The sequence below is a fragment of the Ursus maritimus genome, unplaced genomic scaffold (genome assembly GCF_017311325.1).
Source record: "Ursus maritimus isolate PB19 unplaced genomic scaffold, ASM1731132v1 scaffold_23, whole genome shotgun sequence".
Taxonomy (NCBI): domain Eukaryota; kingdom Metazoa; phylum Chordata; class Mammalia; order Carnivora; family Ursidae; genus Ursus; species Ursus maritimus.
In genome coordinates this window covers 15,134,463-15,206,551 of record NW_024424786.1, presented here as the reverse complement: position 1 = coordinate 15,206,551, position 72,089 = coordinate 15,134,463, and positions in this window count along the sequence as shown.

The following is a 72,089-nucleotide window of genomic DNA, read 5'->3' as shown; positions in this document are numbered from 1 at the left end:
TAGGGCTCTGGTATGGGAAGGAACAGGTAAGTATGGAACACAGAGAGGAAGATAAACACTTTATGGTTTTCATAACTATTAGATGTAAATTTTAGTTCACTGTATAACTACAGAAAGGTATGGATTGCAACCCAACATACAGATCCATTCACTTATACAGTCTATCTTATTGTCCTCATAAATTCTGAATTCAAAACTGCTCAAGGTATTATTGTTGCCTTTATATCTGAAATGGATAAAATAACTAGGGTGACTACAAACTACAATAGTTAAGATTATGGTGCCCAGATAGGGCAAAACCAAGAAATCAGCTACACCTTATAGGATGCTATTTCAATGAACTTCAGTTTTGTCTGAGAATATAAAACAACGCAGTCTAATCTGATGTAACCAAAATAAAGTACTTGTTTTTCTAAATTCATTTAATTGAATGAGCTTATACCATTAACAGAAAATACCCTATTTTTACTGATTATTTCTACTGGTGACATTTACTAAAATTTAGCATGAAATCTAAAAAGGTCTATACAAATTCTAAAACTATGTAGTATTTGAGCTACCTTCCGAATTCATGACTATATGAATCCAACTTATTATTTCTCTAACGAGGGCTTCCACACAAGTAAGACTGGTCTCCTAAATATACCTTGCACATTCTTAACAATGTTCCTTTGTGCATACCCTCTCTGACCCTGAAGGTCATACCATCTCCCCTTTTGATTGGATAAATGAGGAAGTAATACAGATTCTCAATGAATCACTGTCAAGAGTTGTCTTCAACTTCCCAATCCTCACCGATAGAGACAGGACCACTCAGAAAGTATGTGTGGTAACAACTGAGCATTTTGGAAGAAATTCTGCCACGTTGTAAAAGAGGTTGTCAGAATGATTTCTATCCCATCCACTCTGTACTGGAAATAAACCAAAAAGTGTACTTGACTTTGTACTAATGGGATGGTGTAAATATTTTTTTTTTTTTGGTGTGGGGGGGACTAATCCAAAATTGAATGCAGGGGCACATGAATGGCTCAGTCGCTTACTCTAGATTTTGGCTCAAGTCATGATCTCAGGGTTGCCCCACACAGGGCTCCGTGCTGGGCATGGAGGCTGCTTGGGATTTTGTCTTTCCTTCTCCCTTTGCCCCTCCTCCTGCTCTCACTCTCTCACTCTCTTAAATAAATAAATAAATAAATAAATAAATAAATAAAATTTAAAAATAAAATTATAAAGATAAAGTCAAATGCAGATTCTAGTGAACTATTAAACTCCTCTAATAAGATAAGATATTTTGAGACAATAGATACAGGGATGTAGATTTCAATTCCTTTTCTGTAAAATACTATAGCTATGTTAATACAAAATTTGTACAAACTAAAACATCTAATTCTTTTATGAAAAGGAAATAGTGTTGTTTAGGTACTTATTATGTGGCAGGTATAGAAGTGGGTACTGAGGGCTATGGCAGTCATTAGATAGTGAGCTCTTTAGGGGAGGGGACAATGTCTGATATAGTTTTGTATCCTAAGTGTCTAGTACCTTGCTCTGGAATGTTTAGTCAAGAATATAAAATAGAGGGGTTCTTGGGTGGCTCAGTTGTAAGCGTCTGCCTTTGGCTCAGGGCATGATCCCAGAGTCCTGGGATCGAGCCCCACATCAGGCTCCTCCACTGGGAGCCTGCTTCTTCCTCTCCCACTCCCCCTGCCTGTGTTTCTTCTCTTGCTGGCTCTCTCTCTCTGTCAAATAAATAAATAAAATCTTAAAAAAAAAAGAATATTAAATAGATAAAAATTCTCCCTAGGTTTAAAACACCTGGTTATAATTTTTTATTATAATTTTTAAGTGTCAGGTGAGATGCAGCTTATTTTTCAGAAGGGTTTTAATTGGTCCTTGAATCCTTTGACACAAGAAAGGAGAATCTAAAAAGTTGACAAGATTGGCCTTGGTAAGATACAGCCTCAAGGCATATTTGATGGATCAAATTCTTTCCTATCTTACTTAAAACAGGAGTGCTCAAAAGAATTTGCCCTTGGGAGATTATTATTGAGACACAGAAGTGCAGCTCAAGAGGTTGACTCTTGAGAGGACAAGTAGGACAAGCATGGTCCTGCTTTGCTTCCCACTAGCAGATTTCCTAGAGTGCCCAGATTCCAGAAAAATCACTAGAGGTGCCAAGGTGTAGCCCAGAGACCCTGTCTGGAACTTCCCATATCTATTGGATGCATGCCTGCAAATTTCTGTGGAAGTAAAGAGTAAAAAACAAAATACTTGTGATTTTTTAAAGTGGTGGCAGGAGGGGAACAATTAAAATATATGAAAAAGCTTAAACATGACATTCTTCTGAAATATAGGATTTTTTTTTAGGTAGTAAAACTTCATTATTGTAAAGAAACTTACTACACAATGGTTCAATTGTCCCTACGTCAGGTGGTCCTGAGGGATATAGAATTGAATACCCACCAGCGATCACTCACTAAGACTTAGGAAACCTGAATCACATAACATCCTTGCCCTGAGTACAGTTATTTATATATTTAAGATTTATACGCCATCAATTCCAAAAAGACTTAAAGCAACTTACTGGCTAATACACAATATAACTTAACTTAAGAGATTCCCCTTAATTAAGTATAATTTCAAGACAAAGATGTTCCTGTTCGTTTTTTAATAGGTTGGGCAAACATTCCGATAAATTTGACAAAATTTGGCTCTAAACATTCTGGTAAATCTGACAAAAATGCAAAAACATTGAGCTATAAGCAGTCCCATATCCTGTCATAGGCAAGAATTAAATCTAGGTGGAGTCAAAACTTCTCCTGAAGTTAGAATCAAGGAGGATTTTTTCATATAAATCTAGCAAGAGAAATGTTGCATAATAACAGCATGGGTGCTATCTTTCACCACTGTTCTAAGAAGTCAGAGAAAGGCTATGCAAATGGATAATTTTTATATCAAACCTCTATAAAAACAGAGAGTGTCATAAACTTAAAGTCTCTAAGGTATTTCTGCAGAAGAATAGAAATAATCTAGTCCAAATATTTTGCTTGACTAAATAAAGAGATAGCATATAAAGTCTCTAGTTCCATAGGTACTTGACAAGTCTATTTAAATGTCAGCTGCCTTAGGAGAGCATTTGACTAATGCTAAATTCATAATCAAATATCCTAGTAATTGTCAGTGGTATGAAAAGTCATATTACTAATTAATGACAATGGTAACTAACAAGTATAGAGCTTTGGGTTTTTTTTTGTTTGTTTATCAAGCACTTTTTACATCCATTATCACATTATTTTTTATTATAACCCTAAATCAGTAATTAGGAAAGTATCAGTATCGTCCTTCCTTTAGGGATAAAGAAGGCAGGCTCAGAATTGTTAGGTAATAGGTCAAGATAGGAATAGTCAGAACTCGAACCCAGGTTTTGAGTTCTATTTTATGTCCCTAAAATTATTCGTCCCTTTCACAGTATATTTTCTTGTCATCCCTAGTTAAGTATCAACCCAAGTACAATTGAAACAAGCAGATTTGCTTTGGGACAAGATAAAAGCCTTACTTCAGCAAGCGTTAGTCAACAAGTTGAAAGAAGATGGGAAGAGGAAGGAAGAAGGACCTGAAAATATAATTTGCTGGGATATGAACCAGACCCTGACAGATCCCAGATCCTTATAGACTACTATAAGAAAGAAAATTTTCCTCTTCTCATTGAGAAGGCAGAGTTTTATATCATATAATACAGATCAAAATATTTTCTTAAAATTGCTTAAGGATATTAAAACTATCCATTTTTCCTTTATGAACTTCATCATCACTTTTGTAATTCTGGAATATATTTTTATTGCAGTCAGAACCTCCCCTCTTAGCACAATTGGTGGTAAACCCTCTTGGGGTAGACATAATTTTCTAATTCCATTGGTTAGGAGCAAAGGGAGGCTCTGCCATGTGATGAACTCTCCCTTCAGTGGTCCTGATGTAATTCTGGCCAGGACACTGGTGATATTTATTCCACCAGTAGACTTTCAGAGGTGAAGACACAGTTGGGAAATTTTTGCCCTAAATTTAGATTCCTCTTTTTATACATTCACTCATTTATGCTGCTAGGTCTACCAGGATGGGTTAACTCCAAAAGACAAACTAAATATGTGATGCTTGAAGGGACAAGAGCTGCTGATAAACTGCTCTTTAAGGCCTATCCTTGCTATAAATAATAAAACAGCTTTACCAGTGTCCAAGGATCTAGTCTTCTTAGGAGGGAGTGTGGAAGTCAGGTACTTGGAGCCTATATACTCCAATGCTATAAGTGCCAGAGGATTGATCAAGGCACTTGATGATTTGAGACCATTCTATAGACAAACCAGCTGATTTTTTTTTTCTCTTTTGACAAGGCAAATAGTAGGAATGACAAGGTCAAATGGCCTTAGAATATTCATGAAAATTCTCCCTGGTAATATGAAAGTCCTTGTGAATTTCTGAGAAATATTTAAACAAAGCCATTTTGGATGGTGGAGATTTTCAAGGTATAATCCTGGAATATTATAACCATTTTCCCACAGTTTTTCTGGTGATGTCATCTGAGGCATATGACCTCAGTATTACTTGTAAGAGAAATGACTTGATTAACTTGATACTGCTGAGTGACCTGATAATAAGGTTAAAAGTAGATTGCACTAGAAGAAGTCGCTGTAAGATTTACAGAACAATCATTTAATAATGCAATCAACATTTATTACATGGGTGATTATAATGTATGAGCACCAACCCTAAGTGTTAAGAATACAGAAGTGAGCCAGACAGATGAGCTCTTTGCCCTCACTGAGCCTATAGTCTAGTAGGAAAGACATAAAAAAAACAACACAGAGAAGCTATACATTTAGAATTGTACTGAGTGTTTCCATAGAAAATTAGAAAGGGGCTATTAGCAGATGAAATCTGCAAGACATAACTTAGACTGGGTGTCTAGAAAACTGAGTGACAAGACAGGCCTTCTTGAGAAGTTCCTTTTGCAGGAAAGGCTAAAACAGTGAGTAGGAGTTAGCTAGGTGAGGAAGGCAGGGATGTGCGTGTGCCCATATGTGCTGGGGCATGCATGGAGGAGGTGAGAAGATGCACCTTCCAGGAAGAGGGGACAGAGATGTTTGATGACACAGTGGGAAAAGAGAGAAGCTTAGAGTGAATATAAGGAAACCAGTTGGAACTATTGCTAGAGCTCATGCAAGAGATTGTTATAGTTTCGACTGAAGTTGTGGGACTGCAGGTGGAGAAAAGGACCTGGGAAGTGATAGGATGTGAAGTGATAAGATTCTTAGGTTTTGTATATGAGTAAATCTTTGGAGGGAGGTGCCATTTAAACAGTAAAAGACACACAGGACCCAAAAAAGTCCTAAAAGAAAAGTATAAGTATATATACGTATATATACATACTCATACATGTGCACATACAAACTATAATTTTGCTTAGATAACAAAGTTATAAACATATTGTATCCAAAAAGAAGCAATACTAGAATGGTAAAATAAAATTGGTTAGTGTATCAACACATAACCAATCAATTTAAGGGTCCTTTTTTTTTTTTTTTAAGATTTTATTTATTTAGTTGACAGAGAGAGAGACAGCCAGCGAGAGAGGGAACACAAGCAGGGGGAGTGGGAGAGGAAGAAGCAGGCTCATAGCGGAGGAGCCCGATGTGGGACTCGATCCCATAACGCCGGTATCATGCCCCGAGCTGAAGGCAGACGCTTAACCGCTGTGCCACCCAGGCGCCCCCAATTTAAGGGTCCTTTAACAAATATTTATGAGTAACTTGCTTTTTAAAGTGCTATTCTAATATGGATATTTGTTTAAAATTTCTCTAGAACACTTTGAAGTATTCCCCAATTAAAAGAAAATATGAAAGGGCTTTAGAACTCTGTGTCAGGTACCAGCTTTCCAGATGAAAGAGACTTGGTCTTTCCCATTTCTGAGAGGAATGGCAGATCTGGTCTGAGAAAGTTAAGATTGGTTTGACCAATTAATATATTTAATTATCTTGGGGATGTAGCCTCCAAAGAATGTCTTCTGTTGAAAGTAGCGTTTAGACTTCAAAAGGTTGTCACATGACCAGGTAGCTATTTGACAAAATGACCAGGACCTGGAAAGTCTTTGAATATTAGGTGGACTAGGTTCCTAGAATTTGGGCATGAGTTAGAAACAACAGTAAAAGTTGTAAAAACTTTACAATTTATAGGAACTTCATAGTTTCTAGAATATTTTCATCTTCATAATCTTATCTGATTATAGTTATTTTATTTCTCATGGGGAAAACATAATGATAAGCTAAAAATTCTATAAAATGTACTGAATTCTGGAACATTGTAACTGATTTGCCCCCTTAAAACTTGGAAAAAACAAGTAAGTTGAGGATAAAGACATTTTACTCCACACAGTGGATAGCAAACTTGTCAAACCAAGAAACATTTTCTCCCAAGAAATAGCCTAGGCCAAAATTTATTTAAAAGACTGAAATAGATTAAAAGATGACACATCTACAGTGACTTATTAAGGGAAACCCAGGATTTCAAGAGCAAGGTCCCTAACATTAATGGTGGATGCCAAGAAAGATTTAAAACCTACTCTCCCACAACACAGCTGTTGGTGCCTCCATCGTCAATAGTTCTAGGCTAGATGGACAAAAGGTCTGCTCCAAATTGGCAATCCTTATGTTCTTATTATGCATGTTTCATCACTGCTCTAGAAGAAGAAAGACCATCACCACCAACCAACATCTTCCCATTCTGGTGTCATCTAAAAATACCTGCAGACAGTATTACCCTGCAATTACCTCACACTCCTGCCCATCAGCCATAGCCACCTCCTACCTCCCGCTCACTAATAGCACAGTCCTGTATCACCTCCCACTCAGCCAAGCAACACTACTGTAGCTGCTTTAGATACACTCATATCTATATATATAGTCTCATATATAAATATATATTCAGACATATACTCATGTGCACACAAAAATGCTTTTACAAAAGAAAAAGGGAAAGCTAGTTATGTGAAAGTAACTGCACTTTGAAAAGTTAGTATGATATGCCATTTGGGAAATAGTTCCTGTTCTGTCTCCGTGTCAAACTAAATGCCTGTAGATGGGCATTCACTAATCCCAGACAGGAGAAGTATTTGGTTTTATTAACCCTTGATCCTTGAGCAGTTTGAGCCTCCATTTCCTGTATCTATTTCATTACACTTTATACTTCCCTTTTTAAATATTATAGTATAATACCATAAACTTAACATTTAAAGTATAATATAATTTTTAGATCAGTCTGGTACATTATCTATTTTAAGTGTATTTTTATGGATATTGTACTCAGCATTCAACAAATACCTATTCTACTACTCTGTTTACTTTGTTTTCCTTTTTTATTATTATTACTTAGCAAACCCATGAGGTACTGGTATGTCATTTGGAGACAGAAATGAGTGGGATAGAGAGGACTCGGGAACAGAAGCGAAACAAGAATGAAGAGCTGCTTCTTCTCTGATAACAGCAGAGGTAAAACCACTATTAGCATGATCAGAGCAACCAGGGATTGCCGCTGGGAGCAGGGATCCCGTGACTCTTCAACTAATCTGCACCTAGCAACAAGCCCAAATGAACACCATGGAGTAGCACCTAGGGCTGTGAGGAGTAACTGAGATCACAGTTGGGGAAGCACTTTAAGGGTGAAAATGACATGGAATGCAAGGGAAGGTTTTTATTACTGCTTCATCATGTCATCTGCACTGATCATCCAGCAGACTGTAGAGTGGACTGAGGAGAGAGGAGTAGGCTCCTTGTCAGAAGCCCAGGACTCAAATCCTGACTGACACCAACTTGCTCAGTGACTTTGAGCAAATCTCTTTGAATATCTGAGCCTCAGATTTTCCCATCTGGCAATAAATACCTCTTCCATCTGCACTACAAAGTTACTATAAACATTTAATTAGAATTGTAGGTGAAATGCTTTAGAAAGTATAGCACAGGATAAGGCTGTGTGATTATGACTGAAAAACTCCACCTGGATACCATCCATATCCTCAAACTAAAAGTATTTGCCAGTCTCCCTGCCCTGACCTTGTCTTTCCTGTCTCAGCTAATGACACCATTTCAGTAGAATGTAAGCTCCATGCGGGCAGGTATTTGGAACAGTGCTACGCACATAGTGGGCCTTCAATAAATATTCACTGCATTAAAAAACAACCCAAATCTATTCAATTACCCAAACGAGGATATGTCATCTGTGATGCATCCTTGTCCTCCATGTTAACACATCTAATAAATCACTTCCAAGTGGCTCGACACCTATCTACCTCAGTCTCTTCCACTCAGAGATGTGCTGGCAAATGTTTAACAACCACCTCTCAGGGAAACATTTCTGGCATTTGGCAGTTCTAGTAGTTTAAAAGTTCCCACTGTAGCCAATGTCAAGCCTCCAGCATGATAACATGTTGAGTTGGAGAGAGATGCCTACAATCAACTCTCAGGGCTGGTATGAGACAGCTCCAGCTCACCATGGCTTCCACCGGTCTCATCCTAGTCAAGATCCTCAACCCTACAAGTATGGTTTGATTCCTGGATGGCCCTCATTGTAACCTCCCATCCACATTCCCTATAGCATGATCTTTTAAACACATACATCTGATCATGTTGTTATCCTACTTAAAAACCCTCAATACATCCATCCCTCTTGCTTACATAATAAATGCCAAATCCATAGTATGTGAGACAACACACTTCCTAAAGCTGAAGGCAGCATACTAAGACCCTCTTCAATGCCAGCCTGAATTCTAGCCACACTGACCACAGTTTCTTCAACACCCTAAGCATTTGTATTCCTCTCTGTTTCTGCTCATGCTATTCCCACTTCCTGGATAGGTACTTCTCTTTCCTCTCCACCAGGAAGACCACCTACATATTCTCTAGGCCCAAATAAAGGTCATTTCCTCATCAAAGCTTTCTCTGATTACTACTTATTTCTTCTTTACCCATCACTTACCTATGCTCCTAGGCAGAACATTTCTCACTCATACATCATTATATCATTATATCCATAGTCTTATGATAACAAATATCAACTTTTCCTAGAGTTCTTTGCTTATTTCTCTCTTTTCTGCTGGTCTGTGAGCTCCTCTAAAGCAGGAACTGTCTTTAATGAACTTCAACAGATGTTGAATCACTTAACTGATGTCTTTCAAAGCATTGCTACTAAAGTGCTTTGTGCTTTTAGTAAGCACACTGAAGTTTAAAAAGCCATACTAAAGTTGGATAGGCCCAAAGAAAGACAACTTGAACTGAGGAAATACAGCAAAAATACTATTCATAGGTAATTAATTATATATATATTGTATATTCATAGGTAATTAATAATTCTCTTAGCTTGGATGAAAGAGTTTAAAAGGATGGGTTAGAGCAGTGGTTCTCAATTGGGGACAGTTTGTCTCCCCACTCCCCATCAGGGAGTATTTGGCAATGTCTGGACACATTTTTGGTTGTCACAGCTGGAGAAGTACTACTGGCATCTAGTAGGTAGAGGTCAGAGAATTTATTAAACATCCTTCAATGCCCCTGACAATGAAGAGCCCTCTAGTCCAAAATGTTAATAGTGCAAAGTTTGAAAACCCTAGAATAGGTAAAGGAAAGACAGGAAACTAATGAAATTATACAGGCATGCAGTGATGAACCATCACTGGTGTTGAGGTGGTGCTAGGTTAGCTCAGAGGAGGGTGAAAAATAGAGTTGCTCCTCAATAAATTAACTGAATTTAGTGATGAAGGCCAAAAGAGAGGGAGGTAGAAGACAGGTCTCAGTTTTCTCTTTTGAGTAAATGGAAAAATGGCAGCAACACTGCCAATGCTAGAAGCAGCCGTCACTTCTCTTTTCAACAGAATAGATGCATGGAAGCTAGACTCAGAAGGATTTAGGCAAGTCACAGGGATGCTGATTTCACGAAACTTATTTATTGAGCACCGAAGTTCCTAGAGCTGTGCCCTCTCACACATCTGACCTTATGTAATCCTCCAATAACAACCCTTAAAATAGCTATTGGTAGATTTTCCGGCTGAAGAAACTGAGGTTCAGAGAAGTTGCCTAACTTGGTAAAGAAATAATTAGGTCCCAAACCCACAACTTCTGATCCCCAAATTCAATAATCTCCTTTCTAACAGACATAACGAAGAGAATTTTATCAGTTGCCTCTGATTCATCATGACGTGGCTGACTATGTGAAAAGGCATCCAGAGGCATGTCCAGGCTCATCATCAAAGAATGTCATTATCAGTTAGAGATGCCTGTCATGGAATGGGAGGGAGGCATAGGGATACATATGCTGCATATTTGTGCTGTTCATTCCATACTATGTGAACTCAGAATCACAGACTGTAGACTCAGTCTTTCCTTCATTATAAGGCCCAGACATACACACGTGAAATTAAAATGATTACAGTTTAACAATTAATGAAGACTGTTCCTATAAGATCACAAAATTCATACCTTATTTCTTCTTACAACCAATGAAAATGAGCAGAAAAAAAGGTTGCATTCAACACACATATAATTAATGTCATTTAATATTGACATTATTCATATTGAAAAATTATTAATGTCATTGAATAAGCTCAAAGTTCCAATATTGCCTGATTTTATAATACCTTATTCTTTAGATCTTTTCTATTAAAGTAAAACCAAAATTATTTTCAGTATATGTCAACACTGATGATTAGAAGATGAACCACCAATTGTGGGGTTAGGGAAGAGATCTGTGTCAACATAAAGGAAAGGGGAAAGTTGAAGATATTTTCCCTTTCTATGCTTCCTTCTCCCCATAAACTTGCACCCCAATTTCCTGCCTGAAAACCCTTATTCATAGGTCAGGGCTAGACAAAAATATATTTCCTTTTTGTCTCTTTCCTTGACCCTTCTGGATAGAATTAGTTTTTCTCATCTGGGTTCTCAGAGCACAGAATACAGACTTCTGCATAATACACTATATTAATGATTCATTTACATGTTTATATCTCTACTAAGGTATAACCTGAGGTAAGTCAGGGGCTGTTTTGATTCATTTTGTAGCCTTAGCACATAGAGCAACACCTGATTCTCAGTTGGTACTCAATTAATGCTTGTTGAAATCACTTGGTATAAAGTCAGTCCCAGCAAATGAGTGTTTTAGACCTTTTGCTGCATCTTTTGCTCCTTTCAAATGTACTTCATCCTCCTAAGCTGTTTGCACTGATCTACGCAGTTTAAATTGTTTAGTGAAGAGCAAAGACAGATGGGTGTCTGTTCTCTTTCACTTAGCATGATGATTTCAAGGTTCATTCACATTGTGGCATATATGAATACTTCATTTCTTTTTTTGCTGAATAATAATCCACTGTATAGGTAAATCACATTTTTTTAAATCCACCTGTCTGTTGATGGACATTAATTTGGTTTGTTTCCATCTTTTGGCTGTTACAAATATGGCTGTTATGAATACTCAAGTACAAATTTTTTTTTTTCTTAAAGATTCCATTTATCTACCTGACAGAGACAGAGACAGTCAGCGAGAGAGGGAACACAAGCAGGTGGAGTGGGAGAGGAAGAAGCAGGCTCACAGCGGAGGAGCCTGATGCGGGGCTTGGTCCCAGAACGCCGGGACCACGCCCCGAGCCGAAGGCAGACGCCCAACCGCTGTGCCACCCAGGCGCCCCTCAAGTACAAATTTTGTTTAAACACCTGATTCCACTTATATGAAATATCCAGGACAGACAAATCTATAGAGACATAAAGTGGATTAGTGATTGCCAAGACCCAGAAGAAAGGAGGAATGAGGACTGACTGTTTAATGGGTATAAGATTTCTTTTTTTATAAATATTTTTTTATTATTATTTATTTATTTGACAGAGAGAGAGGCAGCCAGAGAGACAGGGAACACAAACAGGGGGAGTGGGAGAGGGAGAAGCAGGCTCCCAGCGGAGGAGCCCGATGTGGGGCTCGATCCCAGAACTCCGGGATCATGCCCTGAGCTGAAGGCAGATGCTTAACGACTGAGCCACCCAGGCGCCCCTGGGTATAAGATTTCTATTTGGGATGATGAGAAAGTTCTGGAACTAAATAGTAATGTTGGTTGCACAACATTGTAAATTACTTAATACCAATGTTTACATATTTGAATTTTTTAATGGTAAATTTTATGTTTTGCTTTTTACCACAATAAAATACATATAATATATATGTGTGTGTATGTGTGTATATATATTATACACATATGTATATATATATTATGTATATATAATATATATATTATATTTTAAGAAATGGACGGAAAGACAACATAATTTGACCAGGATTAGCTATCAGGAGCAAGATCCTTTCATTCATGAAAAACATTTTTTCTTCACATCTGCAGTTCCCCTAAGTTTGCATGCATAATCTGAGATATTATTTCCAATGCTGATGAAACCCTTTTCTATCGCTTCTGGTGATGCCAGTGCAATAATTTTGTATAGTAATTTTATAATACATGGCAGGAACCATAACAGTGTTCATGTCATTTAAACTTGGAACACTTCTAAGAATTTACCTTAAGGAAATATTTCACAAGAATAATATATCTATGTGCATAAGAATGTTTATTACAAATATGCCTATAATAACCAAATGCTGAGAGGAAATCTTTGTCCAATTGTTATTTAACACATGCAACATTAACATGATAAAACATCTATGGGAACTATTTAAACATGTCATGTTAGGGGAAAAGAACAGAATACTAAGTTTTTAACTTCCTAGGAATATAATTTATTTAAAATGTATTGCAGTGATTGACATCAGAGAGTTGCACATTGAAATGGAAAGTGAAATCGGACTTAAAATGACTTCTTTTTTTTTCCCCTTTAAAAATCCCTTTACTATTCCTTCTATTATTCATTCATTCAGAAAGTATTTTTGAGTATCTACAATGTGCCAGGTATTGTGTGAAGAGTTGTGGTCACCATGATGAAGACAGCTTCCCTGCCTTCAGCGAGCTTTCACTCTAACAGAAAAGATAGAGCAAATAATTACAAAGTTAATTATTTAATTGCAATTGTGACAAGTGGTATGAAGGAGATGTACAAGGAGTCTAAGAACATGTACATGTTTCATTTGAGGTCCCTTGGACATTCAGTGTTAATATCTAGTAAACTATTAAAAATAAGTGTCTGGAGGTAAGAAGGGACAGAGGAACTATCAATACAATGTGGGGGATTATTAGTCTTTTGATGGTAATTTAAGCAATGGAAATTGCTGTAACTGCCTAGAAAAGGAGCACAGACAAGCTAAGAAGTTTTAAGAATAAGATCCTGAGGAATTCCAATAAACAGAAGCAGTCTAGAGTAGATGTCAAGAATAAGGATTCTGGAATTGCATTTCCTAGGTTAAGTCATCAGCTCTGAGAGTTACTTAACTTCTCTCTGTGTTAATTTTCTTGTTTGTAAAGCAAGGATAACTTCTCATCAAGTGTTAAAAGGATTTATTGAGATAATATGCACAAGGTGCTTAGAAGAATGCCTGGCACATATTAAAAGCCATGTAAGTGTTGGGTATGTGCAGGTAAGATATAAGATGAGAATCTCCCAAAGGATCCTAAAAAAGAATAGCCAAAGAAGTAGAAGAAAAAAGTAAGAAGAGTAAGATAAAAAGGCAATGAAAAAAAAAAAAGGCAGTGGATAAGTGTGTTAAATATTGCTGCAAATTTATATATAATGAGGAATGGAACAATTTATAGTTCATTTATGTTACAGAGATGTTAGTGGAACAGAGGACAGGGGTGCAAGATTGATGTTGGATAAGGAGGGAATTCTGATTTGTTGTCTCCTTTTCCTAACAAAAGATATAATATTGTAATTATTATTATTATTTTTTTTAAAGATTTTATTTATTTATGTGACAGAGAGACAGCCAGCGAGAGAGGGAACGCAGCAGGGGGAGTGGGAGAGGAAGAAGCAGGCTCATAGCAGAGGAGCCCGATGTGGGACTCGATCCCGGTACACCGGGATCACGCCCTGAGCCGAAGGCAGACGCTTTAACGACTGCGCTACCCAGGCGCCCCTATATTGTAATTATTTTTAAAGGAGATAAAGGGCGTGAGGGATGGGTAAAATGGGTGAAGGGGAGTGGGAGATACAGGCTTCCAGTGATGGAATGAATAAATCGCAGGAATAAAAGGCACAGCATAGGGGATACAGTCAATGGTATTGTAATAGCATCGTGTGGTGACAGATGGTAGCTACACTTGTGGTGAGCATAGCATAACATACAGGGAAGTTGAATCACTACCTGAAACTAATGTAATATTGTGTGTCAAGTATACTTCAGTTTTTAAAAAAGAGAGATAAAAAGGGAAGCAAAGAAAAACTCACGGAGTTAAAAGTGACTTATATACTATCATTCTAGAATGATGTGAATCTATTTACTTTTATTTTTTTATTTTTATTTTTTTTAAAGATTTTATTTATTTATTCAACAGGATAGAGACAGCCAGCGAGAGAGGGAACACAAGCAGGGGGAGTGGGAGAGGAAGAAGCAGGCTCATAGCAGAGGAGCCTGATGTGGGGCTCGATCCCACAACGCCGGGATCACGCCCTGAGCCGAAGGCAGACGCTTAACCGCTGTGCCACCCAGGCGCCCCGTGAATCTATTTACTTTTAAAGTGAGTTTTATACTTTCATATATTTTCATGTTGCTAATTAGGGTCCTTTCATTTCAGCTTTTTAAAGAACTCCTTTCACCATTTCTTATAAGGCAGTTCTAGTGATGATGAACTCCCTCAGCTTTTGTTTGTCTGGGGAACTCTCTCTCTCTCCATTTCTCAAGGACAGCTTTGCCAAGTTTAACATTCTTGGTTGGCAGTTTTTCACTTTCGGCACTTTGAATATATCGTTCCATTCTCTCCTGGCCTATAAGGTTTCTACTGAGAACTTCACTAAAAGTCTTATGGCAGTTCCTTTCTATGTAACTAGTTACTTTTCCCTTCCCAGTTTCAAAATCCTCTCTTTGTCTTTGATTTTCAACATTTTGATTTATAATTTATTTGATTTATAATTTTGACTATACTGTGTTCTGGTGACGACCTCTTTATGCTCCGTCTATCTGGAGTTCTTTGGGCATCATAGATCCACATGTTCATTTCCCTCCCAAACTTTGAGGAGTTTTCCATCGTTATTTCTTTAACTAAGCTTTCTCTCTCTTCTTCTCTGCTCCTTTCGGAAAAAAAACTTTCAGTTTTGAAGGTAAATAAGTTCTGGAGATCTACTATACACACGGTGCCTATAGCTAACAATACAGAATGTATACTTAAAATTTTCCAGGAGGGTAGATTTATGTTAAGTATACTTATCACACACACACACACACACAAATCATGATAATAATAATGAGATAGGGAGAAACTTTGAGAGGTGATGGATATGTTTATGTCCTTGATGGTGGTGATGGTTTTGTAGGTGTACATATTTTCCAAACTCATTGAGTTGTATACATTAGATATGTACCTATTTAGCATGTCAATCATACCTCAATAAAGTGGTTTAAAATGAAAAAAAATTCACCAAGAGCACCTGACACAAAGTACCAATATGGCCTCCAATCCCAATGTCACATAAACGACAATAGCATATAAGAAACTACTCTTCAGGATAGTAATTGTGTAGACAACCTTTTTGCTCTGCCACCAGGCCTAAATGCAAAGGCTTAAATATTTCTAATACCCCCTTTAAAGGCCAGACCCTTAATTTCTGTCCTGGCTCTTCCCTAAAGCCCCTACAATTCTCTTTGTTAGTGTCCAGCTGATTGAGTTACAGAAGAGCTGGCCAGATTTATCATCACAATTGCTCTCCCTATAATCACATTTGGACCAAAATCTGACTAGAGTGAAAGTGTGAGAATTGAGACCCTTTTGTTAATAATGAGGAATGCTTTGGGCATTTCTAGTTTGAAAAAGAAATGCTAGCCATTGATTACCAAGAAATAAACAGGGTTGCATAATATAAGAGTGGTAAATAATGGCTGTGATGGTGTTAGCAATGGACAACACTCAAAATAATGGTGCTTGAACCTAAAAGGGCTCTCAAATACCCTAGGATGAGCAGCCATGTAGGGACAGGTAGGAACTAGAAACATGTGGTCCTGGGTGTCTGGCTGGGGCCTAAGGGTCCGGCATCAGCAACATCAATAGGGCAGGTCAAGGCAGGGAATCAAACACTCACGGATCGGACTAATCATATCCACTGTGGAAATGGAGTCCAAACAGGCACTGAGGCACAAGACCTGACCCAAAATTTTCAAAAGGAAAGGAAGGGAAGAGAAAAGAAGATGGAAAGAGGACGGAAGAAAGAAGAGAGGGAAAGAAAAGAGAAGAAAAGAATTGAAACTACAAAGAGCTTAGACTGACTGGTAGCTTGAGCAGTAGAGAGCTGCTTGTTTATTATTTAACCTGTTTTCTCCTTTGTAAAATGGGAGTGATGTTGATGACTACTTCAGAGGATTGCTGTGGGAGAATTAAATAACATAGGGAAAGTACCTGGCAGATAGGCACATCAGATGCTGGTTTTCTGCCTTCCTCAATGACAAGTATTGCTCCAGCAGCTGCCTGGAGATTTTACACTGTTATTTTTGTTGAGGCATCCAGGCCAACCTGTTGGTCCTACCAGAGAGAATAAATTTTAATTTTAGAGAAGACTTAACCCAGATAAGGAATTTCCTGCACTGGCTTCAAAAAACCTAACAATCTGCCCCTGTGGCACTTGGCTCTTCTCAGCTAACACCACGTACCCCTCCCCTGGCACTTCTTATGTACGATAGACTAGCGGAGGGAATGCTATCTTTACTTACAGCCATCTTAAGAATCTCTGGATGAATAGCTTAGAGGTTCAACTTTAAGTTTTCCTGCTAATGGGGGCGCCTGGGTGGCACAGCGGTTAAGTGTCTGCCTTCGGCTCAGGGCGTGATCCCGGCGTTATGGGATCGAGCCCCACATCAGGCTCCTCTGCTATGAGCCTTCTTCTTCCTCTCTCACTCCCCCTGCTTGTGTTCCCTCTCTCGCTGGGTGTCTCTATCTCTGTCGAATGAATAAATAAAATCTTTGAAAAAAAATAAGTTTTCCTGCTAATGATCATGCTTGAATCTTATATACAGTGCCCTTTGAATGTGTCCTACTTTTACTCTTCTAGCCTTGGCTTCATAGGGTCTTAGATGAACCAGTAATTTTATTAATTTTCTTGATACTCATACTTCTTTCTTAGAGTTCTATCCAGGCTACAATGTTGATCTATTGATATTCATACCATGTTGTTATCTTACTCCTTCATCATGGCTGATTGGACCAGTGGCAAACACTTGCCCAAGACGGGTCAATTATATTTCCTCTTCTATGCATTTGGAATCAAGATCCTAAAAGGTTACTACACTTTGTAGCAAGCCAGGCAGAGAGGTCACACAGAGCAAAAACTGCCAATTAGGGGAAGCACGAACCAATTGCAATGAATGAGTGGAAAGGATCAATCTGCTGGGAGAGAGGATGAAAAATCTGCCTAGAGAAAGAGATGAGATCCGGTGTTCAGAAACAAAGCAAGGACAGAGAGAGTGGATGGCTGATGATTTTCCAGATCTCTTGAGGCTTGAGTGTAATTCCAGCATTTTATTTATGGGTAATTTTCCTATGACCACACAATATGTTCCCTTGTTCTTAAGTTATATGAATGTATCTCTTTTGTTGTTATTGTTTTGCAAGACACCAGGCCCAGGATCCTATCTTTTAATCAGTCTTGAGGTACTGTCTCCTAGCTTAACTCCACCTCCCACCGGCCTATAATAGTTTCTTTCCAAAGGCAGCCACTGCCCTCCAGGAGAGGTTTACATCTGTCTCCAGACCCTTTATAACAGAAACTGCCCACCTCCTAGATTTATTACTGTTGTCTGCTATATCGGTCATTCTCTTAATAAGGCTATGGATGATGGAAGGTGGGATCGCATTTTCAAAATGGAACCTTCTGAGAGTTTTCAGGATATAGAAAGAAAGGGTATATAAACACACACATACACATGCACTGTAATTTCCCTGTTTAGGAGGGAAGGGTTGAGAATTCCAAGACAGTGGCTTTAGTTCTAATTCTAGGCTGCTGCATCCAAAATAATGTGACTTCAGGCAATCACGGCCTAGCAAAAATTCAGCTTCTTAATCTTAAAAACAGGGATATTACCCATCCCATGATTTTACTGTAAGGATAAATGAGAAAATGAATATAAAAATATTCTGTGAACCATTCTGTGCTACACAAAAATAAGGCACCATCATTTTCTCAATAAGAAATATACTTAAAAACCCAAGATACTATTTAAGTATCTCAAATAGTAATACCAGTAAGTTCAGAGGCTACATTTTTTACTGAGATATAACTGACATATAACATTGTATAAGTTTAAGATGTTCAACTTATTAATTTGATATATTTATATATTGCAATGAGATCATCACCGTAGTGTTAGATAACACATACCTCATCACATAACACACATAACTACCATTTCCTTTTTGTAGTAAGGCAATTAAGATCTAGTCTCCTAGCAACTTTGAAGTGTATAATACATTATTGTTGACTATAATCACCATGCTGTGCCTTAGGTCTCCAGAACTGATTGATCTTCTAGTTACAAGTTTGTACTCTTAAACAACATTTCTCTATCCCCTTACCTCCTAGCCCCCAGTAACCACCATTCCAGCCTGAGTATGGCTTCCTAAAATTCTACATAAAAGTGAGACCATACAGTATTTGTCTTTCTGTCTGGCTTCTCTCACTTAGCATAATACTCTCAAGTTCCATCCATGTTGTCACAAATGGCAAGATTTCCTCCTTTCCTGTGGTTAAATAATATTCCGTTGTATATATTGGAGAATCAATTTGTAGATTCCTTAAGGGCACCACATTTACTTTGCAAACAGCAGAGACTCCCTCTCCTTTCACCTTCACAAAACAGCATCTTCAATGACGTACCAGCTGCTGCTCTTTTGCAGTTTACACTGACATGAAAAGTAGGGAGAGAAACTGAGCTTCTAGTACTGATACATAATAGTCCTGAAGCAAACAAACTACGTAAAAAAAAATATTTATGAAGTTTCATTAGGCAGTGATCTCTATGACCTGTTCAGTTATTCATGCATTAATTCAAGAAGAATTTTTTAGCAGCTTAAAGTGATCTCAACTCCATAATAGGCATAATAAGGAAAAGAAGGAAATGATCCGGTTCTTTTCCTTAGAGAGCTTTTGCTCAGAGTGAGAAAACAAGATGAATTCACTTTAATTCAGCATTCATTCAAACATTCATCACTCATATATTCAATCTTTCAATCAACTAACATTAATTAAGATTCTACTCTGTGCTAAGAGTAAACTGCTTCAGCTAAAGTGATTTTTTAAAAACATCCCAGTTCCTATTCTCAAGCAGCTAATAGTCTAGTCAGAGATAGAGGTAAAGAAATAATTACAATTTCTTCTTTTCTTCCTTATTCCTTTCTTTCTCTCTCCTTCCTTTCCTCGTCCTTCTTTTTTCCCCTTTCTTCTTCATCTTCCTTCCTTCCTTTTTTCAATCCAACCACTATTTATAACATCTCTACTATTGGACAAGCACTGGGCTCTGTGTTTGTGGTCAACAGGACAGACAAATGCAAGTATAGGCTGTGATAGTTAGCCTCCAAGATGGCCCTAAGGATCCTTACCTCCTGGCATTCACACCCTTCCACACTTGTCTGTGAAACCAATAAGATATCATGGAAATGATGGTTTGTGCCTGTCAAAGATGGATCTTAAAGGACATTTTCATTTTTATCTTGCTTTCTGGGATCACTTGCTTGAAGCCAGCTGCTGTTTGGTAAAGATACTCAAGCAGCCCTATGGATCGGGCCACACAGCAAGATACTCCGGCTTCTTGCCAACAACCAGCAGTAATTGGCTAGGTATGTGAGTGAGCTACCATGGAAGCAGATCTTTCAGACCCACTGAAATCTTTAGATGACTGCAGCCCCACCTGACTTCTTGACGGCAACCTCATGAAAGACTCTAAACCAGATATGCAGGGAAAATGCAGACATTAGATATATAATTACAAGTGTGAGTAGTATACACACTATGAGATATATCATTGTGGAAATAGGAACAGAGTGCACACACGAAAGCATGTTACCCAACCCAGCTCAGCAAAATTGAAGAATGCATCATCGAAGGAGGCAGAGTGAGGTCTTGATAACTGACTTAGTGTCCATCACATAGTGGGACCCATGTATGTAAAGGTATACAGTTGTGAGTAAACTTGGCAGCATGCAATTTATAAGAGTGCCCACTGTTTTTGAAAGGAGAGAAAATAAATTGCTCTCTAGGCATTAAGCAATGAAATCCACATATTATGAAATGGGGTTGAGATATTCAAAATGAACTTTTAAAGAAAGAATAACTCCCATATCTATAACAAGATTAGGAATATTAGCACATGTAAAGAAATAACCATAGGATGTTCCCATATGATGAGTAAGGCAGTAAGAGGTCAGTGCCTATCTAAGTCTTGTCTACAAGGGTGGGGAGGGGAGGATGTTATTGGGGTACCACAAGTACCCTGTCCACCTCAACTCTATATCCCAATAGTGGAGACAGTGGAGACAATGGTGGATACAGCAGACTATCCAAACTTGAAGTTACAAAGCCCATGAGAGTTAGAGATCTCATTGTAATTTAGTAAACTGGCGTTCTGACTTTATACATCAGGTCATTGTGACTGTGGGTAGGAACAGCACTGAGAACAGATTTCTGGACCTACAAGGATGTAAACCAGATTATGGCCTCCTTAGCCACCTGATTGGGTAGTGAGCTGGTCTAAACACATTCTCACTTTTCCAAGCCTGGTAGCAAAAACCATGAAGTCTGGAACCAACATTACTTGGATTTAAATTTAAACTGTATGAAATTGGGCAAGTTACTTAATCACTCCATGCCTCAGTTTGTAAACCAATCTGTGCCTTGTGTGTAAAACGGTGATTATAGTTAGTGGTACAGACCTCATAGGGTTATTACGAGGACTGGATGAGTTAATAACATACATAAAAGGCTGAATACATTATCTGATTCCACATTTTTCTATCCCAACTTTCTCTAATGGAAATTTCAGAAACTGCAAATAGCTCAATTCACTTCTAAGGTACAAATGGGAAAAATAGAAGACAAATGATGAGAGGCCACATATGGAGGGCCTTGGAACTTAGACGTAATTCTATAGGCAATTAAGGCCATCGGAAGATTAAAAACTGAGGATTGATGATTAGTGTGTACCATAGAAAGCACATCATTAGAGCAGGTAGAGGATGATTTACAAGGAGTGAAAAATTAAGGCAGGGAAAGTAATTAGGCAATCGTGGCCGTAGTTACATGAGATGGCAGTGGGGATTGAAAAAGGGTACAGATTTGAAAGCCGTTTAGAAAACAGACATGGTGGTCAATTAGATATGGGGTTGAGGACAGCTCTGTGTCCATGCTGAGTTTAAATACAAGCTGCTCTTCATAGGGCCATATGCCAGCATTTAGTCACTCTGTGCCTCAGTTTACTCATCTTTAAATAAGGACAGTAACAGTACTTATCTCACAAGATTATACAACTATTAAGGTTTCATTAAAATGTAAAGTGTGAATTATAAGGGTATAGGCCTCATAGAGTTGGTATGATAAAGTGCTTAGAACAGTATATGGCACAAAGTAGGTGCTTATGGGAACAAGATGAGCCTAGGATGTATCTTTTGTCATTGGCCTGTGGTAATATAAATAGATAAGGAAGGGAAAAAATAGGAACAAATACTTCAAGATGATGACTTTGAGGTGCCTTAGGCTGTCCAAGTATATATAGGTTTAGCATATATATGTATGTGTGTGTGTGTGACACTCACTAGTGTCACACTGTGAAAAATCTTTTGCGTGTACTATCTTATTTCAGAAGAGGTAGCTATTACAGAAATAGTAATTACTATAAATAATACAGTTTCCAGATGAAGTGAAGACATTAATCGAGCAATATAGTATCAACCTTGTAAGATTGTTATATTGCTTGAATAAGAGAGTATATATAAAATATTTGCACAGTGGCCTCGCATACAGTAAGAACTCAGAAAATGTTCGTCATTAACACTCTTATCATGGTTGTGTTGTTACTAATGTGCTTTGCCTAAGGTTAGAGAGCTATTGAATAGCAAGAGTGGTATTCTAATCCAGGACCCTTCAAATGCAAAGCAAGGGCTTATAATCACTGTCAGTGTATAGGTCTGTGGTCCCTACAATGTAGATAGCTAGGAACTAAGTCCTCTGAAGGATACACACAGACTGAACCATACAAAGGCCTTAAAGTCTTAACAGTTGTAGCTGGGCAATCTGGTTGAAAAGAAGAGAAGTATTCAGTGTGGGATGAAGATCGCCTTGAGTAGAACAATGAATCATAAACTAGATTTTAAAACTCAGCTGGGTGAGGGGAGTTGGAAGAGTGCCCTAGGCAGGAAAATCAGGGTGAGCAGAGTCCTACGGTGTGAAGGAATAGGAGACATAGAGATGATACAGAGAAGCTGTGCTAGAAAGTGTCAGATCCCCAAACAGATTTGCAGACCAGTTGGACGCTAACCTAACTATTCAAATGCTCTACAATTAAGCCCAAGCACTGCCTCTAGGTTTGATTTGGAATGAAACTTTCGTTGTCAAAAGGAAAGCAGCCAGAGCTGTGTTTGCCTGGTGCTGCTTGCAGGAGTTACACTCGTAAGAAATCGTGGGAGGTGCACATGGAACTCCCCACCCACTGGGGTTGATAATCCGAGCTAATTGTACACATTTCCAAAGCCTCCCGTGTGAGAAGGAAAAAATAAAAATGTTCTCTCAACATTTTTGAAGTTCATAAATGTGGCAAATGTTCAATAACTATATTTAACTCCTGTTTCATATTCGCTGGCTCTTGAAATATATTAAACCAACAATTTCATGCACTTGGCAGGACAGACACACTTCCCTGCTCCTTTGTCTTCCACCTTTCTAGGTGACCACCTGTGTCTACCACTGCTTTGAAGATCTGGCTCAAGATTTACCTTTTCTAAAAGTTGTCCCTGATGAAGCATGCCTCTCATCAAACTCTTCCTTCTTTTGCTTAGCATTTTGGTATTGGAGGTGAGCAAGGTCCTGGGGAGCTAGCAGGGGGAATGGAAAAATTGGAGGAAAAGATGCGGGGTGCTGAACATCCGCAAGGCAGAAACTCAGAAATAGTCAGAATCTCTTGCCCCTTTATTTGCTCCCATTGAACCTTATACATTGCTCTAGGTTCTTGCTCCTGAAACTAGGGTCCTTGTACCAAAATCATCATAAACACCTAGGTGCTTGTAAGAAATTCATACTCTTAGGTTCCACTCCAGACCTACTGAATCAGTCTTCATTTGTACAACATGCCCCAGGTGACCTTTATGCACATTAAAATTCTAGAACCGCTGTGCTAATGTAGACTTATCCTACTGCATTACAGCCGTTTGTTTCCTTGCGTGTCTCTCTCTACACTGAGCTCCTCTAAGGATGAACTGCTTTTTATGGATCCCTGTAGCCCAGCACCTGGCCCAGTGTCCAGTAAGAAGTAGAAATAAAATAGCTACCCCATATTCCATGCTTATTTTTTGCCAGGTATACACATACACACACACACACACACATATGTAGTTTCCATCATTTAATGTTTACAACAATCCTATGAGAAGATCGCTGTTATTTCCATTTTGCAGATAAAGAAATCCGTGCTCAGAAACTATAAGTAACTCCCATAAGGTCACAGAAATAGAAAGCAATAGAACTGGCATTCAAAAAAAAAAAAAAAAAAAAAAAAGAACTGGCATTCAGATGAAGCTCTATCATAGAGCACAAGACTTGCTCTTAACCACTATTTTATACCACTCCCCTAGATGCTAAACAGATATTATGGAATTACACAGAATTTGCTGGGCACAATAACAGCTGAGTCTTTGCTGCTTTCTGTCATGAAGCGAAAGGACTAGGGCTGCAGTTTTAATTTGCCATGCAGTTTCCAAAGTGCAGAAACATCATGTCTGCCTTCACAGAAATGGCCTGTAACTATACTAGGAATTCTGCACCCCGCACCCCTCTCCTCTTGGAAGATCTGCAAGTGTTAGTAAGCCCTGCAGACAAGCAATCCGTCAGGCAGAAGGCAGCCCAGAGCCCTTAAATAAAACATTCGAGCAGCCTTCCGTGGAGAGCATGGAGACAAATACCGCGGATGTGAAAGGTGTCGCTGGGATTACCAATGACGTGCTAATGGCTGCTCAGGCAATCTCCGTGCCTCCTGCGCTCTGAGTCACCCGCTCCCTTTGGAGCCTGCGCTCACGTCATTAAGGGACTGAGAGCTATTCACACATCACTGACTAAAGGGAAGCTTGAGCCCGGCCTGCACCCCACTGGCCCTCTCCAAAGGACTAAGGTCATGGACAGGAGGCCCTGGAGCTTTTTATCATGGCCACAATGAAGAGAAAGGAAAGACAAACCTTTCTCTCTTACTCCCATCCATTCTTTTAGCTGTACTTTTGCAAATGCAAACTTTCCTCTTGTTCCAGAATGTGTTGGAAACTCTTTGCAGGGGACAAGCAGAATCTTGAGAAGGGCGTTATACTTTTGACAGTTATTCTAAAAACACTTTCTGATGTTATTTTAATTCCACAGACATTTCATTACTAATCAACCCTGGAGCTTTCGGTTTCTAGAATACATACACACATTTCCTTTTTTAGATTCTTTGTGTGACTGTTTGGTTGAATTTATTGTAATTTCATTTGTTTGTTCTTGCCAAAGTGAGAGCAATTTAAAAGACTAGGAAGTTTAAGTGTAACATATCCGGCCACCACAGTTTCCACTACCCTAAATCCTTCCAAATAAAACATCACTTGGTTTTCCCACTATGCACCGCTCCCTGAAATAAAGTCACATGTGTGCTGTGGTCATTCTGTCAATATCTGTGACACTTAGATATTTCCAAGTCAACTTCCAGGGAGTCACAATTTGGCAAATCTGAAAAGTACCATATATAGTTGCAATTTATAAATGATTTGAGAATAAAGATCAAATCTCAAAAAGCAGAATGGAGTAGAGTATTTTGGGGTAGGGGAAACAGGTAACAACTACAAAATTATTTTTTCCTGAATAAACCAGAATCTGTTTGCTGGTCACTTTTATCTTTCTCAAAAATAATCTAGTGATTTATATAAGTTTGAATTCTTCAAGGTTAATCACAGGTTTTACCCTAGAAGATAATTTTCCTGATTGGCAGAAAATAAAACTATTCATTATATAAAGCAAATAGGTTGGCAATACATTTTAGCTCAATATCAATATATGTGAAATAAAGCATTTGGTCAACAAATATCATGCTGATCAGTTACCAAAATGACTTTTTAAAAAAAGGGAGCAATTTTTTTCTATATTTCTTGTGCTCTGATATCCAGTTTGAGAGTGGAGTACTCTGCATTGATTGCATTGTTGAAGCAAAGAATGACCATGGAGTCAAAAAAAAAAAAGAAAAAAAGGCAATGTGTTTCCCACTTCAGTTAAATAAGAGCTGAGTTTAATATGGACACATTGTCCCTAGATGTGATCCACAGAATATCTCCTTTGTAGAAAATAAGACATATTTTGAGCAAATACAATTTTAATTTATAAAAGAACTTTTACAAAGGTATAATGGGATCAATTCTGCTTGTGATCATGGGGACATGATCAGTTTATTTAAGGAATTTGGAGAATCTGGTGTGTTGAAGAGCCACAGGACATCTTTTATCAATTACATGATTTATGATTTTTGGTCCTTAGGTTTGTTTAAAAAACAAATACATATACACCCAGATTGTAAATTTTAATTCTTTTAAAGTTACGTATATTACAGAGGATCACCAGAATTTATGTTCCATTCTGTTTTCCCCAGTGATTGATAGGTCCTGAGAATAAAGTCATGTTAATATGCAGCTTCAGACTGTTCTGAAGTCAACTTGAGGATGATGCCCAAGTGGTTAGAGTGAGTATAAGAGAGCAATTTTGTACAACTCATTGGTTGACAATGAACTAATTTGAAGAGGTTCCTTGGAAAACCACCAGGATGATGGGAAAATGAAGTATCAACAAAGTTATCTTGACATGCGACACTAAGGCACAGCCACTAGAAACCCAGGATACTTGTCCTCTCTGAAGACCTGAGAAAGAAATCACCACCAAGTACTTACAATGTGCCCACACTGTTCTACACTCTTATCCCCGTAAACTTACTAAATCCTTTCAATAACCCTATAAGGAAGACATTATTATTTTCATGTTCCTTGTGAGTTTAGAAAAGTAATTCATAAGTCATAGGTAGTAAATATCTTGAACCTACTCTGAGGAATGTGCATATGTGTGTGTTTTTGGATGTGTGAATGGACATGGGAGGCTGTTTATAGAACTTTCTGGAAGCCCGTTACCAATGGCTCTCTTGATAAGAAACCAGCTTTATTACAGTAGTTTCCTAGAGCATTTTTTAAACTTATTTTAAATACATTAGCTCAGGAGAAGAATTTTCTAGCTGCTTCACTGTTAAAAAATAATAACTGAGGGGATCCTGGGTGGCTCAGACGTTAAGCGTCTGCCTTTGGCTCACGGTGTGATCCCGGGGTCCTGGGATCGAGCCCCGCATCCGGCTCCCTGCTCCACTGGGAGCCTGCTTCTTCCTCTCCCACTCCCCCTGCTTGTGTTCCCTTTCTCGCTGGCTGTCTCCCTCTGTGTCAAATAAATAAATAAAATCTTTAATAACAATAATAATCATAATAACTGAGGGGCACCTGCGTGGCTTAGTTGGTTGAATGTCCAACTCTTTATTTCAACTCAGGTCCTGCTCTCGGGGTTGTGAGTTCAAGCCCTATGTTGGGCTTCACACTAGGCATGGAGCCTACATAATATAATAAATAATAATAATAACTGAAATTTATCTTCAATTATTTTATCACTTACCATCTTTTCTACATGTTTTATATCTATTCTTTTAAATAGGGAAGAGGAAGTACCTGGGTAAGGGAATGCACCTATATCTAGTCAGAGTCCCAGTAAAAAAAAATATTAGATGGAGAAACCAATAATAATTGAGGCTTTATAATAAGGCAAACCTAGGTTCTATTTAACTCTACCCTTCATATCTTAGTGATCCTGCTGAAGGTTATTAACCTCTCTGAGCATCAGTGTCCTCCTCTATAAAATGAGCAAAACCATAATACTTATTCATGGAATGATTATAAGAATAAACTGAGAAAATGATATACTTTAAAGATATTGTGTTGTTGCTTGATATATGTCAATTCCTTTCTTTATTTCTTGGTGGGTTTGTTTGTTTATTTGTTTGTTGTGTGTGTTCTGGATCCAGTGGCTGCCAGGTCCCAGAACCAGACCTAAGAACTGGCTCTCAGAGAAACCTTAACAGACTCACACCCTACTCTACTTTAGCTGAGCTCCAATTCAAAATTCTCCCCTGAGAGAACAGAGAGCTCTGGGAGTTTAGAGGTTCATAATATATGTTCCAATTTCTGGTGACATCATAACAACGTCCTTAATTTTATATAAAGGTCTTTTTGCTGGCTTGAGAAATGTTGGAGATTAAATGATTGGAAATAATTTTGTCAATGATTTAACCCTTTACCACATAAGATGGGAATGTTAACCCTCTTTTTTATGTTATCATTGTAATTACTGTTATAATTATTATTATTAAAGGTAAGTGGGCAACAATAGAAAGAAAATACATTTTTAAAATTAATTTGTTCTCACAATCTGAAAAAGATGAGAACCCATTCATGGTCTAAAGAGAAAATCTTACATCTCTGGTGATAGAGTCATGGATGCTTCAAGCATCAGTTCTTCATTGTTTAGTTCCACATTACAGATTGATATTTTGGGCCAACACAAGAGTGTTCATCTCTTAGATATACTAGGATCTTCATCATGACTGTCCCAACATATGGCCATGGTCATGGGTCAAACAGAGGGGCAATGGAAATAAAAACTAAAAATAAAGTAAGAATCATTCCATGTTCCTAAGTAACACCATGAGTTCCTGAAACGTAGAGGACACTTTTCATTCATTCTTCCATTCAGTCATTTAAGAATAAAAAGGGCCTTTCATGTTCCAGGCCTTGTACTGGGGATTCTAAGAAAAGCAGAACCCTGACCTCAGGGAGCTAACATTCTGGAGAGGCTCTCTCTAAATCAGAGTTTCTCAAAAATGGCACTATTGACATTTTGGGCCAGATCATTCTTTGTTGTAGGGACGATGCTGTGCACTCTAGTGTATTTATCCCTAGCCTCTACCACTAGTGCCAATAGCACCTCCCTTCCCAGTTTGACAACCCAAAACATTCCCAGACATTGTTGTATGTCCCCTAGGAGGAGGTTGGGGACAAAATTGCACCTAGGTGAAGACCACTGCTATAGATTCATATACCAATAAGTAACTGACATTGGTGAAAGCTCCCTATACTATTCTTGGTCCAAGTCATCCAAATTTTCTGGTTCCAAAATGAATGCTAGATTATTTTTGGTTTCCTGAAAAAGTTTATGACACAACATTTTCATAGAATTCATATAAGGTCACACGCACACACTCGTGAAACTCAAACCTTTCCCAAGCAACTAATTATTTTCAGAGGAAAAAAAAAAAGACTATTAAATTCAATTGCTTGGGAGGCTTTGATATCTATCAGATCCATTAATGAACACAGGTTAAAAGCCACTATTGTATACAATAGGGCTTTTGCAGGAGGCATCATAAATAGACAAGTATCTTGCAACCATTGGAAAAATTGTTTTGCCCACCCATACAATTCTATAATGATCCATATATATCCTTCACCTGGGTTCCAGAAGTTTCACACAACTTAACATGTGTTATCAGTCACCTGAAACTAAAACAAACAAACAAAACCAGAACAGAACACCTTCGGAAAATTCCTCCATAATTTAGGATCATTTAAGTGTGAGGTATATAAAGTGGGTTTTCTCTCAAATGTCAACTCACATCAATTGGTAGTGGCTGCCTGGAATGCTGGGTTGAGGAAAGTTCTAAGACCACACTTGTTCGCAGAAAGAATGTCATGTTTGATTAGTGATGCCTATTCTGTCCACTGAATAGAAGGGTAAATTGTATATACCTGTTTTTTGCCACCCTTGATCCAGATACCTTTTCCATGGTGGTGTCCATTATTAACACAAACTGGTTAACTCTTTAGCTGACTTCTATGAATAGAGTTGTTGCATCCAGTCATATCTAACTCTTCAATATTATAGATGTTATCTTACTTGTTTCTACTGAACAATTTATAAGACTGTGTTTTTCTTTCTAATATGTTAAATAAGGATCAAGTAAAACTAAAGCTCGTATCTAAAGAAAATAATTAAGGGTACGATAAGGCTTCTCTCAGGATTTATTGATCTTTCTTCAGTTTTTCATTTTAGAGACTGGTATAACCTATGGATATAGATATATGCTATTAATTTCTAGGTTCTTCTAGATTAGTCATGTTTAATTGAAGTCTTTTTAAAAAGGATTTAATTTATTTGTCAGAGAGAGAGAGAGAGCACACAAGCAAGGTGAGCAACAGGCAGAGGGAGAAGCAGGCTCCCTGCTAAGCAAGGAGTTGAATGCAGGACTCAATCCCAGGACCTTGGGATCATGACCTGAACCAGGCAGACACCTAACTGACTGAGCCACCCAGGCATTCCCTGAAGTCTTTATAACTCTCCCTCCATTTAAATACTTACCAACTAATTTTTTTCATTTAGTAAATATTTAAGGTCATCAGTGTACAATTAAGATGCCATATGATTGCATCAGATATGAACTCTTCCCACCAGAAGCTTAAAATCTGGCATAAGAGATAAGAAATGCAGACATTGTAAGGTTAGAAAAGATAAAATGATAAATACCACATCAGAAATTTTATTTTTTTTAAATTATAGGAAGATCTGAAAAGTTGAGATTCATTTCCAAGCAGGAAATCAGCAAAGAGTTTGCCTTTGAGTGGGCCCTAAGGTACTGGTAAGATTATACTGGCAGAGATAGAGGACATAGTAGCAAAGAGGACATTAGTAAAAGGACAGAAGGGGATAGTTCTGGGGCACAGATAAAAAAACAAAACAAAACAGCAAGCAGCTCTGTTTGAATGAAACACAGTATTAAAAAGGAAGTAGCAGAAGATAAATTTGGGAAGACAGAGTAGACTCAGACCTACCCTGAGTCGAAAATCAGAGTAGATACATATGATGAAATTCCAACTATACTTAATTGGAAGAGAGAGTTGGGTCATAACTCCCTTCTTTTTATATTCATGTCTCATGAACACGATTCAGCTGTTAGAAGAATGGGCTGTTTGCCCGCTTACCAAAGGAAACCAAGCATCCTCCACTATGCTGACAACAGTATTATTTTTATAAACCGGGAGTGGCCTTAAGAAAAGAATGGATTCTTTTAGCTAATTACCAGAGACATTATTTTTAAATATATTATATAAAAATAGAAATCATGTGTTTGGCATTTAGTCTTTCATTTTAAATGCAGACTTAAACATTAAATAACTCTATACAACAGGACAGTTTTTCAGCTAGCTGGGGGGACATTTGCAGTCTGTTCTTAAAAAATGGTAGAAGCTATTTGGATATTCCCCAGGGACTATACTGGGGTAATTTTACAACTAAAACAGCTAGAAGATAAAATGGTAATAACTACCATTATTGAGAGCCTACTATATGATAGACATTGTATAAATTATTCATTCTATAAATATTACTGGAATAGCTACTATATAGAAGACGTGGTGCTAAGCACTGGGGATAGAATGGCTGGCAAAGACAAAGAACATAGATTCCACTAAGTGAATTTATCAAATGATCAGAACAATAATATATAATTACAAATTAACATACCTATAAAGGGACAATAACAACATACTCAGAAAACACATTAAAAATGAATCTGACATAGGCTGTGAGGTAAAGAAAGGCTGAACCATGAAGGTCAGTAAATGAAAGTAGAATGGGCAAAAGGAAAAGCATTCCGATCAAAGGAAACACAAAAGCTCTGAGGCAGTAAAGAGCATGGCATGTTTGAAGAATTCAAAGAAAGCCTGTGAGTTGGAAAACAAAGAGAGGGAGGAAGAAGAATGCATGATGAGAGATAGGTAAGATGAGACAAGGTATGGATTTGGATATAAATTTATGAACAAAGAAAAAACAGTGAAAGTTTTAGAGTTTGGGGAGTTTAGAAGAAGGGAATCTGTTCAGATTTTCTTTATAAGCACATTACTTTTGCTGTAATGTAGAAATAGAGAAAAAGAAGGCAAAGGTGCAGGTGTGAATTCTCCTTTCAAGGCTATTATAGTAACGTGGGCAAGAGCTGAGAGTCTATAGCAAGCAGGGTGTAAGAGACATTAAGGAAAAGATGGAGAGCGGTAAATAGCTCTGATAGATAGGTAGGTGGTGCCATTGGCAGAATCCAGGGACAGGGAAGATGGGGAAAGTGAGACAGCTGTTGGGGATGATGTTCTAGAATACACAACTGGAAACATGATGATGTCAGTCATCTCTAAGAGACAAGAAACAGTGAAAGGGGTCCAATCTCATAAAAAGGGAGCAACAATCTCCACATAAGTCCCCTGTAGTATAGTGTGATTATTAAGTCCATTTTATAGAGTAGAATCTGAGAATTCTATAATGGAAGAACCTTCAGTTTCTCTATTTCTAAATGACAGTGCCAAGATTGGAGCCTAGGTTTATATTACTCTAAAGCCTTGAGATTTTTGTAGATTAATACGGTGAGTTATGGGTTTTAATGTGCAGACCTCTGGGATCTCAAGCAACTACTTATCTAAATTCTTGAATAGACAAAAACTTTCTTTAGAATAAAAAGTGTGTGTTGGTGGGGAGAGGGTCTCTCCCATTTTCCTGGACCTACTTTTATGTGAAAGAAGAATGACTTACCACTGCTTTTTCACTCATATACAATGTTGGAATAGTTACTTTAATGCACAACTCTTTAGACATATTTAGGATTTCATATAGGATTTCAATTTCTTTTCTTTTTTAATTATTGAAGTATAATTGACATACAATGTTATATTAGTTTCAGGCGTACAACATATTGATTCAACAATTCTACGCATTACTCTGTTAATTTCTGACTGCATACTCTGATGTGTGCTGGAAGATCAGTAACCTGTATGGTTGCTGGTTGTCAAGGGTGAGGTCGTCTTTTTATGTTAAACATTCAGTTGTACAAAGCAACATTTAATAGTAAAACTTTAATACCAATTGTCTAATAGTATTACTACAAGAATTAATTTAAAATAGTGAAGCAGTAAGCTGAAAAACAGAGACAGAGGTGGGGAGAAGAAGGCATGATGAGAGATAGGTGAGACAAGGCATGGATTGGGGTACAAATCTATGAACAAAGATAAAACAGTGAAACGTTTAGTAAGCATTCAATAAATAATGAAAATATTATAAATAAGTATTTTTATTACTCGTAGTAGTAGTAGTAGTTATTTATAAGATCTGGGTCTTCTAGGTTGTTCCCTTATTGGAAATATTTCCCCTCTCAGAAATGCCTTACTCTTTTCCTCTCCCTATCCATTATTTTTATTACTATTATTATTCAAAGCCCAGCTTAGGACTTACTAAGTCAGAAAATTCTCCGCCAGACAAATCTCATATTTTAATTCCTTTAACAAATACATGTGTATTCCTGTTCCAAGCACTGAGTACTTCAATCAACAAAACAGATAAAATTGTTGTTCTCATAGATCTTACAATCTGTGAAGAAAAAGTCACTGGATCAATAAACATATAAATACATAATGTCATTTGTTGTGCAGTATAAATGCTGTTTAAAAAATAGGGGCGCCTGGGTGGCACAGCGGTTAAGCGTCTGCCTTCAGCTCAGGGCGTGGTCCCGGAGTGATGGGATCGAGCCCCACGTCAGGCTCTTCCGCTATGAGCCTGTTTCTTCCTCTCCCACTCCCCCTGCTTGTGTTCCCTCTCTCACTGGCTGTCTCTATCTCTGTCAAATAAATAAATAAAATCTTTAAAAACAAAACAAAACAAAAAAAAAAATAAAGTAAAAGATACAGAAAATTGTGGTGGGATGGGTGTGCTGTTTTATCTAAGGTAGTCAAGGGAGGTCTCTTGATTACCTGACATTTGAGTAGACAACCAAGTGAAGCTACAGGGTAAGAGAAGTGGAGAGGCAGATGATGGAGTCTGCATGTTTGGTTCAAGGAACAGCAGGGTGGTAGGCACGACTAAAATAATAAGGAAAAGAGAAAGAGGTTGGAGATGAGGTCAAGGATACAGGCAGAGCCAGATGATGGGCCAAGGAGGACACTGAAAGTTATTCTGGCTAACATGGAAGCCACTGGAGTATTTTAAGAGAGGAGGAATATAATTTGAGTTATGTTTTATATTCAAAATACAATTACCCTGGCTGCGGTATAGATAACAGACAATAGGAAAGAAAGGGTATAAACAAGGGGTTGTACAATATCCAGGGAGGACATGGTTTTGGATTATCCCCAGAATGACAGCCCTGGGAGTGGTGAGAGATGGCCAGATCTTAGATACATTTCAAAGATCCAGGCAGATTGGTTAATAGATTAGATGTATATTAGATGTATGGTGTGAAAGAAAGGAAGGCAATATGGATTGCATCACAGTTTGGGGCCTGAGCAGCCAAAAAAATTGGGTAGCAATATACTGAGATGAGGAGATTGAGAGAGGGCAGTTTTTAGAGGGGAAAAACAAGAGTTCAGCTTTAACATTTAGATATAGATGGCTATTAGAAATGGAAGTGTAGATGCCCAAAGATGGATGGATAGAAGTGACAGGAATTCAGGAGGGAAGTCAAGGCTAAAAACATAAATTTGGGAGTAATCTCCCTAAAGGTAGCCTTTATAGCCAAGGGCTTATGTAATCAACTAGAATGAATGTGGACCAAGAAGAGGTGAGAGGAGCAAGTCCTGAGGCACCCCAGCACCTGGAGTTGGGGAAGAATAGGCACAAAGGAGACTGAAGTAGGAAGAGAACTAAAGAGAGTGCTATCCCAGAGAACATGTTTCAAGAAGTAGGTAGCAATTATTTTTTTCAAATGCTAGTGATGACAAAAGAAACAAATAGCTCTAGGTCTGAGGGCCTCAAATTTTAAGTGTCATTTTTCTACATTATTATTTTTTTTACTAGTTTATAGAGAATCCATTCCAAGGCTCACATCTGGCAGCCATTGGGCCAGATTTTATCCACAAATACATTTTGTTTGGCCAGCTCAGACTTTGTTTTAAAATTTTAATTTCAAAGCCTTTATGTTGGTCATGTGCTCTGCAATTAACTAAGGATCTTGATGTTTTGTTTAAAACAGGTATTTGTTCCCGGGTCTTGCAGGCATTTATGGTAATGATATCACACACACACACACACACACACACACACACACACAGCCCACAACACAGTAATTACTGTACTTAAAGTTACCTCCTCATAAGGTAAATTCAAAGGTATATCTTTTGAAATTTCCCATTCTGCCTCCTTCTGCGATGGCAGGGAGGGTTATGGACTCCAAGAATGTTCTATGTTCTAATTCTGGCACTTTGAATATGTAAAGGGACCTCGCTGATGTGATTAAGGTTAATTGGTTGACCTTAAAATAGGGAGATTATCCTGGATTATCTAGTGGACCCAATGTAATCACATGAGCACACAAAAGCAGAAGAGGAAAGCCGAAAGAGCAGTCAGAGAGCTTCAAAGTATTAGAAGAATTTGCTATTGCTGGCTTGAAGATGGAGAGTGCTACATGACAAGGAAAACGGGACCCCAGACCTACAACAACAACAAAATCTGTATTATGGCAACAATTTGAATGAACTTGGCAGAAGATTATGCCCCAAAGCTCCAGAAAGGAAAACAATCTTGCTAATACTTTGATTTCAGCCTTTGAGACTCTGAACAGACCAGAACAGTTTGCTGGATACTGAACTTCTGACCTATAGAGCTGTGAGACTAAATGTGTGCTGCTTTAGGCTACTAAGTATGTGGTAATTTGTTACACATTAATAGAAAATTAAGGATACTAAAACAGTATCCTTAAATGAAGTATTAAATATTGTAATAAATAAAGTATTAATAATGAAGTATATCCATGATTCTCCCCAGTCCATCATTTCCCCAGAAATACTTCTTAGATCATTCTATGTGCTTTTCAACCTTTAAATTCAGAACTTTTATCTGTACCATCTAAAAACATATCTGTTTGTCTTGTTTGGCTATTTAATTCTCATGTTATTTACAATTTCATGTGTGTTTTTATAACTTCTATTAAACAGAGATTAGGTCTTCTATCCTCAAAATCAACTTCTGAAAATCTGATTTTGTCAGGTCACTGCACTACGTAAATTATTGCATGGCTTTCAAATGCCATTAGCCTAAACAAAGTTTTCTGGGTGTAACCAATAGAGATGGTAGAGCATGATCTGGGCCCCTCCTGCCTTTCTAGTTTCAACTCATAAGACATCATGGAACCCTCCTGCTGGATCTCCAGCCACAGTGGCATCGTCTCAGTCTCTCTTACTGGCTTTGCTTTATCCTATTCCAGAGTCTTTGCATATGTCATGTTGCCTCTCCTTGGAACCCTCGTCCCTCTCTTCTGTGTTTGGAAGATTCCAACTACTCTTTTAGGTCTTAACTCAATCATTACTACTTCCTTTTCTCATGTCTTTTACTAGGCCACTGAGCCTGAACCTTTATAGGTTCTCACAATATCACTCCTTCCTTACTATAGTTGGAATTTGAATCTGAGATAATCTGATTGATGTCATGTCACCCACCAATAAATTCCAAGATGGCAGAGACCATGTTCATTTTTGTTCTCTAGTGTATCTCCAGTGCCTAACAGGGTGCCTGGCACATAATAGTTGTTTTAAGAAATTATTTCTTAATTAAGTGCATATATAAGTATGGTAGAATAATGTCATCCCCTAAAGATAGTCAAACTCTAATCCCTGAAACCTGTGAATATATTAGATTAAACAGCAAGGGGAAATTAAGGTTGCTTATCAGCTAACCTTAAAATAAAAAGATTATCGTGGCTCAGGTTCCCTAGGTCACTCAGTCAGTTAGTGTCTGACTCTTGATTTTGGCTTAGGTCATGATCTCAGGATTGTGAGATCAAGCCCCACATTGGGCTCTGCACTAACTGTGGCACCTGAACAAGATTCTCTCTCTCCTCTCCCTCTGCCACTCCCCCCAGCCTCTCCTCTCTCCCTCTCTCTCTCTCTTTAATAGGAAAAAAAGATTATTCTGGTTCATCTGGGTAGTCCCATGTAATTACAAGGATCCTTGAAAGTAGAAGAGGGAGGCAGAAAAAAGAATCAGTCAGAGAAAGATGTCACTAGAGAAGAGTCATGAACAGAGACACAATGTTGTTGGCTTTGAAAAATGGAACAAGAGGGGTGGGAGCTTGGGAAGATGGTAGATTAAGAGGACCCTGAGTTCACCCAACCCCACATTTACAACTAGGTATCGTCCACATCCAAGTAAATAAACCAAAAAGTGCTCTGAAGATTGGCAGAACAAACTCTACAACTACATACAGAGAAGCTGCATCTGAAAGGTTAGGAAGATCAAAAAGGCAGAGGGAAGCTGCCCATAGGAAGGAGGGAGCTGTTCATGTGGAGGGAGCATAGAAATGGGCCCTTCCACCAGGGAGCTCAACAGGGAAGACTAATTCCCATAACATTTGGCTTTTAAAAACGAATTCCATGCAATTCTAAAACCCGTGGGACTTGGAGCCCCGGAGTTTTAAAAGTCAGCTGACTCAGCACAGTGTGAGCTGAAAAGATTAGTGATAGCTGGGTCACTGCCCTTAAAGAGACAGCCTGCACAGAAAGGCAACATAAAAATGGCAGTTTACACACAACACTGGGGACAAATGAAAGACAGATCTATTCATACTGATTTCAGAGCACGTTCGGGGACTTCTCCAAAAACAAGGGAGCTAGAAGGCACCATTTTCCTCTCTCACTCTCAGCATAAACATAGAGCCATCTGCAGGAAGCAGAAATGTAGACACTTATTACCAAACCAGCTAGCAGTGCGCCATGCCCACGAGTTCTCCTGAGGTGTCACCCACTCCAAGCTGGCTAGCTTTGGCCCTGGCATCAGGGCAAATTTTGTTGAAACTGTGCATGTGCCATGGCCAGCCACCACACCCAGCTGTCCCCACAGAATGTGCCTAACCTCATGCCCCTGGCTGCCCCAATGTGCAGCCCCAGCCACCACAGTGCTTTAGGGAATCTGACATAGAACTAGTGGCCCAGTGCAAATTTTGCTAACACCACCAGCCCACTCTCAAGTTCCCTGCCAGGCTCATCCCCTCAGAGGTGGCCTGCCTGGGTCCCACTAATACCACAGAGAGCTGGCACAGACCACAACAGACAGAGTCAGTGCAGACAACTGCACTGAAAGGAAAAATGACTCAGATACAATAGCAGGGCATAAGTAAAACACAGAGGATATTTTCCTGAAGTTCCAGGTTCCGGTGAAGAAGGAACACTGCACTGCAGGGCACTCCAGGACTAGTTCTTCATAAACTCACAACTTTTAAGAGCAGAAGACATAGCTGACTTCTTAACACACAAAAACAGACACAGAAAGGCAGATAAAATGAGGAGACAGACAGAGAAATTTCTTACAAAAGAAAGAACAGGATAAGGCCAATGGCCAGAGATCTGAGCAAAAGAGATATAAGTAACAAGCCTGATATAAAATTTAAAGTAATGATCATAAGGATATTCATGGACTTGAGAAAATAGTAGAAGGCATGAGTGAGACCCTTAACACAGAGATAAGGAATAATATAGCAGAGATAAAGGGCTCAATAAATGAAATGAGAAACATGCTTGGCAGAATGAACAGTAGGATGGAAGAAGCAGAGGAACAAATTTGTGACCTAGAAAGCAAAGTAATGGAAAGTAATCAGCTGAACAAAAGAGAGAAAAAAGAACTATGCAACATGAGAATAGACTTTGGGAACTCAGTGACTTCATAAAACTTAATAACATTCATATAATAGGAGCCCCAGAAGGAGAGAGAGAAAAGGGGACAGGAAATTTATTTGAAGAAATAATAGCTGAAAACTTCCGAAATGTGGGGAAGGAAATAGATATTCAGATCTAGGAGGCATAAGAACATCCATCAAAATCAACAAAACAGACCCACACCAAGATATATTGTAATTAAATTGGCAAACTATATTGATAAAAAAAAACTTTAAGCAGCAAGAGAAGGCAGTGACTTACAAGAGAAAATCCATAAAGCTAGTGGGAGATTGTTCAACAGAAATTTGAAGGACAGAAGAAAGTGGCATGATATATTCAAAGTGCTGAATGGGAAAAATCTGCATCCAAGAATACTCCACCCAACAAGGCTATTATTCAGAATAGAAGGACAGATAAAGAGTTTCCCAGATAAAAACTAAAGGAGTTCATAACCACTAAGTTAGCCCTGCAAGAAATACTAAAGGAGACACTGAGTGGAAATGAGAGACCAAAAGTGACAGTACAAGGAAACACAAAAGCAGTAAAAATGAATATTCCTGTAAAACAGTCAGTTAAGAAACTCACTAAAAATAGGATATAAAATGTAATAACATATACCTAAAAGATGGGGATGAAGGGAGTAAAGAATGGGTTCAAACTTAAATGACCATCAACTTAATATAGACTGCTGTATGCAGTAGAGGTCATATACAAACCTAATGGTAACCATATACCAAAAACCACTAACAAGCATGCAAATAATAAAGAAAAATCCAAATATATCACAAAATAAAATCAGCAAAACATGAAAGAAAGAAAGAAAGAAAGAAAGAAAGACAAGAGAGGATAAGAGAAAAATCTTCAGAAACAATCAATAGAACAAATAATAAAATGATAATAGATACATATATATCAATAACTACTTTGAATGTAAATGGACTGAAAGTTTCAATCAAAAGGCATAGAGTGACAGAATGGATAAAAGAAAACAAAGCCCATCTATATGCTGCCTACAAGAGACTCGTTTTATTGTAAATATTTGTGCCCCCAACACAGGAGTACTGAAATACAGAAAAAAAAATTAATAACAAATGTAAAGGAAATAATCGATAACAATACAATAAGAGTAGAAGAACTTTAACACACCACTTAAACATCAATGGACAGGCCATCTAGACAGAAAATCAACAAGGAAACAATAGCTTTGAATATACACTGGGACAGATGGATTTAAAAAAATATATTCAGAACATTCCATCCTGAGACAGCAGAATACACATTCTTTTCAAGTGCGCATGGAACATTCTCCAGAACAGATCACATATTCACCCACAAAACCAGCCTCAACAAATTCAAGAAGACTGAAGTCATACCATGCATCTTTTTTGACCACAACACTATGAAACTGGAAGTCAACCACAAGACAAAATCTGGAAAGGTTAAATAACATGCTAATAAACAATGAATGGGTCAAACAGGAAATTAAAGAAGAAATTAAAAAGTACATGGAAACAAGTGAAAATGAAAACACAACAGTTCAAAACCTTTGGGATGTAGCAAAACTGGTTCTAAGAGGGAAGTTTATAGCAGTATAGGCCTACCTCAAGAAGCAAGAAAAATGTCAAATAAACAACCTAACCTTACACCTAAAAGAGCTAGAAAAACTAAGGCAAACAAAACCTAAAACCAGCAGAAGGAAGGAAATAATAAAGATTAGAGAAGAAATAAATGATATAGACTAGAAAAAACAAAACAAAACAAAAAACAAAAGAGCAGATCAGTGAAACCAGGAGCTAGTGATTTGAAGAGATAAGTAAAATTGATTAACCTCTAACCAAATAAGAGAAAGGGGAGAAGAAACAGAGGAGAAATAAAACCAACACCACAGAAATACAATTTTGAGAGAATGTTATGAAGAACTATATCCCAACACAATGGACAACCTAGAAGAAATAAATTCCTAGAAACATATAAACTACTGAAACTGAAACAGGAAGAAACAGAAAATTTGAACAGACTGAAAACCAGCAAAGAAATTGAATCAGTAATCAAAAACTCCCAAAAACAAAGTCCAGCACCAGACAGCTTCACAGGCAAATTCTACAAAACATTTATATCCTAATTCCAAAACCAGATAAAGACGTGACTAAAAAAGGGAACTACAGACCAATGTCCTGATGAACATAGATGCAAAATCCTCAATAAAATACTAGCAAACCAAAGTCAACAACACATTAAAAAAAATCATTCACCAAAATCAAGTGGTATTTATTCCTGGATTGCAAGGGTGATTCAATGTTTGCAAATCAGTCAATGTCATACATCACATCAATAAGAGAAAGGATATAAGAACCATATGATCATTTCAATAGGTGCAGAAAAGGCATTTGGCAAAGGACATTATTCATTCATGATAAAACTCTCAACGAAGTAGGTTTAGAAGGAATATATCTCAACATAATAAAGGCCATATATGAAAAACCCCTAGCTAACATCATCCTCAATGGGGAAAAACTTAGAGCTTTCCCCCTAATGTCAGGAATAAGACAAGGATGCTGACTCTCTACGTCTCTTCAAAATAGTACTGAAAGTCCTAGCCATAGCAATTAGACAACGAAAAGAAATAAAAAGCATACAAATTTGTAAGGAAGACATAAAATGTTCACTATTTGCAGATAACATGATACTATATCTAGAAAGTCCAAGAGATGCCACCAAAAAACTGTTAGAACTAATACACAAATTCAGTAAAGTCGTAGGATACAAAATCAATGTGCAGGAAACTGTGAAATTTCTATACACCAATAATGAAACAGCAGAAAGAGAAATTGAGAAAACAATACCATCTACAATTACACCATAAACAATAAGATACCTTGGAATAAACCTAACCAAAGAAGTGAGAACTATAAAACACTGATGAAAGAAATTGAAAACAATACACAGAAATGGAAAGACATACCATGCTCATGGATTGAAAGAACACATATTGTTAAAATGTTTATACTACCCAAAGAAATCTACACATTTAATGCAATCCCTATCAAAATACCACCAGCATTTTTCACAGAGGTAGAACAAAGAATCCTAAAATTTGCATAGAACCACAAAAGACCCTGAATAACTCCAGCAATCTTGCAAAAGAAAAAGCAAAGCTGGAGGTATCACAACTCTGGACTTCAAGTTATATTACAAAACTGTAGTAATCAAAACATATGGTACTGGCACAAAAATAGACAGATCAATAGAACAGAGTAGAAAACCCAGAAATAAACCCACAGCTATATGGTCAATTAATCTTTGACAAAGCAGGTAAGAATATCCAATGGGAGAGGGACAGTCTCCTCAATAAATAGTGTTGGGAAGATAGGATAGCAACATGCAAAAAAAAAAAAAAAAAAAAAGTCACTGGACTACTTTCTTACACCATACACAAAAATAAATTCAAAATGAATTAAAGACATAAATGTGAGACTTGAAACCAAAAAAATCTATAAGAGATTTTCAGTAGAACAAAACACAGGCATAATCCCTTTGACATTGCCCATAGCAACTTTTTTCTAGACATATCTCCTGAGGCAAGGGAAACAAAAGCAAAAATAAACTAATGTGAGTACATCAAAAGAAAAAGCTTCTGCATAGCAAAAGAAACAGTCAACAAAACTAAAAGGCAACCTACAAAATGGGAGAAGATGTTTGCAAATGACATATTCGATAAGGGATTAGTATCCAAAATATACAAACAACTTATATAATTCAACACCCAAAAAACAAATATTACAATTTAAAAATGGGCAGTAGACAGACATTTCTCCAAAGAAGACATCTAAAAGGCCAACAGACACATGAAAACACGTTCATCATCACTTACCATCAGAGAAACACAAATCAAAACTACCAATTGATATCACATCACACCTGTCAGAATGGCTAAAATCAACAACACAAGAAATAAGATATACTGGCGAGGATGGGGAGAAAAAGGAACCCTTGCGCATGTCAGTGGGTATGCAAACTGGTGCAGCCACTGTGGAAAACAGTATGGAGGTTTCTCAAAAAGTTAAATAGAACTACCCTACAATCCAGCAATCACACTACTGGGTATTTACCCAAGAATACAAAAACAGTTATTCAAAGAGATACATGCACCACCATATTTATAGCAGCATTATTTACAATAGCCAAGTGATGGAAGCAGCCCAACTATCCATTGACTGATATTTGGATAAAGAAGATGTGATATATATCTACAATGGAATATTATTCAGCCATAAAATGAATAATTTTTGCCATTTGCAACAACATGGATAGATCTAGAGAGTAAAATGCTAGGCAAAATAAGTCAAAGAAAGAAAAATACCATATGATTTCACTCATATGTAGAATTTAAGAAACAAAACAAATGAGCAAAGGGAGAAAGGACAGAGAGACAAACCAAGAAACACTTTTAATTATAGAGAACAAACTGGTGGTTACCAGACGGGAGGTGGGTGGAGAGATTGGTGAAATAGGTGCTGGGGATGAAGGAGTTTGGTTGTGATGAGCATTGGGTGATGTTTGGAAGTATTGAATCACTATATTGTATACCTGGAACTACTAGAACACTGTATGTTAACTAACTAGAATTAAAATAAAAACTTGAAAAAAATGGAAAAAGGGGGACATGATCCAAGGAATGGGGTAGCCTCTAGAAGCTATAAAATACAAGGAAATTAACTCTTCCCTAGAGCCTCCAGAAAGAACACATCCCTTCCAATGCCTTGATTATATCCTAGTAAGACCCATTAAGGATCTCTAACCTGCAGAATTGAAAGTTAATGAATTTGTGTTAAGTCCCTGTATTTGTGGTAACTTGTTACAGCACCAATAGGAAACTAATACAATAAGGTAGACCGGTGCTGCTTTGCCCACAGAAATTCAATACAGTTCCTGATTGGCTTTAGCTCAAAAAGTATTTATGCAGTAAAATTGAATTGGTAATAGTTTAGTGTACTGTGACAAATATATGCAATTTAGAGCTGGAAAAAAATCTTTTAAAATATTGTCTCTAATCTCTCTCTCATAATGCAGATTAAAAAAAAAAAAAAAAACCCTGAAGCTCAAGGAGGTAAGTTAGCAAGCAAAAACGAGGTAGTGGGAAAGCCTCAGGGAGACCACCTATGTTGTAAGAGAGTGAGAGGAAAAAATAGTGAAAAGAGAGGGGAAACAGCTTTGGATAATCTGTTCTACATATGGTGATCTCGAGGAATAACAAGTAGTGCAGCATTTTTCTGCCTTGCAGACCAAAAGGCTAGGAGGTCTCTACCCAATTTTTTAAAAGAATACTAACTAACAAATACAATAACAACAGATTGGCTGCAAGAGGAGAAAAAGTACTCTTTGAGTAGGATTTGCCACATGGGATTAGTGACTGTCTCATTATCTGTTGCTTGAGTTAAAAAAAAAAATTGCTCACATTATATAAATAGATTCCTTTACTCTTTGGAACAAAATTCTGTGTGTTTAGGTTGTAAAATGAAAACTGGCAAGCCAGAGAGCTAGCTCTTATGCTACTAACAAATATCAGTGGTTTCTTTTGTGTCATAATATATTAGGCCATCGGTTCATGTCAATAGTGTGACTTGCTTTTTGCAACAGAGTTTATTTTAAATTGCACTAAGACCTAAATACATGTCTTCTGTTGTCTACCAGATCTAGAGGATTTTCAATAGATAAATAACAAGCTGGTACAAATTGAATACACAAATAATTCATAACATCAGTGCCTTTGATGTCAGCAACGGACTTCAGTTGCAAATTGTCATGAGGATAAAGTACTGGTACTTTTGAATAGTGGACCTTCTAAAAACATAACAGTCACGGTGGAAAATGAATATTCTAGTTTTGGTTTTTCCTTTAAATCATTAACATTTTTTAACCTAACCAATTTTAATGGGAAACATAATCCTACCATAACACAGGTATTTGCAAACCTCATTAATATTACTAAAACTGATTCTGGTTAATAGAAAATGCTGTGCAAGTGCAAATTGTCATTAAAGAGGCTGTGTACACATTAGAGAAAAATGACTAATAGTAACATATTGTTCTAGGATGTCTTCCCCCAAGCCAGGCAAAAAATATCAACCAGTCAGCGAGGCTTTATTTAGTACCTAATCTGTTTTCAAGAATATCCAAGCTCAGGAATGCAAGAGAAACAGGTGCTCTCTACATTTACAAAAACAACTACTTCTAATGGCTAATGTTTATCAAGAACTTACTATATGCCAGAAAAATTTACCTGGATTAGTCATAATCATATCAACACTGCAATGTGTAAATTTCCAATTCTATTTTACAAATGAAGAACTATTAGAAAGCTGCAACGAAGTCTCTTACCAGAGGTCACACAGTTAGCACATGTAGAGTCCATTCTGACTCCAAAGCAAGTGTTCCTTCCACTCACTCTGCCATGTCTCTTCAGAAATGGTGTAACACATTGCCAAGAACCATAGGTTTAAGAAAATGATCATAAAGCAAACTGCTTGCTGTGTTTGAGAATCAGTAAAGCATGCTGGTTAAATGCTAACAATTCAGACTCAGATGGCTTGGGTTCAAATTCCACTTTCTCCAGTTGGGCAAGTTGCTTGATGTGCCTCAGATTTTATTTCTATGATCTCACTCATAGGACTTTTATGAGGAAACCCATATGCCACACCAGCTTCCTTATAGTGTTTTTAAGATAACACAGTCAGCACTACTTTCTTCATTATTTATGTATTATGGGGTAACACATATATAGCACTTAAAATAGAGCCTGACCCATAACTGACACTCTGTGAATGTTAGTTATTATCAATGTGAAACAAAGCATGAGGGGGTAAAATTGATAAGGCTGTTTGATAGGTAGCATTGAATGAAAAACCAAAATAATAATAATAATAATAATAATAATAATAATAATAATATTGATTGAATTTGTTCCTTTCCCAAGTTTCATTGAGCATAAGTCCAAGTATATAGTGGTCCTTGGAAATTAGACCAATTACTCAGCCTGTCTTCAAGGGACTTTTAAATCTACATACGTTTACCATTGGGGCCAAACTAGAAAAAAATGAGCTTGTGGTTGGTCTCCAAAGACTCAGTCAAACTCCAAAAACTGCCCAAATCAAGGCCATGCTTATTTGTTATCTTCGGCCTACACTTCAATTACCCTCTCCATTTCTTCTGACTTTCCTGCTGGAACACTAGCTCTCACCAGCTATTCATATCCGCCAGTTGATCAAAACTGCCATCTTGAAAATTGCCAAATACTTTCCAGTCCACATACAGAGACCTTTTCCAGTTCTCTCTCAGCTGAATCCCTCACACTCAAAGGTAGTTCTGATGTAGTTTTCAAAATACATGTTACTGTTTTATCTCACATGCCTTCTGATATCAGGGCTCTTTCCCATTGTCCTTGTGCCATATAATGATTAGTACTTCCAGACCCAACTTACACAGAATTCCTATGCAGAGCCCTCTATGACTTGTCAAATCTCACTCTTCTGTGCTCCCTCTGTAGCTTAGACCTGTGTCTGTGCTACTCCTATCAAGTTGTAGAACAATTGGTCTTAATTTCTTATCACTGACAAAGTCCTTAAACATACAGTACCTGGCTCTATAGTAGATATTCAGACCATTTCATTAATTTCTATTGCATTCATATGCAATAAAAGTTAGAACTTGGCTTTGCATATACTACTTAACAGTATTGCAGGAGCAAGCCTTATAACTTGAGCAAAATCATAATCAGCAAATCAACAAATAATGGGTGGAATAATATCTACCTTTCTACCTCAGTTCTCTGATGCTCCAAACTTAGTATTTAATTGAGGGAAAACAAAACTGATCTAGACTTCAGTAACTAGATTCTCTTTCTTTTCTTTTTTAAGTTTTTATTTATCTGAGAGAGAGAGAGAGAGCACACTAGCGTGGGGAGGAGGGGCAGAGGGAGAGGGAGAAGTAGACTCCCTGCTGGGCTCCATCCTAGGATCCTGGGATCATAACCCCAGGATCATGATGCTTAAATGACTGAGTCTCCCAGGTACCCCAGGTGACTAGACTCTTAATTAAAAATCTCTCTCATATTCTCTTCTATCTCCTAAACTGTGTTGTCTACGGTGGTAGTACTTGGGAGATAATCACTAAAAAGTTGATTTATATTATTTGTCCTACAGTTGCTATCATTGGAGACAAAAATTTCCTGTGCTTAGAAACCAGAATTACAGAAAGGCATACAAATGCGTAGATGAGTGAGCAACTATTACAAAAAGAACACTTTGGGGAGCCATTTTTAAAAAGGATTAATTCTGAATACAAAAAGGAAATTACCCTAAAGGATAAGAATAAAAGCAGCATGAATGTTCTTTATATAAAATGAGAACATTTTATAAAAGAATTTAAGAAGCAATAAAATCCATCCTTACATTTTATTATTTTACAACTATCTTTTTATTTGATAATAATAAGAATATAATTTATAACCATTGTTTAGCTCATTCATATAGAATTATCTGGCAAAGAGTGGCAGGAGACATCTAAACAAAAATATATGGGTTTATGTCTCATCCAACCTACAAGGGAATCTCAAGTAAATTCTGCCAACAGGGAGTAGGAAAACTTTTCTGATTAATTCTCTGAAGCCTCAATAATTCATGGTGACTTGCAAATAATAACTATGCTCTTCTCCTATCCAGCTGTCTGGTCTGGTCCAAAGCAGATTCCAGGGTATACCTTCTAGTAGATCTACTCTCAATTCTTAAGGAGGAAGTAAAAGAGTATAGGCATTTCTTTATTCATTTATTCACTCGACAGTTATTGAGCATTTCCAAAATGCAAGGCAATGCATCAGTCAGTAAGAATGATATATGGAAAACTAAGGTAAATAATAGTTAACAATTCCTGAGTGCTAAGAACTTCACACGAATTATTTTAAGCCTTGTGACAATCCTTGAGATATTAGCATTTTCCTTATTTTACAGGTAAAACATAAGGAATCTTCTTAAAGTTTGGGAAGATTAAATAACTTTTTCAATGTTGTATTACTTATATAATAGTAAATTTAAGATTCAAGTCCACAGATGTCATATTACAAATAAGAGGTTTCATGGAAGAGGTAACACAAAATCAGGCTTTGAAAGATGAACAAGAGCATTAGTCAGATTATACTAGGATATGCTGTGGTAACAAACAATCCCAAAGTCTCAACTACAATTTCTTTTTCTTCTTGTATTACAAATACACTGTGGTTCAGCTGTATATCTTTTTTATTTTGCAACTAGTTTGATAGAACATGTCCTATTTGAACATATCTGTCTGATGACAGAGGAAAAAGAATAATTGACAGAACCATGTAATGGTTCATAAAGCTGCTACTCAGAAGTGACTTAAGTTAACTTTCACTCACATTTCATCAGACAAAGCAATTTACAAGTTAAGTCTGCTATCAATGAAGCATGGAAGTAGAATTCTCTTATAAAGAGAGACTGCAGTCCTTGGGAATTCTATTATAGAAGGTTTAGACAAGTAGAAATGGGAAATAATATTCTAAATAGAGGAATATTCTAAACTTGACTCCAATCTCTATAAAAAGTAACCATTTAAGTACATAAAGAGTCAATATGGAGCATTATTTCAAAGGTTCAAAAAAAGACAACGGTTTCGGAATATTTATAGGTTGATCTGACACAGTCAGTTTAAGAGGGGAATTAGAGGGCAATAAAAAGAGATACTGACTCAGGTTTGCAGGAAAATAGGAAATTTCTCCTCACTCCTGTGTGCCTAAATGTCTGGCAGTAGTAACTCCACAATTTAGATAGGAACACCATCTAAAGAGATCTTCTCTGATCTACTCTCACGACTTTGAGTGGGGCTGGGCATCCAAAACCACCTGTCTAAGCTTAGATCTGAGTAAATTGGCCACTCACTGTCCACAGCATAGAAGGAAGAAAGGCAATTCTTCTATTAACACCATTTTTTCTCTAAAGCAACCTACACTGCTGAAGTGATTTTCCCTTGGTGAACAACTGAGCCCCTGAAGGGTTGAAATTGCCTTAAGGTTACTTTCTGAGTTTGATCCTTGGATCAAGAATAAAACTAGGCTGTTTTCTTTAATTTTATAGTGAGCTCTCAGTTCCAAGGAGACTTCGTCTAAGCTATCTATACAATACCACAGTATCCTGTGAATATAGCAGAAATGTTAGGCAAACTGAAATTTGGTTCTGACATCAGATAAATCTGCACTATCTACGTGATGACCAATGACCTGGGATGGACTTCAATTCATCTCTGTGTGTTAACAGCTCCTTTATCAAAGTCGAGACTCTCGCCTAGGGCTTTTTGAATCTCCTTCGGTAGCTTAGTTATATTTTAATCTGACACATGAGAAACCCAAAAAGAATAACACATATCATTAGAAATTCAATTGGCCTCTCAGAGCTTCGTGGCCTCATCTGAGAGCAGCAGAGCTGAGACTTAAGGCTATGTGACCCAGGTGCCATTTTACCCTTTTGGGTTACTTGAGAGAGAGGACCCTGAAGTGTGTGTTTGTCTGTGGCAGGAGAGCTAAAAATTAACCTTCCAGAATCTCTGCATGATCAAACAAGAGTAGAAACTGTTTCATATAAACCTCAAGGGATGAGAAAGCAATATTAGAGAGAAAATCAAGTACCCAGGACGCTGGAATTTTCACAAGCACTTTTTGAAGGGAATTGCTGTATATAAATTATGATGGTTACAGACCACTGGGGGAAACTTTTCAAATTCTAACACTTCCTTCAAGCTTACCAAACAAAGCATTTGCCAAAAAAGAAAAAAAAAAAAGATAAATAAATAAATAAATTTAAACAGAAAGAAAAGAAATGCTCTGTTAATCTGAATAAAGCCCTCTGAGCCTTACCTACAGACCAGTGTTCAAATCACAGAATATTTACCCATGCAGTTGAATTTGAAATTCTATAGCCTTGGCTTGAAGCAAACCTTGGAAATACCATTTTGAAGCCTCTTCAAGGGTTCTTGGCAAGCTCAAAGCCAATGCATTTCAAACATTTTTCCCTATGTCCCTGTGAATGGTGGAGAGAAGGGAAAGCCTGGATTGTAAGGACTCATCCTGTCTCCCCAACTCTTCAATCAAGAGTGTACTGCTTTTATATGTATCACATATTCAAATTCCATGAAATGTTTCTCTTAAAGAAAGAATTCTAGTGCTTTGGGGAAAAACAAAATAACTTGAAAACCTCTGCCTGAAGCAGGAAAAATTAAAGAGAAAACTTCAAATGGAAGCAGGTTCTAGTGTCCCTTAGCTCCACTAGGTCTGTTAGGAACGGGGAGGGGTGGGAGAAGGGCAAAATGATCCTTGGGAGAAAATGCAGCAGCAGCGCGGGAAAGAGAAAAGAAAATGAACTCGCCACCACATTACCCTCACTGCATACAAGTTGCCCCTGGCAGCAGCTCAGAAGGGTCTCGCTCTTTGCTAAATGTTGTAGGTAACCAGCTGGGCTTGTCATGCCCACTTAATAGCAGTACTTTAAGAAAGTGTTGTCATTTCCTTGTCAGACTCATTTCTCTACCCTCTATTATCTTTTCAAAATCGTATTACAAAATATTATGAGCTTCCTGTATCAGACACTTTGGGTCTTAGTCACTCAATTATTAAAATTGTATGATTTTTTAAATTGCCATTATGTGTGGGCTGTCTTTACCAAAGCGACAAAGCAATTGAGTTAACCCAAATGGTGCTATGATTGCAGGATCAGAACATGGAAAATTATAGTGTTGGGGAGGAAAAAAAACAGCTATTTCACATCACTGCCAATAAAATCCTGGGAAACTCACCATGACACCATTATGCTAGGCAGAGCAGAGCAAATGCTCACAACATATTACCATGCTGAGTAATAGGGAAACAATGCCGTTTACGGCTGTTAGTTCTATACCAAGTTACTCGTCTATAGTAAACGTGGCCCTCTTGTAATGTGATGTGCTCCACATTCCACAACAAGAGCGATTCTGACCGCTGTGAGCCATTTCTCACTGCACCTGTGCCCATCACCACAAAGTCTCCATGTACCTGTCACCACAGCTGCTGACATCCAGGATTGGGTCCTCTACTTCCTTTGGTGGACAATCCTGAGCAAAACACGACAGACACTGGGTTGTGCAGGATTCTTCAACAGGATAGTCTGGCTCTAGGATATCAGCTCATTGAGCTTGATGAGTTACTGGCAAGGCCCACCTGAAAAGGAGGGCGACTCCTCAGGTGCCTGCCCAACCAGAGCTTTTTAGAGAAGCCAAGCAAGATTCCCGTGTTTAAGACAACACAAATATATTATCTTAAGTTCTCCAGGTCAGCAGTCCAAAATATGTCCCAACGGCTAAAGTCAAATTATTGGCAGAGCTGAACTCCTTCTGGAGGCTCTAGGAGACAATGGGTTTTCTTGTTGTTCTCTGTGTCTAAAGGCTGCCTAAATTCCTTGGCTAATGGCTCTTACCCTCATCCTCAAGGCCAGCAGTATAGTATCTTCTAATCTCTCTCTGACTCTGATACTCTTGTTTTCTTTTCATAAGGACCCATGTGATTACATTGGGTCTGACTGGATAAACTAGAATAATCTCCCTGTCTCAAGATCTCTCACTCCATCGTATCTGCAGAGTCCCTTTTGCTGTGTAAGTTAACATATTCACAGGTTTGGGGGCTTAGGGCATGGACATTTCGGGGAGTCATGATTCTGCCTACCACACCTCCAGTTTGCAATGGTCCAGGAAAGTTAGAGTTCAGAGGTTTGGCCTTACAGCAGCCGTGAGCTGGTTCTTGTGCCCTGTACAACACACCCAACTTCCTACCCTAAAACATCACCCAGCTTTAAAAGTCATAAAATGATATTCTTTTTTTAAGATTTATTTATTTGCGAGAGAGAGAGAGAGGGAGAGAGAGAGAGTGCACAAGTGGGGGGGGGAGGGGCAGAGGGAGAGAGAGAAATCCCCAAGTAGACTCCCCTCTGAGCATGGGGCTCAATGAGGGGCTTGATTTGGGGCTTGATCCCAGGACCCTGAGATCATGACCTGAGCCAAAATCAAGAGTTGGATGTTCAACCAACTGAGCCAGCCAGGTGCCCCTAAGGTCATACAGTATTTTTGATCCAGACAGTGGGTTTGAGCTCACCGATGTGAAACAGTTGTTGCCAGACTTCAACTTTCACTACCGTGGCTTTTCCACACTGCCTGGATCATCTCCAGGGAGGTCTGCTACTGTCTCTACTAACTAAATCCCGTCCCAGGATTTGTAGCTTCATTCTTTAGGTTCTGAAGACAATTACTCTCATCTCCAAACTTTTGAAATTACACATACCTTGAGAAGGATTATACCTCTTTACGTTGTAAACATTCATCACACAGCATTTGAAAGTAAGACTAGAACCTGAGATGGATTCCTGGGCCTGATAGTGTGCCTCAAGGATAGAGGGATGGGATGCTCAGGGGGCTACTCCAAGGATACATTTTTCACTGCCTTCACCAGCAAAAATGGACTTACCCAGGCTCAGATTTTGACTCCATTTATTGAACTGAAGGTATTTCAGCAATGTATTCAAGTTCAGAGATGTATCTCTTCTACCAAATGCAACATCTCCCAGGACCTCCCTGCTTATAGCAAAAGCCCCTTGTCTCCTTCTCTCAGGGGAAATTGGGGAGTGCAGCAGCCAAACAAAGACCAGATTCCTGCAGGGGAAAAGAAAAAAGAATGAATATTGCTGACATTGGGTTATGTTTTCCCTTTATAATGGTAATGAGTTTACCAAAACTTGAAGCCCACTGCCATAGGGTTTATTTAAAGGAGTTTAAGGTTTCCACGCTGATCAAGGCCATGGCAGAATTTCACTTTGCTTTGTAATAGCCAGTGGGTCATCCTCCCTGGCAGAACAAGAGACTGGAATCCAACCAGAAGCTACTGCCACCACTTCTTTCTTACTCCTTCCCCTATCCCTGGCCACTTCTTCCTCCCTCCTTCCTCCTCTCTCCTAATTCTCTTCTCTGGGAACTTCTTCCCATCTTCCTGTGGGATAGGAGTAGCTACATAAAAGGAATATTTGTATTTTCTCCATTTAAGAGTTAGTTTTGTTAGATGAACTTTGACCTATAGTTTCTCACCCAGAACATCCTTGTGCTTTCCCTAAAGAGCCTGTGGGACCCTATGAATCATCTGTATTGGATCCAGCCCCTGTACACAAATAGCAGGGACTGTCCACAGAAGTCACGGACTGCTGGACCCTGTTCTGCATCATTCTTGAAGACATGTTTGACTGCATTGTTCTGCTAAATGGTCAACATGTAAAAAATCAAGACAAATTCAGATAATAAGACTCTCTTAAAGTAATCAGGTGATCTGGCGTCACTGGACCTTCATTCCTGCATTCTCTACACTCCTAGCACCAAGTAGTGGCTGACCTAAACAGGCACAGTCTCTCCTGTTTGACCCAACTACCTGACCAGTAGGCATTTGAGTTTATAACCCTTGCAGTATTATGTAGTGGTTAAATGTCTGTCATTGGGCAGGGCTAGGTCTGATTCCGCTCTCTGTATGTAACAGATCTCTGAGGCCATTGCTAAAGCTGCTAGTAAGATAGCATATCCCATTTCCACACAGTAGGAGACTCCAAATTCTTTTATTATATGTGAATATTCTTGCCCTGAGGATTCTAAAAACAAGCTGACCATTGATTGGTGCTTTAAGATTGCCTTGTCATCTACAGATTAGTGATTTGAAATGACTTTTCTTTCCAATTATAATTATTACATCTGGCCCACCTCCAATGTTCCATGATGTAGCACTGCGAGTGGGATGTTGCTTTTTCTGTTTAATACTTGCAAACTCATAGTGTGGCTGAGATGGTCATTTAGTGCTGGAGGATACAATAACAGGGCCAGGTCACCTCACCCACACCATTCCTGGTGTCAGCTTCCTGGGGTATGGATTCCATTTCAGACACCAGCATATGCTCAATATCACTTTCAACACAGTCCTAAGGTTAGGCAGGAAACTTATCAGTGCTAGATACATATTTAAAATTAAAAAATAAAATGTTCTCAAGAAACTGTTCATTGGACCATTTTATTTTCAGGATGCACAGGAAATGTTTGTCTTACCAATTTGAAATAAATGTAATTGACCTTTTAAACACAGAACCTGAGTGATTTGGAGAAAAGAGAAACAGTTCAGCTTAATTCTATCAGAATGAATAACAATGGCGACACTTCTATAAGACCTTCAGCTAATAAAAGCAGAATGTTCCTTCTAATAGTTATTAAAAGACCGGATATACACGATATGAAGATGGAAGAATTAGTAGCGGGAGTCCAGTTACCGTATCCCAGAGTGAGACCATGAGAGGAGCATGACATTGCTAGGCAACGCTGTGCAGTTAAACAAGTTTTCACTGGCTCAGTGTGGTATAGTAGGTAGGAAGCAAGATTCAAGAAAAGCAAAGGGGAAAAGGATGCAATTATTTATTTTAATCGGGTGGGGAATGGAGGACACAAAGGCAGATATACAAGTTAGTCACAGCCAAATTTTCAAGATATGAAATGTGAATTCTAGAAAAGAATTCTAGAAAACCTTAAGCATTCACTGAATTAAAGATGATTTTAAAAAATTGGGATTGGAGGTATTAGCCAGGTACTGTGCTTTGCATACATTAGATTATGGCAAGAGTAATTATACCATTTTGCAGATGAAGAATAAGGTTCAGGAAGGTGATTCACATACCCAGAATTTGAGAACTAGAAACAGAATAAGACAGGTTTGAATACACTCCTATGTGATTGCAAAGCTCATGCTTTCCCCACTATTATTCCATGCTGGGTTCCTTTATTTAAGAATAACTCTTACATGTAACTCCTTAGCTTTCCTGAGCCTTCAAGATTTTCAACATAGCAACATATTTTGCATAGGAAAATGCATCAGTGTGAATAGTCAGTTATTATTCATCCATCCATCCTTTCATTCATTTAACAAATGCTACCTTCTCTCTCCCAAGCATTGTTTTAAATGCAGGAGATAAAATGGTGAAAAAAAAATAAGTCCCCTGTTTTCTTATGTTGAAATGGTTTGAGGGACTAACAATAAATGAATGCAAAAAGTTGATTATATTATCTTAGGTGGAGATATATACTATAAAGAAAAATAAAGCAGGGCAAGTGGGACAGGGTAGTTAGGTTAAACAGGGTGATTGGAGTCGGCTGTTCTGAGATGTTATCAATCTACATTCTACGACTAGAAAAGACTATTCAGCTTAATTTTTCTGCTATTACTGTTGTGATTATTGATATATTCATTTATTCATTCAGCTTTCTGTTTCTGTACTTCTACACTGAGGAATTATGGGAATATATTTCCTTTCTAACTTCGTGCCTTGACCTGCTAATGCATTACTCTCCCTAAATGAATATACTAAAACTAGGATTTTAAATGCTTTGAGAAGACCTGCTCCAATTCAGTCATCACTTCCTAACTGGCGCCCTGCTTCCACTCTTACCCACTACTGTCCATTCTCCACACAGCAGTCATGCTCATTTAAACATGCAAATCAAATCATAACATCCTTCTGCAGGAAACCTCCTGATGATGTCCCATAGAACTTAGAAGAAAATCTGCCTTCCTGAACGTAGGACCATGATCTGGCTCCTACCACTTCTCCAACCTCATCTGTACAACCTTTTCCCTGTATCTTCTACTCTATTATTACTCATTGCTATGATTAGGGATTTTATTGCAACAATGGTATATTATTGAGCTCAATATCCAAATCAATCATCTTAAACATCCTTTCAAACTATTTTTTCTTTCTTCCTTATTCTAAGAACAAACAAAGAAACCCATACAGAATAAAATTCTAGCTGTTTTGACTGGAATTCATAATTCTACCTTTAAAACTCTTTTCACCTTCCTCCCCTTTTCTTGCTACTCAAACGAACATGTGGTATGTGACCCATTCACACCTCCCAATACTCCCCTTTATTCTTTTATTTCTACCTCTGAAATAATTACTCACTCTTCTGCCTCTCCCATTTCCAATTATCTACACCTCATCTAAATTTTTAATACCTGGCTCAGCTGTCATCTTCTCCAATAAAATCCTCTTCGATTTTCCCAAAGGAACTGAAGCTCTTCCTCATCTCTCACATGATATATCTCAGTTTCCAATTTCTATTGCAATTTTCTATATTTGTCTTATTTTTTCTACCAGTCCATAAGTTCCTTGTATTAGGCAGGGTAAATGATAGCTGTTGTGCTAAACAATCCTATAATCTCAGTGGCTTAACAAAATGAAGATATGTGTGTGTGTGTGTGTCTCATACCACAATCCAGTGTGACTTAGTAGGGATAGGGCAGAGGAAGGGAGGTTGGGAAAGACACTCCGCTCTTCTCAGTCATTTGGATTCAGGCTGTTCCTTCCCTCTGGTGGCAGTGCCATCTCCTGGGGCCTTGGAATCCTCAACTTGATCCTCTGAATCTCACTGGAAGAAAGGGAAGAGACAGAGCATAGAGGAACCATACTCTTGATAGTCTTGTTCTAGGGGTGACACATTACTTCTCACTTTCCATTCATAACCAGTGGTTGAATGGTCTCACCAAAGTACAGGGGAACTAAGAAGGTAAGTTAGCAGTGTGCACAGAAAGAAGTGGAAGTTTGTTTAGTGAACATCTAGCCAGTTTCTACAACAGTCTGCAATTACAGATTCAATCAGAATCTCCAAAGACCTACTATAGTGCCTTGAACACTGAATATATCCAATATTTACCCCCCATGAAAAATAAAGATTAGTATGGTGAGAGGAGTTGGCAATGAAGCTTTCTTTCCATATCCTCCAGCCTTGCTTCACTTGTCAGCTTCAGATTCCCTATCCTTACATGTGAAGAAAGTCTGAATTATACTTTCTGATTTATTATGCCCTCCTGTTGTAGGCATAGAGTCAGCACCACATACAAATATTCCCTGAACCAGATCTTTCCCTTGTGCCCTCCTGTGGTGCCTGAGATATATATAGATATTGGTGTCAATCACTTGTGTTATGATATCTAGAGCCAACATCACAGATTATATTTCTGTCAATTACTAAAATGTGATGAAATTGAAAATTAAAAAATTAACTTAAAAATATTTATAACAGCTAAATACTACTAATTTACCCTTTGGTAAAGAAGAAATCATGAATGGAGTGTGTGGGGGTTCAATTTAAGTGTCTGACTCTTGGTTTTGGCTCAAGTCATGGTCTGAGGGTCATGGGATCGAGCCCTGTGTGGGGCTCCAGGCTGGGTGTGAAGCCTGCTTGGGGTTCTCTCTCTCTCTCTCCCTGTCCCTCTGTCCCTCCCCCTGCTCCTAGGTGCATCATGCTCTCTTTCTCTCTCTTTCTGAAAAAAAAAAAAAGAAGAAGAAGAAATCATGAAGGAAATTTAAAACAATTTGAGTAGAATGGCAACAAAAGTATTACAAGTCAATATTTGTAGAATATAGCTAAAGCAGTACCTAGAGGAAAATAGATAATTTTGAATATTTTAATCAAGAAAAAAGAAACATGACAGAAAGGAAAAAAACAGATTTTAAAAGAGACAGTCCATGGGGTGCTTGGGTGGCTCAGTTGGTTAAGCGTCTTCCTTAGGCTCAGTTCACGATCCCAGGTCCTGGGATCAAGCCCCATGTAGGGCTCCCTGCTCAGCGGGGAGTCCGCTTCTCCCTCTCCCTCTGCCCTGCTCATGCTCTCTCTCCCTCTCCCTCTCTCCAAAATAAATAAATAAAATCTTTAAAAAAAATGGGGGGGACAGTCCATGATCCTGAAAGGGAGCCACAATGGACAACACTCTCAAGTCAACATGTATAACGGTTCCATAAGCCACATGGACACTATGGAAAGTATGTACACTATGGGATCAAAAGGGCTACCAGTCAAGGTAAAGTGTCCTCCAGCAAGATTCTGTAGGGTATATTTCTGAGGTCAGGTGGGAAGGGTCAAAACATGCCATAGCAGAGCAAGTATCCCCAGCCAGGACCCAGTGCAGTGGGAAAAGCCCTACAGAGCTTCTGAAAGATTACACAGAGGTATCTCATGAGAGAGCCAACATTTAGGTCCTTGTTTCCTATGAGAAACCACCAGCCAGTAGAATGTTAAAGCGATGTCATATAACTGAAAGCTTTTGAGGTACCTGGGTGGCTCAGCTGGTTGAGCAACCAACTCCTGATTTCAGCTCAGGTCATGATCTCGAGGTCATGGAAACAAGCTCCACGTGGGGCTCTATGCTCAATTCAGGGTAGGCTGGAGATTCTCTCTCTCTCTCCCCCTCTGCCCCTCCCCCCACTTGTGAACTCACACACACACTCTCTCTCTCTAAATAAATGAATAAAATCTTTCTCTCTCTCTCTCTCTCTCTCTCAATAAAATCCTTTAAGATTTAAGAGAGAGAGAGAAAGAGAGATCACAAGCAGGGGGAGGGGCAGAGAGAGAAGCAGGCTCCCCACTGAGCAGGGAGCCCTGATGTGGGACTCGATCCCAGGACCCTGGATCATGACCTGAGCTATCCAGGTACCCAAATGAATGAATAAAATCTTTAAAAAAATAAATAAATAAGTGAAAAGCTTTTGTTTTGGTTTCCAACTTTTTCTCTAATCTCTCCCTTCCTATGGCAACACCAGATAAACTAGAATTAAAATAGTGAGGAAGGAGAAATGAAAAAGCAACTGACACTCCTCCCCAGCCAGGCTGTGGCCTGACCTAAGTCAAGGCTACCAAGGAGGTGAACACCAGATGAAAGTGAAACTGAATTTTTCAACTACTCTAAACAAGACTGGACTTTTTTATATGTGAAAGTGACCAAGAAACAAGGGGAGCTGCCAGAGATGTTACTAAGGGATGGGAAAGGGGGACACAGTGGAGAATGTTTGAAGGAAGCAATAGAGAAAATAACAATAAAACTACTTCATGTTTATATCCTGCAGAAATCAGACTGTTCAGTAAACCAGTTTTTATTAAAGACAAATGATCTAAGCATTCAACTCAAGAGCTAGAAAAAAAATTGCAAAGGAATAAACCCAAAGAGATAAAAAGGAAGGAAGTAATAAAAATGTTAGAAACTAATGAAATAAAGAACAAGAGGGGGAAAAAGATATTGTTAACTAAACCAAGAGTGGGTTCTTTAAAAAGAATAATAAAAGAGAAAAAAACTGACAAATTTGTGGGAGCAAAGATGCAAATAATTTTTAAAAAGGAAATAACTTCAAAAAATGATAGAGGTTTTTAAAGTTATGTAAAACACTATGAACAACTGAACAACGATACTGAATTACATTTAAAAATATAAATGAAATTACTAAATGTCCTGGAAAAGATACAAAATGTCAAAATAGGCATATGATGAAGCAGAACTCTTGAATATACCAAACTCATTAAAGAAATTATGATAACAATAATTTTTAAAACCTCCTCTTCCACAATCCCCCCCAAAACATTTTAGACCAAGCTAGTTGTGTGGGTGAGTTAAGCAAACTTTAAAGAAACAGATAAACTACCATATACTCAAGGTGTTCCAGAAAATGTAAAAGCAATAACAGTTATCCAACTCATTTTGAAAGGCTATAGTTTAATCTCTATATTTAAACCAAAGTAAGTTATAATAAAGAAAGAAAATTTGGGCCAAATTTATTTATAAATATGGATATGAAAACTCTGGAATACCTAACTAAATTCAATAGCATACTTAAAAAAATAAGGCAAGCTGCATTCATTTCAGAAATTCTTGGATTATCAATAAAAAATATAATTTACCATATGGCTAAATATCAACCAAGAATGTAATTTACTATGCATTTGAGAAGGTAATTCTTATGGTCACTTTTATAGATACAGAAAAAGCATTTGATAAAAGTAATGCATTTTATTTTAATTAAAAAACTCTTAGGAAACAAGAAATAGGAAAAGAACTGTTAACTTGATAATAATAATAATAATAATAATAATAATAATAGCCTGCCAAAAAACTACAGCAAACATCACTCATATTGTAAAATTTTAAATTTATATCTTTTGAGGCTAGAAGAAGAAAAGAGTATGTACTATCATTTCAGTTGTTTAACATGGTACTAGAGGTCCTGACTAACAGTAAAATGGCAGCGAGTGGGGTGGGACAGGAATCAGAAGGGAGGATACAAAGTTGTTACCATTTTTTAAAGACTTAACAAATGATATATTTACATGAAAAACCAAGAAAATCAAAAGGCAAATCATTAGAACTAATAAGATTTGACTAAAGTAGCCAGAGACAAAATCAATTCCCCCAAATCAGTAACATCCATCTTTGTCAGTAATAACCACAATTTATTGCCAAATAATATGGCAATAAAAAACTGAAACATGTCTAGGAATTAAACTAATAAAAGTGTTCAAGTCTTTTGTGGAGAAAAAATTTAAACTTTTTAAATGACTTCTCCTGTCTCCCCCCCCCAAAAAAAAACCCCTCAAATATATTGAGAAATAAGCTCCATTCATGGAGATAACAACACTGTAAACATGTTAACTCCACCAAATGGTATATAAATGTAATGCAATTCCAATCTAAATAACACTGAGAAATGTAACAAATTTATTCTAAAATTTTTAATGAAGAAAAAACATCCATGAATAGACCAGTAATTGGTAAGTCATAGTAATCAACAGTGTGTCCTTGTAGAGAATTAACAAATAGAACAATGGAATATGACAGAAAACCTAGACACAGATTCCTTACTAAAAGAATCTACTATATGATAGAGGTGACATCAAAGGTCAGTGGAGAAAATATGAATTATTTAGAAAATGGTGTCAAGACAAAAAAAAGACATATTTCCCACTTCAGACATTACATAAAAATTAAACTCCAAATCAATAAAAGATGTAAATGACAAAGACAAAATTATAAAATGATAAAAGTTGAGGTAGGAGATAATTTTTGTTACTTCAGGATTAGGGGAGGATTTCTTGAAAAGGACTCCAAATTACAGGCTATCAGCAGAAAAACTGATGAAATTACATAAAAATTAAAGATTTTTGTTTAATGAATATCATTGTCAAAGTTAACAGATGGGTGACAGACTGAGAGAAGATATTTTCAATATCAAAATCTGACAAGAGATTAACATCCAAAAAATACAAAGAACTCCAGAAAATCAGCATGAAAACCACAAGAAACACATGCTTAAACGGTCAAAAATTGAATCTATAGAGTTCATAGAAGGTGACACAGAATGATTCAGATTAACTGAACAGGCAATTCAATCTCACCAGCACTCAGAGGAATCCTGAAAGCAGTAATGATACACGAATTTTTACCCAAAAGACTGACACGAGTTAGAAAGAGGGATATGTTAAGTGTTTCTGAGAACATCACAAATGAGGAGGATTCTCATGTTGCTAAAGAGTATATATACTATGAAAAGTTATGTAGATTATAATTTAGCAATTCAGCTCCTGAGTATACAGTCCAGATAAATTTTCACACCAAGTCCATGAGCAGACATATCCAAATTGGGTAACAATATAATCCTACCCTATATTTAGACTAATAAAACTGATATTTTGAACAGTTCTAATGACTATAACAGTCCAGCTCTGTGGTCACAAATATTGAGTTCCTTCTCCATTCTACAAAATATCTTCAACCCTCCCTCAAGAGAAACAATTTTATAGTCTCATCTAATCATGACATCAGTCTCTATCTCAGTCAGAATAGGATAGGTTTTGTGGCAGTAACAAACATTTTCCAAATCTTGTTGGATTATAACAGCAAAGTTTCTTTTTCATTTGTGCTGTTTGTATATTCTTTGGCATGATGGCTCTGATCATAGTAATTACTCTGACTCTAAGACCCAGGCTGACAGAGCTGGAATTATCTGGAACATTGCCAGTCACAGAGACAGGCAAAGCACATGCTACACATGTCTCCACCTGGAAGTGACATGTGTCACTTCTGCTCACGTTTCTCAACCACAGTTACATATATAACTAAGTCTAAACTCAACATAGTGGAGAAGAATAATCCTCCAAAAAAAGGTCAATTAATATTGATGAACAGCCATAGTCTAGTATAGTGGATGTTCACTGCAGCACTGTTTATAATAGTCAAGAGTTTGACTTTGTCTATGTGTCTACCAAGAAGGGGAATGAATGAATAAAATGGGACATGTTGCTTCATGTAGCCTTCAGAACTGATTCAGGTTTCTCCCACTATCTGAAAGTAGAATGTTCCTATGGAATCTTTTGTAAGCCAAATTAGCATAAAGCAAAGAAGCAATTATCATTTCATAAAGGCAAAATCCTCTTCAAATTTCTTTCAGTTAGAGAAAACAGGTACTAATGTGGGTTTTCTTGTAAAAGCAAAGTGGTATAAAGTGAACTTTCAGATAGCAGGAGAAACCTGCAATACATTTCACTATGTCAACAAAAATAGATATATCTAAGTACTAGGTTCAATTTTTAAAAAGAAATTATCAGAAATAAAATTTATAACACAATACAAGGTTTGTGTTTTTAAAAATATTATCAGTGAAATGACAAAATATGTTTTTCAAGGATAAACATGTATCCAAATAAACATATGTAAGATCAATCGGAAGAAAATACAATACATACATTAGATTGGGATGGCTATCTATGAGGAATAGGGAAAGCAAGTGGATATTGAGTGACTCTTATAAAAATAACAAAAAATAAAATAATAAATAATAATAAATAATGCCTTACAATAATTGATGATAGCATACCATGCACTGTATATGTCAACTCAATTCTGTTCAATAGGTGTTCATTAAGAAAGACTTCTAGGACCCCTTTCAAATACAAATATATGACTTGAGAGAGATTATTTCATATATATACATTCTCCACAATAAATTATCAGATGTGTTCTTGTCTCCATTAGAATCTTAAGGAAATGAGACAAGGGAAAAGTAGGATTTTTTTTTTTTTTTTTACACAAAATGGGAGTGTCATAAAAATGCCTGGCATGGGGAAGGTATTTAATAAATGGTATCAGTTTTTACACAGACAGTGCTTTGTTATATATAAATTATCTTATTTAATCATCAAAGTAAAGGATTTTAATTACAATTGCATATATGAAGAAACTAATGAAGAGAAGCGGTAAGTGAATTGTCCCAAGTTTACACTGACAGTTAAGAAGTCAAGTTATAATAGAAATTCCCAACTTGTGAATTCTTTTATCTCAGTATTAATTGACAAATAAAAGTGTAAGATGTTTGAAGTGTAATATCATGATGATATGCATATACACTGTGAAAGGATTCCTCCCATCTAGTTAAAAAACATATCTATGTTACACAGCTATCACTTCATATATGTATGAATACATATTTGGTAAGAACATTTAAGTTCTACTCTGTTAGCAAACTTCAATTATACAATACATTATTGTCAACTATAGTCATTTATAAAAATTCTATTGGCATTTTTTACAGAAATAGAAAAAACAATCCTAAAATTGGAGTGGAACTATAGGAGATTCCAAGTAGCCAAAGCAATCTTGAGAAAGAACAAAGGTGGAGGCATTAGACTTTCTGATTTCAAACTATATTACAAAGCCATAGTACCAAAACAGTATGATATTGGCAAAAAAACAGACATAGATCATTGGAACAGGCAGGATATGAAGTACAGAAATTAACCCATACATGTAGGCTCAGTTAAATTATGACAAAGCGTTTAAGAAAATACAATGCAGAAAGGATAGTCTTTTCAGTAATTAGTCTTGGGAAAACTAGACAGCCACATGTAAAAGAATACAACTGAACCCCGGGAGAGGGAAAAAGATGGTGGAGGAGTAGGGAACCCCTGTTTCAGCTGGTCCGCTGAGTCCAGCTGGATACGTACCAGACCATCCTGAACAACTATGGAATCAGCCTTAGACACAGAAAGATACATCTGGATCTCTACAAATGAACATCTCCAGGGCTGAATATTGAGGTACGAAGGAGGGAGCCGTGAAAGCAGGGAGCCGTGAATCTGTGCACAGATACCGGAAGATAAACGGAAGGGGGAGGAGCCGCTGTGTTTCGGCGCCAGGAAGTAGTAGCCACCTGCAGTGGGGAGCGGGCCGGACTCGTGGACTGGCACCCGTGAGAGAGAGGACTGAGACCTTGAGCCCAGGAATGCGCGTGCAACCAGACTGAAATCTGGAGCACCGGAACGCTCACTGGAGCCGGACTGATACTGAGAGCTCGGGAGTGGGCCTGCGTCCAGACTGAAAACCGGAGCTCGGAGCGCACAAACTAGAAGAAAACTGAGAGCTCGGGAGCGCATGCACAACCTGACTGAAAACCAGAGCCCCGGAGCGCTCACCGGAACCGGACTAATACCGGGAGCTGGGGAGCGTGCACGACCAGACGGAAAACTGGCGCTCCCGAGCGCACGAACCACACTGAAACAGGGAGATCGGGAGCATGCGCGGGAACCAGGGGCGGCTGGCGGTGTTAGAAGCACAAAGGACAGAGACGTGCTAGCCCTGGAAGTGAGGGCTGGGACACTGGCTGTGGGGCGCACAACCCAGGACGCTGCATGGTTTTTGGCAGCACCGACAGAAACAGAGTTAGAGTGGCCAAGAGAGCTCAGTGGAGCATGGACTGTGATCTCTCTGTTCTGAGACAGAGGCTAGGATACGGCCACTGCTGCTCTGACTCTCAGAAGAGGCACAGCAAACCACCAGGGAAAGCCGCCAGAGAGCAAAAGACCGGAAATACCAGCTCGCATCGTGCCAATCCCCACCCCCCTTCGCAGGGGACAGGGCGACTCTACCCAAACAGGGTTGCCTGAATATCAGTGTGGCAGGCCCCTCCCCCAGAAGGCAAGCTGAAAAATCAAAAAGCCCACATCCCTAAGGTCCCTATAAAACAAGTGCACACTGCCTGGGTCCTGGTCAATAATTTGGGCTCTGGACAACCCCACAACCTCTCCTCATCAGAATGACAAGGAGGAGAAATCCCCCCCAGCAAAGAAAAGATAGTAAGTCTGTGGCCTCTGCCACAGAACTGATGGATATGAATATAACCAAATTGTCAGAAATGGAGTTCAGAGTAACAATGGTCGAGATGATGTGTAGGCTTGAAAAAAAATATTAACAAAAATATTAACGAGAATATAGAATCTCTAAGGGCAGAAATGAGAGCGAATCTGGCAGAAATTAAAAATGCTATGAATCAAATGCAGTCAAAACTAGATGTTCTGACGGCCAGGGTAAATGAGGCAGAAGAACGAATTTGTGAATTGGAGGATGGGATGGTAGAAGAGAAAGTTAAAACAGAAACTTGGCTCAAAAAAATCCAATCTCAAAAATGTAGATTATGGGAGATTACTGACTCAATGAAACATTCCAATGTCAGAATCATTGGCATCCCTGAGGGGGTGTAGAAAGAGGTCTAGAAGAGATATTTGAACAAATTGTAGCTGAAAACTTCCCTAATCTGACAAAGGAAACAAGCATTCGTGTCCAAGAGGCAGAGAGGACCCCTCCCAAGGTCAACCACAGCAAACGTACACCAAGTCACATCATAGTGCAATTTGCAAATATTAGATCCAAGGATACAGTATTGAAAGCGGCCAGGGCAAAAAGATTTCTCATGTACAGAGGAAAAAATATCAGAATAACATCAGACCTGTCTACAGAGACATGGCAGGCTAGGAAAGGGTGGCAGCATATTTTCAAAGCTCTATCCGAGAAGAACATGCAGCCAAGGATCCTTTATGCAGCAAGGCTGTCATTCAGAATTGATGGAGAGATAAGGACCTTCCAGGATTAGCAGAAACTGACCAAATTCATAAACACAAAACCAGCCCTACAGGAGATATTAAGGGAGTTCTATAAAAGTAAAAAGGCCCCAAGAATGATACAGAACAGAAAGTTACAATCTATAGAAACAAAGACTTCACAGGCAACATGACAACATTAAAATCATATCTCTCAATAATCACTCTCAATGTGAGTGGCCGAAATGCTCCCATAAAATGCCAGAGGGGTTGCAGATTGGATAGTAAGACATGACCCATCCATTTGCTGTCTACAAGAGACTCATCTTGAACCTAAAGATACATCCAGACTGAAAGTGAAGGGATGGAAAACCATTTTTCATGCCAATGGACATCAGAAGAAAGCTGGGGTAGCAATTCTCATATCAGACAGATTGGATTTTAAACTAAAGACTATAGTTAGAGGGGTGACTGGGTGGCGCAGTCGTTAAGCATCAGCCTTCGGCTCAGGGTGTGATCCCAGCATTCAGGGATCGAGCCCCACATCAGGCTCCTCTGCTAGTAGCCTGCTTCTTCCTCTCCCACTCCCCCTGCTTGTGTTCCCTCTCTCGCTGGCTGTCTCTCTCTGTCAAATAAATAAATAAAATCTTTAAAAAAAAATAAAGATTATAGTTAGAGATAGAGAAGGACACTATATTATTCTTAAAGGATGTATCCAACAAGTGGATATGACAATTATAAATATCTCTGCCCCCAACAGGGGACAGCTAGATACATAAGCCAACTCTTAACCAGAATAAAGAGACATATAGATAATAATACATTATTAGTAGGGGACCTCAACACTCCACTATCAGCAATAGACAGATCACCTAAGCAGAAAATCAACAAAGAAACAAGAGTTTTGAATGACATACTAGATCAGATGGACCTCATAGATATATACAGAACACTACACCCCAGAACAACAGAATACTCATTCTTTTCAAATGCACATGGAACTTTCTCCAGAATAGACCATATACTGGGTCACAAAACAGGTCTCAACTGATACCAAAAGACTGAAATTATTCCCTGCATATTCTCAGACCACAATGCTTTGAAATTGGAACTCAATCACAAGGAAAAATTTGGAAGAAACTCAAAAACTTGGAAACTAAGAACCATCCTGCTCAAGAATGATTGGGTAAGCCAGGAAATTAAAAATCAATTTAAACAATTTATGGAGACCAACGAGAATGAAAACACAATGGTCCAAAACCTATGGGACACTGCAAAGGCAGTCCTAAGGGGAAAATACATAGCTATCCAAGCCTCACTCAAAAGATAGAAAAATCTAAAATGCAGTTTTTAAATTCTCATCTCAAGAAGCTGGAGCTGGAACAGAAGAACAGGCCTAACCCATGCACGAGAAAGCAGTTGATCAAGATTAGACCAGAGATCAATGAATTAGAAACCAGGAGCACAGTAGAGCAGATCAACAGAACTAGAAGCTGGTTCTTTGAAAGAATAAATAAAATAGATAAGCCACTGGCAAGACTTATTCAAAAGAATAGAGAAATAATAAAATTATGAATGAAAGGGGAGAGGTCATAACCAACACCAATGACATAGGAAGGATCATTAGAAACTTTTATCAATAGCTTTATGCCAATAAATTAAACAACCTGGAAGAAATGGATGCCTTCCTGGAAACCTATACTATCAAGACTGAAAGAGGAAGAAATCAATGATTTAACAGACTGATTAATTATGAAGAGATTGAAGCAGTGATCAAAAACCTCCCCCAAAACAAGAGTTCAGGGCCTGACGGATTCCCTGGGGAATTCTACCAAACATTCACAGAAGAAATAATACCTATTCTCCTGAAGCTGTTTCAAAAAATAGAAACAGAAGGGGCGCCTGGGTGGCACAGTCATTAAGTGTCTGCCTTTAACTCAGGGAGTGATCCCAGCATTCTGGGATTAGGCACATCAGGCCCCTCCACTAAGGGTCTGCTTCTTCCTCTCCCACTCCCCCTGCTTGTGTTCCCTCTCTCACTGGCTGTCTCTGTCAAATAAATAAATAAAATCTTTTAAAAAAAATAGAAACAGAAGGAAAACTACCAAACTCATTCTATGAGGCCAGTATTACCTTGATCTCCAAACCAGGCAAAGACCCCATCAAATAGGAGAATTACAGACTGATATCCCTGATGAACATGGATGCCAAAATTCTCAACAAGATCCTAGCTAATAGGATCCAACAGTACATTAAAAGGATCATCCATCATGACCAATTGGGATTCATCCCTGGGATGCAAGGTGGTTCAACATTTGCAAATCGATCAATGTGACAGATCAACAAGAAAAGAGTCGAGAACCATATGATCCTCTCAATTGATGTAGAAAAAGCATTTGACAGCATCCTTTCCTGATTAAAACCCTTCAGAGTGTAGGGATAGAGGGTACATTCCTTAATTGCATAAAAACCATCTATGAAAAGCCTACAGCGAATATCATTCTCAATGGGGAAAAGCTGAAAGACTTTCCCTTAAGATGGGGAACACGACAAGGATGCTCAGTCTCACCATTATTATTCAACATAGTACTAGAAGTCCTTGCAACAGCAATCAGACAACAAAAAGGGATAAAAGGTATTCAAATCAAAAGGTATTCTTCTTTAAGAACTCAAACTGTCTCTCTTCACAGATGACATGATACTCTATATGCTAAAGCTATTTCAAAAAATAGAAACAGAAGGAAAGCTACCAAACTCATTCTATGAGGCCAATATTACCTTGATCCCCAAACCAGGCAAAGACCCCCTCAAAAAGGAGAATTACAGACCGATTTCCCTAATGAATATGGACGCCAAAATCCTCAACAAGATACTTGCTAATAGAATCCAACAGTACATTAAAAGGATTATCCATCACGATCAAGTGGGATTCATACCTGGGATGCAAGCGTGGTTCAATATTCGCAAATCAATCAGCGTGATACATCATATCAACAAGAAAAGACTCAGGAACCATATGATCCTCTCAATCGATGCCGAAAAAGCATTTGACAAAATACAGCATCCTTTCCTGATTAAAACCCTTCAGAGTGTAGGAATAGAAGGTACATTTCTCAATCTCATAAAAGCCATCTATGAAAAGCCTACTGCAAATATTATTCTCAATGGGGAAAAGCTGGAAGCCTTTCCCTTAAGATCAGGAACTCGACAAGGATGCCCACTCTCGCCACTATTATTCAACATAGTACTAGAAGTCCTTGCAACAGCAATCAGACGACAAAAAGGGATCAAAGGTATTCAAATTGGCAAAGAAGAAGTCAAAATGTCTCTCTTTGCAGATGACATGATACTCTATATGGAAAACCCAAAAGAAGCCACTCCCAAACTATTAGAAGTTATAGAGCAATTCAGTAACGTGGCGGGATACAAAATCAATGCTCAGAAATCAGTTGCATTTCTATACACGAATAACGAGACCGAAGAAAGAGAAATTAGGGAATCCATCCCATTTACAATAGCACCAAAAACCATACGTTACCTTGGAATTAACTTAACCAGAGACGTAAAGGACCTATATTCTAGAAACTATAAATCACTCTTGAAAGACATTGAGGAAGACATAAAAAGATGGAAAGATATTCCATGCTCATGGATTGGAAGAATTAACATAGTTAAAATGTCCATGCTACCCAGAGCAAGCTACACGTTCAATGCTATCCCGATCAAAATACCGAGGACATTTTTCAAAGAACTGGAACAAATAGTCCTTAAATTTGTATGGAAACAGAAAAGGCCCCGAATCTCCAAGGAACTGTTGAAAAGGAAAAACAAAGCTGGGGGCATCACATTGCCGGATTTCAAGCTATACTACAAAGCTGTGATCACAAAGACAGCATGGTACTGGCACAAAAACAGACACATAGACCAATGGAACAGAATAGAGAACCCAGAATGGACCCTCGGCTCTTTGGGCAACTCATCTTCGACAAAGCTGGAAAAAACATCCAGTGAGAAAAAGACAGTGTCTTCAATAAATGGTGCTGGGAAAATTGGACAGCTACATGCCAAAGAATGAAACTTGACCACTCTCTCACACCATACACAAAGATAAACTCCAAATGGATGAAAAACCTCGATGTGAGACAGGAATCCATCCAAATGCAGAGGAGAACATAGGCTGCAACCTGTTCGACATCGGCCACAGCAACCTTTTTCATGACACATCTCCAAAGGCAAGAGAAACAAAAGCAAATATGAACTTGTGGGACTTCATCAAGATAAAAAGCTTCTGCACAGCCAAGGAAACAGTCAGAAAAACTATGAGGCAGCCCATGGCATGGGAGAAGATATTTGCAAATGACACTACAGATAAAAGATTAGTTTCCAAGATCTACAAAGAACTTCTCAAACTCAATACACAGGAAACAAATAATCAAATCAAAAAATGGGCAGAAGATATGAACAGACACTTTTCCAATGAAGACATACAGATGGCTAACATACAGATGAAAAAATGTTCAAAATCATTAGCCATCAGGGAAATTCAAATCAAAACCACCTTGAGATACCACCTTACACCAGTTAGAATGGCAAAAATTGATAAGGCAAGAAACAAGTGTTGGAGAGGATGTGGAGAAAGGGGATCCCTCTTACACTGTTGGTGGGAATGCAAGTTGGTAGAGCCACTTTGGAAAACAGTGTGGAGGTCCCTTAAAAAGTTAAAAATTGAGCTACCCTATGACCCAGCCATTGCAATACTGGGTATTTACCCCAAAGATACAGATGTAGTGAAGAGAAGGGCCATATACACCCCAATGTTCATAGCAGCATTGTCCACAATAGCTAAATTGTGGAAGGAGCCGAGATACCCTTCATCAGATGACTGGATTAAGAAGATGTGGTCCATGTATACAATGGAATATTACTCAGCCATCAAAAAGAACGATTCACAGCATTTGCAGCAACATGGATGGGACTGGAGGAGATAATGCTAAGCCAAATAAGTCAAGCAGAGAAAGACAATTATCATATGGTTTCACTCATTTATGGAACATAAATAGTAGGAAGATCGGTAGGAGAAGGAAGGGAAGAAAGAAGGGGTGGTAAAAAGAAGGGGGAATGAAGCATGAGAGACTATGTACTCTGGGAAACAAACTGAGGGCCTCAGAGGGTAGGGGAGTGGGGGATCAGGATAGGCCAGAGATGGGTATTAAGGAGGGCACGTATTGCATGGTGCACTGGGTGTTATACACAAGTAATGAATCATGGAACTTTACATCAAAAACTTGGGATGTACTGTATGGTGACTAATATAACATAATAAAAATTATTATAAAAAAATACAACTGAACCCCTACCTTACACCATACAGAAACATCAACTCAAAATGTATTAAAAATATAAATGTAAGACCTGAAATTGTAAAACTTCGAGAAGAAATCACAGAGAATTAGCTCCTTTACATCGGTGTGGGCAGTGATTTTTCAGATTTGATCCAAAAGCAAAGGCAAGAAAAGCAAAAACCAATATGTAGGATTACAGCATACCAACTTTTATGAAGATTTAGAATTCATTTTTGTGAATTTTTATCTCTTAATACTCAGTCTGATACAAGAAAAAAAGAATTATTTATAGCTCTAAGGAAAATGTGGTTTGAGTCTGGGATTATAGGAGCCTATAAAAAGCCTTCCTTAACCCTGAGTTCTTTGCATAGTTACATCAAGGACAGTACAACTATAGCTAGTAAATTAGACTGGATAGACAAAGAAACAACTTCTGGAACTTTTCTTTTTCTACACTGTGTAAACATTGCCTGAAGTTTGTTCTGATGCAACTTCTCACAGGCACAGTAAAGGCAACATGGTTAAGTACTTCACATACCTCAAATACACCACACCTTAGGAGGGAAGAAAAGTGTATACTGCAAACCTTTCAAAGCATATTGGCAAATTTTCCAATAAATAAGGAAATGTTTTGCTTCAATACAGTAGATATTTTCAAGGCAACATCTATGTTAAAATGTTAGATTAGTGGGCCAGATACAACACTATGGAATGGCGTATAATTTGTAAGGAATAAAAGATAAAAGATATTACATAGCATCAAGCTGAGACCAAAGAAAGATTAGGTGTTTACTGGAGCATGAAAGAACCTTGAATTATGAATATATAAGAGAGTAAGGTCAAGGCAGTAAACAATTCTACTCAAATAGCCACAACATGCTGAGGAGCAACCAAAACACTGTAGATGCAATTTAATCCCTATAAATGTGCCACCGAAATTTCTACTAGAGATCACTCTACTAGATCAATCAGGAGTCAGAAAACTACAGCCTATGATCTGTTTCGTAAGGCCCACAAGTTGAGGAGGGTTTTAAATACTTTTACAGGGTTGTTAAAAAGAAAAAGGTGGAGTAGAAAGAAGAAAGGAGGGAAGAAAAGTGACATGGACTTTTCTCACAAATATGATTCACAAATTATAAAATATTTGGTACTTAATCCTTTACTGAAAACGTTTGCCGACCTCTGTTCAAGATCAATGAAAGAATGGGCATGTTTCTATGTTGGCAAGAAATAGAATGAAAACCCCAGAAGACCAACACAATTGTACGGTGTTGTTCACCCAAAAAGCAGGGATCAACAACCTGTAGCAAGCTAATGTACTTGTGTACTAAGTAAACTTGTTGACTTTTGAGCTACAACAACAGAGTTCAGTCATTATCACAGAGACAGTATGGCTTACGACAGCTAGTGTATTCACTATTTTGGCTATTTAACATCAAGTTTGCTCACTTTGCAATAAAGGACAGTAGCAAGACTCTCGCTATTCACTCTGTAATGTCCTTTTTCATATTGGTAGATTCTGAGCAAGGGACACATCAGCTTTTTCTAAAAATGTTTTAATCGCGGTGGCTTTATTTCCTTTAATGGTTTGTTCTTCTAGCTACTGCTGTCTTGGGCTCCATCATGTTGCTCTATTCTTTGCTACTGGAAACACAGATAGTTGTGAAGACACAATCCTTGCTGATGCAGACATGAGGCCTGTGGATCACATGATTGGTAAAATTCAACCAGACTTAGATATTTCTACCTCAGACAATAACTGATTAAGATTC